The 72089-nt window shown below is 38.3% G+C and overlaps 1 protein-coding gene across 1 annotated transcript; it reads right to left on the bottom strand.

Moving 5' to 3' along the window:
- Positions 1 to 19663: 19663 nt before the first annotated feature.
- Positions 19664 to 42142, bottom strand: SLC40A1 (solute carrier family 40 member 1). Its single transcript, XM_015077660.3, has 8 exons — positions 41795 to 42142; positions 41232 to 41299; positions 35230 to 35389; positions 32914 to 33029; positions 31755 to 31881; positions 24445 to 24690; positions 22975 to 23631; positions 19664 to 21265 (listed from the first exon to the last, which is right to left on the bottom strand). The coding sequence occupies exons 1-8, from the start codon at positions 41835 to 41837 to the stop codon at positions 20952 to 20954; spliced, it is 1731 nt and encodes a 576-aa protein (XP_014933146.1). The 5' UTR covers positions 41838 to 42142; the 3' UTR covers positions 19664 to 20951.
- Between the last annotated feature and the right edge of the window lie 29947 nt (positions 42143 to 72089).

Genomic DNA, 72089 nt, shown 5'->3' on the forward strand with positions numbered 1-72089 from the left:
CAATGACCAAATCTGCTTCTCCTTCCAACATGTTACCTTCAAACCAATTAACTCTGATCTCATAAAGAGAAGTTTGCCAGATCAGAGATTAATAAGATCAATCCTTCCATACAATGATCAATGTATAAAAGGATTCAAAACCTCCATCATCTGAGACTCCAAAAGCTATTTATGAGCTTTCCTACTTCGTGTGGCACACTTTGTTTGATATGTATGTTCTGGGTTAGTTCTGCCTTTTTTTCCCCCCAGGAAAATAAGTTCAAAAACATTTTTTTTAAACCAACAGCGTTTGGGCTGGGCCCCAGGCAGCTTAGTTAGCTGAGATACCCTTAGATAAGTATTATAAACATTTAGAAGGTACCTTGGCCAGATAATCAGTGAGATTATTAGTGTTTTCTCCCAAAGAATACAGTATGCAGAAAAGGTAAAATCTAATTCAAATTACACAAATAATAACTCAGTACATTTGTGTGACACTTTAGAATTATAGAGTACCTTCACATCTATTACTTCATTTAGTCCCTATAAGATTAATGTGAGGTAGATGTTATTCTCTTATTTACCAAGTTGAGTAACTTGCCTGAGGTGACACAGGTGCTATGTGATCAAAGCCAACTCTATATATTACTCCTTCATTGAGGACAATCCTGGTGTCCATACTAAGTGAGGTGCTGGGGCAAAAACAATGAGTAAGACAGTGTCTTTCTTTACAATGTGTTTGCAGTGTGTGTACACATATTCTCAGTAACATGTCTAATGCCTCCTGGAATGAGCAAGAAGGCAGTCTTTTTGCTAATAGACAAGAAAACCCAAGCCAGGCACCATTCCAGTTGAGTCTATCTGCCCTGTTTCAGCTTTGACCTGGATAGGTCATAAATCATGTGAAAAGATTGCTCAGTCATTGTGCCGATTTGGTCTTTGCTGAGATTCATACAAGTTGCCTAAAAGCTGAAAAGCAACCTGATTTATCAGATCATTGTTATGAGAGCCATTAATGTCACATTCATCGTGCCAGGCTGCATCGGTGCCCAGGTTACTCCCTAGGAAAAAGTAGGGGCAAGTCTGGAAGTTGCAGTAACTAAGAAGAAACCGTGACCTGAAAAAGGTTCAACGTGACCACAGCTAGAAGTGAATGAAAAAGTATCTGCTGATAGCTGAAATGGAATAGAGTGACATGAAATATTATTCACTCTGATGTCCCCTAAATTATACTGAAACATTGTCAGAATGTCATTATATAAAACTGTCAAACTGTTGGCCAAAGACAAAGTTAGGGGTCTGGTTACTGGAGAGTTATCCCTGCAGGCATGCAAAATGTTACAAATGGCCATAGCCTGTGTCAGCAGTCTGCCCCTCCCCTGCCTCCCTCCACCTCCTGAACCCATCCTTCTCTCCGCACTGAAAGGCTTCCCTCTGGTATATTTAGGCTTTGTCCCCTATTTCTCTCCTGAACTATTATTCACCCAAGAGTTACTCCTCCCTAGTCCTTTGAGATCTGGCATCTGGCATGGCTCATTTTGCAGCTGGGAATCCTCTAGAACTTGCAATCATAGTCCCCTTTGGGGGAAGCTGCCACTCCTTCACATGGGACCAGCAGACAAGACAGGCCATTGTTTTCTCTTCTCAAACCATTTGTTTTCCACAGTATCACTCCAAAAAGCTGTATGATATAAGAGCCTTTACCAAATGGCTGAGGTAACTTGGCCAAAGAACTGGGCCAAGAAAGGAATAATTTAGTTCAGTAGAAATAGTACAGGGGCAAAGCAGCCAACAAGTTTAAGCCTGGGCAGCAGTGCCTACCTGCACCACCCTCCCACCAAAACCCTCAGCCCGTTGCCGTCTCCACCTTTCTTGTGGTGATCTCTATCTTCATCTTTAGAAAGCACTGGACAGAGAATTGGAATGAACTAAGGAAATAAGGTAATGTGTCCACAGGCAAGTTGAAAGGAGGGACAGGATCAGTATGGTAAGTGTCACCAGTGATGCACCATATCCTCTTGAGTTCAGACAGGTTTGTTTTGATAATGCTATTCTCTGGGTGATTTGTAGTAATCACATACACACATCAATTCTTCAAATTATGATCACTTGAAAGGTCTGGCTTATTTTTAGGTTGAGAGAAGAAGAGCCTAAATTAGATTATAACAATATTTGGATGGATGGATTTATATCATGTTTTACAAAATCATGTTTTAAATCCAGTAAATGTCAGCCAGAATCTGGGAAGAAAAACTTCGGGCACAGAATAGCTGCTAAAGAGTCTCGTAAATAGAGATATATAATGCTGAATTTTCTTAAAGGGTACCCAAAGTAAAGTATCTCTGCCATGGAAGCCACCCACTCAGCAATTTGACTATCAAAAATATTTCCACTGTACAGAGAGAATCTTGCGTCAAGCCAGGTGCAACCATGACAAACTGTAAATGTCTAAAGTTGTACAAAAAGCCTCTTTATAAAATAGTGGTTGGATATTTTTCCAATAACACTGAATATCAAAAGAGAGCACCAACAGTACATTTCCAGAAATCATAATCACTTCCTCCATTAAAAACATCTACTCAGAGCCTTCCCTTGTGACGAGCAACTTCATCTGGCTTTATTTTTATAACACTTCTAATGGTTCAACTGTGCAATGGGCCAGCCGTTGTGAACAGGCCAGTTCTATTATTAGATTGGTTTAGAAGAGTCTATAATCCCAAAGAGTGAAGAGATTTATTCTCCAAAACTGGCTGTTCCCTCACAATATAAACTCTAGTCAAAGAACTTCTGTCTCTGGGAAATGAAGCGGATTTGGAAAATAAGGCGGTGTTAAACTGCTTATGTGAATACATTTTTTAAGAGTTGACTAAGTCACTGTTCTCTCCGTAGTACAAGAGATTTCAGTCTGTACCACTGAGGAAACACATTGTTGGCTTACTTGTTTATGGACCTGTAGTTTACTAGGCCTAGGGTGACAAAGTACCAAAACCTGGGTCACTTAAAAAGAAACTTATTATCTCACAGTTCTAGAAGCAAGAAGTTCAACATCAAGTTGTTGACATGGTTAGTTCCTTCCGAAGTCTGTGAAAGAGAATCCATTCCATGCCTCTGTCTTAGCTTCTGGTGGTTTGCTGGCAATTTTTGTCATTCCTTAGGTTCGGCTACATCACCCCAATCTCTGCCTTTATCGTCACATGGTATTCTTCCTCTGTGTATCTGTGTCCCAATCGCCCCTTTTTAAAAAAAATTTTTTTTTCAACGTTTATTTATTTTTGGGACAGAGAGAGACAGAGCATGAACGGGGGAGGGGCAGAGAGAGAGGGAGACACAGAATCGGAAACAGGCTCCAGGCTCTGAGCCATCGGCCCAGAGCCCGATGCGGGGCTCGAACTCACGGACCGCGAGATCGTGACCTGGCTGAAGTCGGACGCTTAACCGAATGCACCACCCGGGCACCCCACCAATCTCCCCTTTTTATAAGGACCCCAGTCATATTGGATTAGGATCCCACTCTATTTCAATGGGACCACATCTTAACTAATTACATCTGCAACAACTCTGTTTCCAAATAAGCTCACATTCTGAGCTACTGGGGTTAAGACTTCAACATATGAATTTCAAGGGGGCACAATTCAACTCATAACAGAACCAAATCCATGTTCAGTATCTATTGGACCAACTTCCAGAAAATCATCCTAAAAGAAAAAGAACTCAGTTGTAAACTAATGCTTTCCTTTCACTTTTCTCTTATATGCCACCTCTCTGCTCTTGGCTTTTGAAGGAGGGATGCATATTTATGAATGATAGGCTTTTATCAGGGTAAAAGCTGTGGAAAGTTTTGATCCATACTTAGACATTAGAATTAAATTTTACCAGAGACTAATTTCCAAGACTGGAAATGAGTAAAGTAATATTGTTAGGCTTTATTTTAAGAGCTAGAAGTAGGGGTGCCTGGGTGGCTCAGTCAGTTAAGCAGCTGACTTTGGCTCAGGACATGATCTCATAGTTTGTGAGTTTGAGCCCTGTGTCAGGCTCTGTGCTGACAGCTTGGAGCCTGCTTCAGATGCTGTGTCTCCCTCTCTCTCTGCCCTTCCCCCACTTGTGTGTGCGCTCTCTCTCAAAAATAAATAAAACATTTAAAAATTTTAAGAGCTAAAAGTAAAATAATGGGAGCATTTTAAGTATGATAGCTAAATTTATTTCTTAAGTTGGAAATCACTTGGCTCGGGGTAGGTTTGTTTTTTGTGTTTGTTTGTTTGTTTGTTTGTTTGTTTGTTTTTACAAGAAACCAAGAGAACTTCCCCTCATCACCATGCAAACTTTGCCATTGTTGGCCTTCTTCCTTAAACTATGTTGGCTCTTATGCCTAGCTCTTCATTTTTTATTCTTTTCCTGCCTTATTCTCACTCTTTGCCACTTCAGGGTATCACATGTCGCCTTCCAACTGCTAAATGTAGAATTTCCTCCAAATTATACTCCAATCCTATCCTCTTTCCCTGCTCTATCCTGTGATTGTAGTTACTTCCTGGATCCAATTATCATTTTTAGGCACCTGATTCCTAAGTTGATATTCTATCCTTGACTTCTCTAGCTACAGACTCATATTTCCAGTTGTTTGCACCTGAAACTCAATAAAACTAAAACTGAGAGCATCATATCCTCCACTCCCTCTGCTATTTTCTCCTCTCTATTATGTTGTTTCTGTTAATTTATTATTCTTCCATTCCACCAGGCTCAGAACCTTGCAATCATCACATATGTGTTTATTATTGTTTCCATTATTCAGTCATTCTAGAAATTCTGTTGTCTCTGTCTCTGATATGTATGTGATCTGTCTTTAAGTTGTCTTAGTCCAAAGCCCTTATTATTTTTCACCAGAGTCTAAATTGCTTCCTGTTATCTCAGCCTCTCTCTGCTCCATTCTAAATTATACCCTGCTTCTCCCACTTCCAAGAGTTCAGCTGGAAAACATAACTGATTCTCCATTTTCTGTAAATTTTAAACTGAGACACCAGTTTTAAACTGGCATTTCTGACCTCTATGATATGGATATACTCTTCTGGTTTTCCTTATCTCCTTCCAGTTCTATACAGGTACCCCCTTCTTTGGCCAGAGTAGACTGCTTGCTTTTTTTCTTCCAATGGATTTGAAAGAAAAGGATTTTTCCAAATAGTGTGTTCTTTAAGGCTAAAGACTTATTTATTCCATGTTCTCCATTAAGTCATTTCTGATAACCAAACAATATCTCTGATGTTTAGCATTTTGTTTGTGTTTCATTCCACTTAACACAAGCCTTAACAGAATGATAGGCCCATGGTATATGCTCAACAAATGTCTTAACTGACTACCTTTCCCAGGATGCCTTGCTTTAGAGTTACTGACATTCTTGTCTTACCTTGTCTACTAGATTGCAAAGAAAGTAAGGATTCTAGGAAGGATCCCAGAAAGGAAGGATTCTATTTCATTTATCTCTTTATAGCCCTAAATGCTCTTCCAATCATTTTATTCTGGGCCTTTGATAGACAACTAATCAAAACTACTGATTTAAGCCAAAAATGATATTAGACAATCAACATGACACACCAAAAAAAATGTTATAAACTTCCCAGCCAATGGACAAGAAGGTCAAAATTATTATTTGATCTAAATATTTTGTTAAATGTACATCATTCACTGGATTATGTAACCTTATCTTTGAAACATCATAACAACCCTCTTATGAATATCCCATGGGCTGCTAATGGTTGGATACTTGAAGGAGTGGGGTGAGGAACAGCAGAAGGAAACTTCATGCACCCATGAGCGCTAGTGAAAGTGATGGGAAAGAAATGACCCCAAATCTTAATCTCAAGAGTGTCCCCATGACAACATTTTCATATGCAGCTCTTCCTATTGTGCTTTAGTGTAAGATTTCCTGCAAAAGACAGAACTTTAGTTTTGCCTCCTAATTACTTACACTGAACATTCAATAATAATAATAATAATAATAATAATAATAATAGTTGTCCTTCCCTGTACTTTCTCACAAGCTCACAGTAAACCATCCAAGTCTATTTTTGATTTATCTTGGAGGCTGAGTTCTCCAAAAGAAGAATGAGAGTCTGCTTTCTCCTCTAACACAATAAGCTTGGTTTCCCTGAGCTTGTGGATACATATTGAGTGATAGTGATGCTGGAATTTCTGAAAATGCAGAGAAATTTGACACCATGATGAAACAAATGCAGTCTAAAACTACGGGTTTACAGATACGGAAACTATTTGCTATATTTGTTTATATAAGACAAATACAGATCCCTCTCCACAGAAAGTTAGTCTAGTCTTGAATACCTTAAAATATAATTCAAATTGAAAAATATAATAGACTTTTTTTTTCAGAAAATGTCTATTAAAGGTTATAGAGAATTTACTATACGTAAATAAATTTTATACAGTCTATTGCATAAAATCAAGTCACTAGAACCACTTAGATGAAATAACTTGTCCAAGTCTTGTGGAGATGGTATTAGCATTCAGGAAAATTGCTGTTTCCAGCAAAGGACAGTGAAAAGCAAGCTAGTCTGAGGTGTTTGGGTGAGGTTAGTGTTTCAGAGGCTGAGCTCCGGAGAAAGATGCCTGGTCTCCATCCTACTGACTGCATCTGTTATGCTATGATTATTTACACTAGTCAGTTACTATATCAAATTAAGCTGATAACTTTCTTTCTTTCTTTCTTTCTTTCTTTCTTTCTTTCTTTCATTCTCTCTCTCTCTCCCTTCCTTCCTTCCTTCTTTCCTTCCTCCCTCCCTCCCTCCCTCCCTCCCTTTTGGCCCTAAGGCATTTGGATATCTATGGCTTTTTAAAAATGGCTTTATTGAGATGTAATTCATATACCATACATTTCACCCATTTAAAGTATACAATAAAATAGGTTTTAGTATAGTCACAGAATGGTGCAACCATCACCATAATCTAATTTTAGGACATTTTTGATCTGTGTTTTTTGCATAATAAATTACCAACTCTTTTTTTTTTTTTCATTTGCTGTATTCTAATTGCCTTTTTAGAATTCTTCCTACAGTCCCTGTACAGGCTATGTTGAATAATAGAAGAAACCACTTTATTAATGGAGGAGGTACACAAATTAAGTTTTTTTAAGTTGGGGAGGGACACAATTTTTAATTAATGTGAGGATAGTACTGGATGAACTCTATTTTCCTGGCTGTCTCACAAAAGGTCTAAGTTCCTAAAATTAAGCTGGTAGTACAGAGGGAAAAAAGCAATGGCCTAATTATTTTTTTCAACAGTGGGATTGGAGGTTGAACTCATGCCCTGAGAATGAAAGGAATTCCCTTATCCAAGTATACATTGTAATTTTTAAGGGTCTGGGGAAGGGGAAAATGCAATCCTATACTTCTAAGTGGTATAGAGAGTAGTAATAAAATGTTATATCATGGGCTGGATAGGTACATTCTGAGGGGGGGAGAGGAGTATATTGCTTATTTCATCACTTGGCTAAGCCCAGATGGACTAGGACCAGCAATATATGACTGGGCATCTGAAGGACAGGGCCTGTTCAGTGTCAGCTTGAACAGGGCATAGAATGTAAGTACCTGTGCAGGAAATTAAACCCTAACGATGGTATTCCAGAGCCATGGTTCTGAAGTTGAGGTGGGATGGGCTGAAAATGAGGTCAAATAACCAATGAAGAAAAACTGGAACCACTTCACAAACTCACCTTGTCCAACTGTGTTCAAAACACCCAACACACATCAATCTGCACTGAAATCCCTTGGTTCAGACACACAGATTGGTTTTTGCAAACAAGGCAGTAGGTTCAGAAAAAACCAAGCAAGTCTATTGCTGCCAGTCCCAGAAGTTTCCTGGATTAGTTCAGGCAACAGCTGCATAAATATTTCTTACATTGGCTGCCTGCCTTACTCCACTTCTTTGTAGGAAAGAGCTTTGCAGAAAGATTTTTTTTTTTGGCAGTTCAGTTTACTACTTGTATCTTGTGCAGATTGACTTGAAGAACATTATTTCTAAAACTAGGAGTGTTCCAGGCGTAACTACTGGAAGCTAAACAGACACTACCAATTTTTCTCTTTCTCCGTCTGGTTTATTCCTATTCATCCTTCAAGACTTAGCTTAGAACATTCAGTATCAAGTAATGATAAGGATCAAACAATAAAACTCTAAACCTTTAGTAAGTAACAGAAAGAAACACTCAAATAAATGGGAAGATATATCTATTTAATGGAAAGAAAAATTCAAAATTACGAAGAAATCAATTTTTCCTAATAGTATTTATTCTCCATAATAACAGTCAAAATCTCAATGAGCTTGTTAGGAGTTGACAAAATGACTCTGAAGTTTATCTAGAAAAATTTAAATGCTAGGGGGAGGCTGGGTGGTTCAGTTGCTTAAGTGTCTAACTCTTGGTATCAGCGCAGGTCATGATCTCACAGGTTTGTGAGTTAGAGCCCTGCATTGGGTTCTGCACTGTCAGTGCAGAGCCTGCTAGAGATTCTCTCTCTTCTCTCTCTCTGTCTCTGTCTCTATGTTTCTCTCTCTCTCAAAAATAAATAAATAAGCAGTTTTTTTAATGCTAGAAAATTAGGAAAATTCTGAAAAACAATGAGAGAACTTGTCTACACATGTTATAAAGCTAGAATCTGTACTGACCCATGAACTCCTAGACTCCAGTGAGTGCAACAGAATAGGGCCTATAAATAATCCCACATGATACATGAAATCGGCACTCAATAATAGTTACGATTTTGTGAGCCCTGATAACGTGCCTGTAATCTTCTAAGCCCTTTACATACAGTCATGTATGCAGTCCTGACAACTCCAAGAGATAGATACGCATCTCTGTTTTATATGTAAGAAATCAGGTCCAGTGTGTAAGCAGTGGAGCCAGAAGTTGGACCCACACAGCCTACCTCCAAGACCCACTCTCTTAATCACTACTCTATATAGTATTTTAAATCAACAAGGAGAAAATATCACTCCAGATAGGTGGCTCACTGAAACCCTACCTCACTTTTTATATCACAGCTTATTCTAGATGGCTTAAATGTTTAAATATAAAAATAAAACCATAAAAGTAACCGAAGGGGCATCCGGGTGGCTCAGTGGGTTAAGTGTCTGTCAGCTCAGGTCATGATCTCATGGTTCATGGGATTGAGCACTGCATTGGGCTCTGTGCTGACAGTGCAGAGCCTGCTTGGGATTCTCTCTCTCTCCCTCTCTCTCTCTGCCCCATCCAGACTCATGCACATGCTCTCTCTCTCTCTCTCAAAATAAATAAATAAACTTATAAAATAAATATAACTGAAGAAAATATGGGCTTTTAGAAATCTTGATGTAGAGAGGCCTTTTTACAGCCCATACAAAAGTCAAAATCAAAATAGAAAACACTGATAGATCTGACTCGAACATTTTAAAAACATAAAGTCAAACGAATAAGTGAAATAATAATTGCAGTACATACGACAGGCAAACATTAACATTCCTAGCATCAAAAGATCTTTTACAAACCAACCAGGTGGTGATAAGCATGCCAATGAATACATACATAAATAACTCATAAAAATTTTAAAAATAGAAAAAAATGTGAAAAGATGCTTAAATTTATTAATTATTAAAGAAATGCACATTAGAATAAAAAGAATTTTCATTTATCAGATTGGAAAAGACTTGATAGATAAAATTCAATGTTGACAAAGGCACAGGAAAACATGGAAACTTGAATTTGTGCAACTTTTCTGGAGAGCAATTCGCATTTGTAAATCAAATTTCTTATGTGTGTAACTTATGGTCTAGCAATTCATCCAGAGACTTATCTGTAAAGATCACTGCCTGAGTATCCACAGATATATATACAATAATATTAAGTATAGAATTATTTAAAATTATTTAAATTTCCCCTATCACTTGATAGGGGAAACAACCTAACTGTAGTTTGATAAGAGACTAGCTAAATAAAGGCCCAATATATAGGAGGAAACTATATACCTGTGAAAAGTGATATAATTTCAAATTTATTGATATGGAATAATCCAGGATATATTGTTGAATGAAGAAAATCAAGATACAGAAGAACACGTGGAGCACAGCCACATTTATATAAAATTATAGCTACACACACACACACACACACACCCACACACACACACACGCCCAGAAGATTTACTTAATCTTTTGTCACCAAAATATCAACCTGTGATCATCTCTGGGTGAAGAGACTTGGGGTGAATTTTACTCTCTTGTTTATATTTTCATGTATTATTTGGAATTTTTAAATAAGCAAATAAATACAACTAAACAAAGAAACATAAGAGATCCAGCTGCAGCATTGCCTTTTCAGGAAGCCTTCCCTAACTCTAGGCTGGTCTAAGTGTTGCTCTCTGACCTCCCATAGCACCCTGTGCACATCTCAACCACAGCAAAACCATATTATAATGTAAAGACATCACTTGCCATTAACTCACAAGCTTTGAATACCCTACTATCCTATTTATTTTGTTTTTCCTGTGCGAAGCTCAGGGACAGGCACGTAGCAGGCAGTCCATGACTCAAACTGTCTGGGAACTCAAACAACATCCTATAAAGTGATATATTCTAAGAGACCATAGGTGTCAAGTTTTATGAGATTAGGATGTGATTTTTTTTCAAGAGTTTCAATGAGATAAATAAAACATGGGAAAAGGCAAAGTAATGGCCTTTTTTTATGGCTCTGTCTGCCTTCAAGCAAGATACAGGGTCTCAATGAATTAACATTCTTCAAAATCTTTTGAGTACTACTGTTTAAATCTTGACAATGACAGACACTGTCTTATTACAGGGAACATGTCTACTTTTTCTGGAACTCTCACTTTCTGGATCTGCAGACTGGAAATGGGAATGTTTCACCCAGCAACAGCCATTTAACCTTCAATGACTGGTGATGAGGAATAGCTAAGAGTATTTGCTCTAGGGCCCTGCTTTTGGCATGCTTTATTTCAGCTCCAAATTTTCCAGTGAACTCTGTCTCTATTTTGACATTGAAAACAATGTTTCAGCACTGAGGGACACTCAAAAATGTTTCACAATAAACTCCTCTTATCTGTTTGTTGACTTCATCATGTGAGGTTTGCCTTTAGCCAGATTACAAATTATATTCCAGGGATAGTGCTTTTGAATTATAAAAACAGAAACGAATTGCAGGTAGAAATGGTCTCTAAAAGGAGTGCCTGGGTGGCTCAGTCAGTTAAGCATCTGACCATGACTCAGATCATGATCTCATGGTTCATGGGTTCAAGCCCCATGTCGGGCTCTGTACTGACAGCTCAGAGCCTGGAGCCTGCTTCAGATTCTGTGTCTCCCTCTCCCTCTGTCCACTCCCACTCGTGCTCTCTCTCTCTCAAGAATAAATGAATATTAAAAAAAAATTAAAAATAAGAGAAATGGTCTCTAATTAGTAGCTATTATTAGATAGTTACATGAAATATACAATACATCAAAAGGGGAGTAGGTAACATATCAGATACCCCAAGAGTAAAAAGGAGCCCTCTGAGTGAAATTAGTTAAAAACCTAAAGACCTGTACCCAATATCCAAACTGTTAATGTATGTATAAACATCTGCCCGAAGACAGTGTTGGTTTTGTGATGTTAGTGGTGCTATTACTGCTTAAATTCAAACATGATACAATGGCAGTAAATGAAAAGTTACAGCTTTACCCCTCATTACACCAACTAGAGAGAATGCCTTCTTATTATTCTTGGGTTTTTCAGGTAGTTACTTCATCATTATGCTTGTTTGCCTATGTTTAGGCGGGTGTGATTTTCACACGCTCCTCCAGCCAGTGAAAGCACCAGCCTTTAGTGATCATGTGAAAGCTGTGACTCTTATTTTATAAATATTGACACTGCTAGGTCAGTCAGTGTCTTTCTGAGTGTTTATTTACTTTATCTTTTGTCAGTGAAGTTTAGCATTTCCACAACATGTTACTTTAAGCACGTGTCATCATTTTGAACTTGCCATATTACATAAGACTGTTTGTAAGACCTGTAATGCATGGCTAAGCATTTGTTTATTTAAAATCAATGGACCAAAATTTTTAAGAAATGTAAAATGTTGGAGTATATGAATGAAATACTACCAGGAAAAAGAAGGATAGAGGAAGAATTAAAGGGTGATTAGAAACTAGAAGAGTGATGGGCACCTGGGTGGCTCAGTCAGTTAAGTCAGCATCTGACTCTTCATTTCAGCTCAGGTCATGATCTCACCATTTGTGAGGTCAAGCCCCACATCAGGCTCCTCGCTGTCAGTGCAGAGCCTGCTTGGGATTTTCTCTTTCCCTCTCCTCTGCCCCTCCCCGACTTGTGCTTATTCTTTCCCAAAATAAATTTAAAAACTTAAAAAAAAATTAGAACCAGATGCAAATAACCTACAAGCTGTCATCAAAACAACTGCACATAAATCGTATAACATAGAACATTATAACATTTTTATATGATAAACACTGTAGTTAACTTAGATACAGTTCTAGGACCACATGGTCTTTTTTTTCCCACTTTACACAAATATAGTATTCACTTTCAAAGTAAGGCAATCTGTTATACATTCAATCAAGTCAATGACCATTTAGACTTCTTTTTTGAAAGAGTCTGTTCATGCCTCCCTAAACTTGAATTTCCAAATAAGCAGGACAAGTAGTTCTTTTGATAATTCAATCATTGGACTCATTAAGAATTGTATTGGAGAAGAATGAGCTGTTAATAAATATATAGAATAAAAAGATATAGATAAAAGACTTAGGTACAGAATAAAAATATATAGATAAAAGACTTATGTAACTATTAGAATCTACTAGAGTAGCTCACAGTAAGCCAGCTACATCTAATTTTCAATACTACTGATAACTATTTCTTGATTTAGCAACCTGAGACACTCTCTCAGTGACATACTGTGACAGACACTTCATGTCACATTACATCTTGCTGTCTCCTGCTTTCAAATGATATAATTTATATAATTTCATATAAAATGCTTAAATTCCCTTTATTGTTTCATCATTTTTAGGTACTATTAATTCCCTCTGTATAAAATGAGGACATAACAACCCTACATGATCCTTCACCTCTTTTCTATCCCCAACTCCCAGCTTTTGTCAACTACACCAGGATTTTTAATTTATAAGTATTTGTAACATTTACATTTACAGCCATGTCGTCCTTGTCTTACAGCTTTACTTAAAAGCTTCTGATCTTCACTTAGTGGTTAATTTAATTTAATTTTTAATTTTTTTATGAGGCAGAGAGAGACAGACTGCAAGCTGTGGAGGTGCAGAGACAGAGGGAGATACAGACTCTGAAGCAGGCTCCAGGCTCTGAGCTGTCAGCACAGAGCCCAACATGGGGCTTGAACTCACAAACTGTGATATCGTCACCTGAGCCAAAGTGGGGTGCTTCACTGACCGAGTCACCCAGTTGCCTCCACAGTCAACTTTAAAAATTAAAGACAAATGACATATTATTATATCTCTGCTCAAAGAAAATGATCTAAGAATCAACATAAAATTAATTCTCATTTCTTTTACTCAAACAATTCCTCAGAATCAGGCCACAGCTTACTTTGTGTCATATATGGAAATAATTTTCTTGTACAAGTTTTTGTTTTTTTTCTGAAGTTTCTAGTTACCTTTTTTTTTCTACTGGACAAGAAACATATTAACACTTCATCATATCATTAGGTAATCCAGCTACTTCTAATTCCCTCCCCATCCATTCATCTCCCCCATCTTTTTGTTTCTTTTTACCTGATTTTGTCAATAGAAAGATATTTGACATCCTTTTTTTCAATGATTGATTTATTGATTGATTTTTGAGAGAGAAAGTGCAAGTAGGAGAGGGACAGAGAGAGATGGGGACAGAGGATCTAACACAGACTCTACACTGACAGGCTAATGGCAGCAAGCCATGGGGCTCAAACTCACAAACCTCAAGATCATGACCCGAGCCAAAGTTGATATTCAACTGACTAAGCCACCCAGGTGCTCCAGATATTTGACATCCTTGACATCCATCTTTAAGGTCACTTATTTTTCTTTATACATTATTTCTGTCTCTTTGTTCTACTTTTGAATTCATTTTTATTGAATTTGGGGGAGAATCATATTTTTAATTTCCAGTAATTTCCTCCTGTTCTCTTTTGCATAAACATTAAGTATAACTTACCTGATAGATATCATTCCTTTTTGAAACTCTCTGAGGATATTAACTAGAATTGAAAAAATCTGTTTTCTCCCCTAAATTATCTCTGGATTTTTTGGTTCATACTTTCTTTATTCATCTTAGTCCCATTATTTGGAGCTTTTGGTTTTCCCCAGGTTATCTGTTCATATATATGAAAGAAAGCCTAGGTTGATGAATTGCAGGTAGCTTATGTGAATTTCCTCTACTGTTGAGTAGGTTGTTTTTTCTCAACAGATGCAACTCTGGGAAGATTTCTGAGTAAGTGGGCAAGTCATGTCAATGGGTAGGCTTCTTTAAGATATGTAGGCAGAGAGCACAAAGACCATCAGGGTTTCACTTCCAGTATCAGAACAGGAGGGCTCCTCTCTGGGGTCCACACCTTCACTAGAAGTACTAACCCTCTCCAGACTAATTGTTCACTCTGCAAGTATCATCATGTCAGTAGTACTGCATACATGCTTTCCTTAGGTGGGAAGAAGCAACTGTTTTGTGTACAAACTGCCCACTTCCCTCACTGGTTCTCTATACCTGTCAACTCAAGCTACTGCAGGAAAGGTGGTTCACACCTTTTATGCTATAGCCTTTTATGCTAGGGCTTATATGTACAAGCCAAAATAACAAGCTGAAGGTTTTAGGTATTCTTTTACTGTTATTTCAGTGGCATCTGAAGAGGAACAGTGGATAAACATATGTACTCTGGGGACTATCTTTTTATTGAGAGAGAGAGAGAGAGAGAAGAGGGGAGGGGCAGAGAGAGGGAGAGAGAATCCCAAGCAGTCTCCACACTCAGCACAGAACCGAATGTGGGGCTCAATCTCACAACTGTGAGATCATGAGTGGAAATAAAGAGTCAGACGCTTAACTGACTGAGCCACCCTGGTGCCCCGACTATCCTTGTCTAAAACCTTGCGTTGTGAATTCCCTTCCCCCTCTGCCCAATATCTTACCTTCTTTCCTTTCACCCTTCCTCTCTTCATCCTTCTATTCTTCTGTTCCTCTCTCCTTTTCATTTACAGAGAAGTGCCTAGAAGTTAAGGAAACATTAGAATTAAAAACAGTGATGAGAATTTTCCTTTTTTAAAAAATAGAGGTTCTTTATAATGTCCACAAAAGAAATATCAGCTATTTGTTTTCCAGAGACCTAAAACTAAATGTAAATTCAGTGTACTTTTCTTCTAGACAAATCTGTTTGTAGATTTCTACTGTGAACATGAATATGTATATTTGAAGAAAAAAAATGGACAGGTACAATTAATTGGTATATTTAACTGAATAGTTCATTGAACATGCCACACTGGCATAAGAATAATTCAGATAAAAATTATATTGAAACAAAGAATATCCTTAATTCTTTCTCACATGAATTTAAGAAATACTTTACTGAGTGATATATCAGATATTGGGCTAGAAATGCTAATCCCCTATGAGATAGGTATTAATATTCCTATTGTGCAAATAAAAATGCAGGGAAGTTAAACAATTTACCCAGGAACACAGAAGCTAGTAAATGACAAAGCCAAAATTTAAACCCAGATCTCTGTGCTGTTCCTAATCATTTTCCTGTTATACGTTAGAGGTATTAAGAAATATACCCTTATATACCTTATTCATATATCCCACAGTGTTGTAAATGCTGCCCGAGGACCAACCAAGACATTTAAAATGGGTGCGGCAGCTATGAATTAGAAAAACTTCAGCTCCCTGGAAATGCAATTCGAAATCCTTGTGTTCAATGAGTCAGTTAATTAAGTTACACCCATTTTCACTGTGTAAGTTAAAATGTGTTTGCCACAAACAAATAGACCCCTTAAGGATGGTAAGGATTTTCCAACACTTCCCATAGAAAAAGCTCAAGCTAGAGGTGTGTGGTGTGGAGAGAAGAACCTTGGGAGTTCTTGGAAGAACAGACAGAAATGGCCTTGGGAGACAGACAGAAATGGTTTTCGATTCTTTTTCCACTTCCTAGCTGCCTAAGTGCATGACATTTATTTCCAAGACTCCGTGCTCTCATCTCTAAAACGGAGATGATAATATCTTCTTCACTGAGTTATGGTGAAGATTAAATGAAATGAACAAAGTGCTGGTAAATAATAGATGTTTAAATGGTAGTTCCCTTCCACTATAGTGTCTTTTATTTAAATACCTTATAATTTACAGGTAAGATATTTGGTCATATACATAGTAGTAAATAACAACCCTATCATTGAATAAGCATTCTTTCTAGAATATATATGTATATGTTAAGTTCAAATATTCCTTTAGGTATGATTTACTATGTGACTGTATACTGCTTAATAGGATCATTTATTGTAAGGTCTTTGAAAATCAGTTCTTCAAAATATATATTTCTCCTGAAGTGTTTTAATTTAACATATTTATCCTCCTACATCTTTGGTCAATTTAATTAGATTAACATTTGTATTATGGTCACTATAACTAAAGACAACCATTTTCTAAGACACTTGGAACATAACCAGGAACTTTGTGGTGCACTTTTCTCCCAGTAAAATGCAATAAGGAAAATGTTCAAATGGAAAAATATATACCAATTCACATAAAGGCCAGAGTGAAGAACGTGGAAGAAAGCACTTACTTGTACTTTGATCTCTCATTTGTCCATCCTTTAGATAAAATATTTGCTCCCTTTTGGACTTGGAAAATGTAAACAAGTATCCATATAAGGAAAATAGTCACTTAAGTTCTAAAGTGTGACTTACATGTGGCCGGTTCAGACTTGTTTGTGACAAATGTGTACGTGTTGTCAGAAGGTTATTCCAACATTTCAACTCTACTCTTGAATTGCTATGTTGTAAAACAAAAATGTTCTGATAGCAAAGATTGTTCTGAAAGGTGGATTAAGAGGAGAAAAAAGGAGACCTAAAAGAAGCAGCAATGTTTAACTGAAGTTAATGACGAGTTTCAAATAAGTATCATTTAGGGATAAAAGGTAAAACTCAGTGGCCTTTTGTCTTGGCTGAAAGGAATCTGAGAGTAAATTTATTTCTCAATCATAATAAATATATTAGACTAGGTATTAGACTACTTCTATGTTATTGAAGTTTTTAATTACTCTGTTCTATGTGTTGAAATTTTTTAATTACTCTATCAACAATCTTAATGCAGACATGACTTTAACTCAGAATTTGGGGGGGAAATATACACTTAAAAATGAACAGATATAGATATCAACATAATCTTGGTGAACAAACCAACTGATGATATGAAGAGTTATTTTTTAAACTTCATTACAAAGACATTGAAAGGATACACCCTGAATTCTTTTCAGCTGGCACTCTTGAGGATTTACGGAGTGTGATGGGAAAAGAGGACTTTGTCAATATAAAATTCTGTGCTTGCTGTTTCTTTTTCAAAACAGAAGCACACTATATTTATAATTCAGAAAAACTTTAAAAGCTTTTTTTTTTTTTAATCATCATTATCCTTTAACCCAACAGTGTAAACAACACATGGAATAAAGAGCTTTGGGGCAGAATGCTCATTGACATCAATATGTCAGGAAATAAATGCATAGACGACTTGACCTTAAATGATCTCCAAAAAAGGATGTCTAAAAGCGTAATATTTTTCATCACAAAAAAGTGTTTGCCCTGTTTTCTTGCTCCCTGTACTCTACATGTTTTTTTTATATGCAGCTCCTCTCCTCTTACACTTTATTCAAGTACATTCTCCTGTTTGCAAGCTATCCTCTTAGAGAAAATCTCCCAAAGGGGCTGAGAGGTAGCTTGTAGGTGTATATTGTTTGACTAGAAAGATGTTCTAGCATTTTCAAATTAGTTGCCGGTATTTAAGAATTTGGAGAGTCCACACAAAATTTCAGAATCCCAGCTTCTCTTGAAAGATCAAAAGACATAACACAGGGCCCACATACCTGCATGGCAACGGGATTGCTTCCAGCTGCCCCTCTTGCCCCAGCCCACCATAGCCGGACCACACCATTACTCCCCAATAGTCCTCCCAGGGCCAATGCTCCATTTAGCACGCCTCCTGCACTGTTTTTCTGTCTTATGATAAACAGGAAAAAAATTTCTTATACCTTATCTTTCTTTTTGGGGGTTTGGAGGTGGGGAGAAATGAAAGGTATATCAAGCAAGCCACCTGTTTCAAGAAAAAAAAATGGGGAAAGGCATAGTTCTTTAGGGTAATGAAGATGGCTTTCTGCATTTAGTAAGCAAAGAATGCCTATGTTGAAAAAAGGAACTTAAAAACCACGGTAGGAAACCTGCATGGAATAAAGCATGAAAAAAAATGTAATAATTTGTTTTTAACTGGGAGCAAAATAAGTGACTCTTTTAGGAAATGTAATTACAAGCTAAGCGAAGGACAATTCTCCTGTCTCTAATCCGCTTCACTCATTGGTATCACCTGATTGTCCCTGTAGATATTTGAGTTTGTCCCCCTATTTAGAAATACACCCAGACACAGGCTCTGTTCATCTGCCTGCCCCTGCCCTACTTCTATGCCTGGGGCTGTAAACAGCAAAGGCTGCCAGGCCAGCGGTGACACCCCTCCCCTCCCCTCCTCTTCCTGCTCTCCACAGCACTCTGCAAAGATAAGCAAGGCGGCTGTAAAAATTCCTTTCGGCTCTCCAACTCCAGGCTCCTTCCTCCTACACAGGCCCCTCTCTCTCCAGACCCTCAATTTGTCAAAATGCCCACATGAAGAGCCGCGAACTTCCTTTGCTAATATGGTTCTATTCATCTTACAAGGTCACAGGCCTTCCATTAAGGCTGCCAAACTCAGGGCAGAATTCAGACCACAGCTGACCCCTGTGGGAGGGAGCAGAGGGCCTGTTCAAGACAGCAGCCAAACCTTACGGAGGCATCTGCCGTCTGTCCAAAGGCCACAAGCAGGTCTGGAGCTTCCGGGTGCAGGCAAAGGTTCTCAAGGCCCCAATTTTAGGGGAAAGAAAAGGAGCCTCTGATTAACCATGTCAGAGTCAAATCTGCACCCCAGGAGGAAGCTGTCTGGGGTACAGATCAAGTCTTCATTAACATTTGTCAAGTACAGAATGCGGCTCTTTTTTTTTTGGACTACAGCAGGAACCTAGAACTCTGTCGTTAGGCCCAATTCCTAGTACTGATACCACCTCATCCGATAGTCCACAAAGCACTTCCACATGACTTCTCTTATTTGACTTGGTCAGGAAAAGCTGTGAGGTGGGTGGAGTTGGCTTTGTAGTATCATCTTCAATTTACAGAAGATGAGATAGAATTCAGAGGGCTTCATGTGACTTCTTCAAGGTCAAGGAATGAGTACTGAGTTCATGTTTACTATATTTGTATCCAAACCACCATAAACTGTACATATGAACAGTGGGATAACACTAAAAAATATGAATTATTATGAAACTGCAGAGGAAGAAAATACCTTATCCAAAACAGATGTTCTATAACAAAACTAATATTAAATAACCGGGGAACGCAACTCAGGAAAAAGGACTCAAGATTTTAAAAATGTTTTTTATATAGAAATATGTTACAAAGATTTTACAACATAGTAAATCATTATGTCATACCATAGAAAGAAGATGAAACCTTAAGAAAAAAGAAGAAAGTGCTCATAGTAACGGATTGCAGTCTCCATGAAAGTGCATAAACGGTTAAGGCAAAGTACCATGTTGGTACTGACATGTTGCAAACGGACTCGGAAAAGTTTTTTAAAATACATACAAAAGTATTTCTTTTCTTCCATTCTTCTCAAAGACATTTGAACGGGATACATTTATAAACGGTCTTGCTCTACAACTGTGTAAAAATAACTCCTTGGGTACAAAACAGTGAAAGTAAAAATGCTCTAGCTGAGCACATTCAAAAGTCAATCTGATGATTTTAAAACAAAACCTTTCCAAGTGTGAGCTTGCTTTCTACATTTAATCTACCAGGCTAAAAGCGTGCTCCCTCCTGTTCCAAGACAGAGATCATTAACGATAGCGGAGTTGAATTCAGATCTTGCTCTTCTGGGTGACTTTGAGCTTCTAGTTTCTATGGCCAAACTATCAGCGTATTTGAAGTCCTTATGCATTTACTGTTATATATCTACAGCTTTGTTTCTATCTGCAGCTTACAGGAGAGCCATTTTCTGAAGTGTTATATATGCTTACTACAGTATTTCACCATGATAATAAAGATACAAAGGTGCTCTCTCAAGTTATACCGTAAATCCTATTTGAGAATTCTAGTTAAGTATTTCATTTTCTACATATATGTAAATCCCTTATGATCGACAGGATCAATAAGAATAACACTGGTTATCAAACTCTCCTCTTCATACTTGAAGCAGAATTTGTTTTTTTTATAATGTGAAGAACATGCTAAAAGAAAATAAATTAGCTAGACTTGGACAAGAATGAGTTTTAAGGAAAAATGACATATCTGAATTCTTGCACAGATAATAAATATCTCCCAAAGAATAACTTAAATCACGTGACTAACTGCTCTTCGTGTAAAATTTTACCTACTCCTGAGAAATAGGGAAAAATCAGTGTTACCTTTCTCCACATTTAAACTGAGTTTTTCTTTTCCTTTTTTGATTTTTTTCCCCATCCTTAAGTGTAAGGGAAATTAACCAGTTCATTTCCTCTGACTTAAGTCTTGTAAATAGCTTCTAGCCCTCAGGGTACAACTGGGGTAAAACCAGAGAGAAACACCTAGCTGTTTATTGGAATTCTGAAGTACAAAATATGCATATGTGCTCTGTGTAATCTAGTAACAGGGATAGCAACAGTTAAATGGTCTCACACAACAGATATATTAGTTTGATTTTCATTCGTAACTTCTTTTTCCTCAGGACAACAGGCAAACATCTTGCTGCCCAGAGTTTTCTGGGCAAATCGAAAATACATCATGTGGCCCATTGCCACAAAGGAGACTGAAATCAGTACAAGCAAGCCAAAAGCTTCAGGATTCGGAGCCAGGATAACCATGATGAAATGCAGAAGATCAAGAAGATAGTTCATGGAGTTCTGAACACCATTTATAATGCCTCTTTCAGATTCAATTACATTTTCTTGCAGCAGCTGTGTCACAGTTAAATCAAAGGACCAAAGACCTATTAATAGAAGATATCTGTTAAACACTGAATTTTAATTTACAGCTTTACATTTCACATTTACATTTTAAAAATCTGTTGACGTGGACAAAATATATATTCATCCCTATTATCTTGAAGTCACCATGCATATATTCATCAGAGCCTTGCCTTTCAGAATTCTTTTTCATTAATAAACACTTGGTGTTGTATATAAGTATTGAATCAATAAATCCTAGACCTCAAACTAATATTACACTGCATGTTAATTAACTGGAATTTAAATAAAAACTTGAAAAATAAAAATACAATAAATAAAATAAAATAAAATAAAATAAATAAAATACTGGGCTGCTAGTGGCTTCAAGAAATGATTTTTTATAGCCACCATACTAAAGTAAGTCTAATCTACAAACTTCTTAATTCTATTTTTTGTGATTATTTATACTACAAAAGCAAAACTCCGAAATCAGAGACAATAAATCTTACTGTAAGTACTAGTGTTTTTAAAGCCTACAGTGAATGTACTAATATACTGTTGTGGTTAAAGTTTAAGGACTTTAAGTGATTATTACATTTACTGCTTGGTTTCTAAAGCCCCTGTAATAAAGCTGTCTTGCTTGAATATTAATTGTCTTTGATAAATTAATGAATTGCTTTGTATCACAAGATAAATATGGTTTCATTTAAAGAAAAAAATTCAGGCAGAGATAATTCATCAGTACTCTATTAATAATTACTTAAATTTTACTTTGTAAGAAGTCATTACATTGTGTTTCCTTCCAGAGCTATAAAATCCACTTGTTTGGCAAAGTATACTATAAATACACATAAGCTAGAGAGGACTTTTGAAGGATTTTTTTTTTTTTTGAAAACAAAAACACTACCTTTTTTACCTTGTCCTATACAAATATTTTCTAACTCATAGTCCTTTTAGTAGAGTTATAGCAATATAAAGACACTAAATTACTAACTGGCATCATTATAACTAATATATTTTCAAAAAATAAGTTGCATCAGGGTGCCTGGGTGGCTCAGTCAGTTGAGCATCTGACTTCGGCTCAGGTCATGATCTCATGGACTGAGTTCGAGCCCCGCATTGGGCTCTGTGCTGACAACTTGGAGCCTGGAGCCTGTTTTGGATTCTGTGTCTCCCTCTCTCTCTCTCTGCCCCTCGCCTGCCTGTGCTTTGTCTCTCAAAAATAAATAAATGTTAAAAATTTTAAAAAAATAAACTAAAAAAAATAATAAATTGCATCAAGAGTAACACTTAAGATACTCATTTATTAAAAAGTTTCAGGGGCGCCTGGGTGGCTTGGTCGGTTAAGCGTCCAACTTCGGCTCAGGTCATGATCTCACGATCCGTGAGTTCGAGCCCCGCGTCAGGCTCTGTGCTGACAGCTCAGAGCTTGGAGCCTGTTTCAGATTCTGTGTCTCCCTCTCTCTCTGCCCCTCCCCTGTTCATGCTCTGTCTCTCTCTGTCTCAAAAATAAATAAACGTTAAAAAAAAAAATTTAAAAAGTTTCAAGCCCTAATCATATTTTAAGCATATGTGCATATATACAAACTGTATTTTAAACTATAAAATAAAAATTTCATATGTATGTAAGGATACAGAGTGGGTTTTGCTTAAATTAAGGGAAGATTTCAGATCATTTATCATTGAATCTTCTGAACCCACCCTGCAAAAAAGACACTTTAGCTCATTAACATTCAGAGAGATGACTTACCAATTCTAGCAGCAATGACGCCTGCAAACAGCAGACTGACAGACACTATGGGCACAGATTTAGGACTCATCTCTGGGACAATAGTAGCAGGGTCAGACACATTTGACATGTGCATTTCAGGTGTAAAAATGATTTCAGGTATATCTGTAGGTCTAATTGTGGACAGCGGCTCTCCTTGAATCAACCTAGAATGGATATCTTCAAAAGGAGAAACAGACAAGTCCAAGGGGCTTCCAGGCATGAACACGGAGATCACACACAAGATCAAACAGGAAAGCTGTGCAAATCCTGAGATCAGACCAGTCCGAACCAGGCCACATTTTCTACGTAGCCAAGTAAAAGCCATGGTTCCCATTATTCCAGTTATGGCTGATGCTCCCATCAGAATACTGAGGATGGACCCGCTCAGCCCCTGAGTGTAGGCGTACCCTGTGGTGATACAGTCAAAGCCCAGGACAGTCATATAGAGGAAAGCAAGACCCATGCCCGCCAGAAACACTGGCTGGTTGTAATAGGAGACCCATCCATCTCGGAAGGTGCGGAAGGGCTCAGCCATCTGGGAGGCACAGCTTGGCTCTTGCTCATGTTCAAGCTCATGGATGTTAGGGTCTTTCTCACCCATTAGATGAGTTCCCTCCAAGGATTTTGGCTCAGTTTCTGTTAATAAAAGATATTATATGTATCAGTATAATATGTATTTTCTTTTACTAACCTAAGAATTTCAGCTAAGAAACAATCTCCAAGTAGCATTTATGTCAAATAAACAAAATACTATGGATATCGCTGTCTCTCACACGGTCTGTCTCCCTCTCTCCATTGCCCCCCCTTAGAAATTATACTCCAGAAATGAAGGAAGGAAGGAAGGAAGGAAGGAAGGAAGGAAGGAAGGAAGGAAGGAAGGAAGAAAGAAAGAAAGAAAATTATACTCCCACCAAAGTAAAAGTAAATAACAGGAAAACTCATCAAGTAAAAATATAATAATTGTCTGGAAAAACACAGCATCTTCTTTTCTGGGGCCCTGTTAGGATTCCATTAGCCCAAAAGCCCAACTTGCTCTCTCTTCTTGGGAAATGCCCACCTTCAGTCCTCATTCCCTTCCACTGTTGTACAAATAGCTATGTAACTCTTCTCTTCATAGACTCAGGAATTCTCTTATTCTTTTTTTCCCCCCCTTGTTTTTCCCATTCTTATGGCTCAATTTTTCCCAGCCATCCCTCAGTTGATTTCCCCTCCATGTCTGCTGCTCACGTTAAGGAAAAGGGCCCGAGGCCTCATTCCAGCTCCCTGAGGTCCAATCCCAAGTTGTTCCTCAGGCTGTCAAAAGCCTGGGTATTGACTCATCCATACCAAAGTGACATATTTAACCTCATGCACGCCTTCAGCAGTAATAAACTGGATGAACTTTCATCTTCACCAACTTTTAAGGTCTGAACATCAGAATAAAAGGATTGATCGCTGTATTGAGCTTACCTTTATGTAAATTCAGCTGTTTCAATTCAGCTTCCTCTACTTTAGGAGGAGCTTTCACAGCCAGAGCAGGTGTTTTTTGGTAAACCTTCCAGAGCAGAAAGTACTCCACACACATGGACACGAAATTCCACCCCGAAATGAAACCACAGCCAATGACTGCAGAGCCAAACGTCATAATCTGACCAACAGCCATAGGGGCCAAGATGTTGGTTAACTGGTCAATCCTTCGTACTGTAGCATTCATATCTATAAAGGTAGGTAAAGGAGGAAGATAAGTGTGCAAATCTATCAAAGAGAGACTGCCCACTTACATAATACAAACTCATAATCCAAGAGTATAGATTCCTAGAATGTAAATTTCTAAAAGCACTCTGTGAACAAACCATTTTGTTAGGAAATAATTTGTCATTTGGAACAAGTCATATTAAATTTGCCTCAAAAATCATGATTCCCTGGGGTTGTATAAATAAGTCTAATATTAGCTTTTAAGATGAATACAATAGTGAGTGACCCTACAAACATGTTTTCAACAAAAATTTATTAAATGCCTATTATGGGCTAGGCATTATTCTATCACTATAAAAAAAAATAAAGAATATCCTGCCCTGTCTTCAGGGAGTTTACCTTCCCATGGGAAAAGAAAGAGTAAATCAATCAATATATATATATATATATATATATATATATATATATATATATATATATATGTATATGTGTATATATATATATACACACACACACACACAGAATGTCATATGTTAATTAAATATTACGGTGAAAAATAAAGCAGAAAAAGGGTGCTGGGAAAAGAGAAATTTCAGTTTTCTTTTTTTTTTTTTTATGTTTATTTTTGAAAGAGAGCACAAGCAGGGGAGAGGCAGAGAGAGAGGGAGACACAGAATCCCAAGCAGGATCCAGGCTCTGAGCTGTCAGCACAGAGCCCGACATGGGGCTTGAACCCACAAACCGTGAGATCACGACCTGAGCTGAAGTCAGATGCTTAACTGACTGAGCCACCCAGGTGCCCCAAAAGATTTGTTTTCAATATGGCAAGGTCAGGAAAGGACTCCCTGAAAAAAAAAAGAGAGAGAGAGAGAGAAAGGAGTAGGAGGAAAAAGAGTCAGTCCTGTAGATATCAGTGAAAAGAGAATTCCAGACCAAGGGATGTAAAAATGTCCTGGGGCAGGAGGAGCACACCTACAGTGTTAGAGGAACAACAAGGAGGCTGGCAGGGCTAGAGCAGAGGGAGGAAGGGAAGAGGTCAGAGAGGGAGGGAAGAGGTCAGAGAGGGAGGTAGACCTAGGGTCTTGTGAACATTATATGGATGCCAACTTTGTCAATGAATGGGTGAGGAAGCCTTTTGGAGCTTTTGAACAGAGAGGTGACACAGTCTAACTTATGTTTTTAAAGGTTCATTTTGGCTGCTGTGTTGTGAAGACTGTAGCATGAGGGTGAGGGAGTTGGTAGATAAGAGCAGAGGCAAGAAGACAGGTAGAAGATGATGTAGCATAAACCAGGACAGTAATAATGGAAATGGGGAAACAGATGTTAGATACACTTCAAAGGCAGAATCAGAAAGATTTGCAAATAGATTAGATATGGGGTGTGAGAGAAAGAGAAGAATTAAGGAGGACTCTGAAGTTCACTGTTGCTGTTTTCTAAGCAACTATTAGAAGGAAAGAGTGGCCATTTACTGAGAAAGGAAAGAATTCAAAAGAATCAGATTTGCAGCAAAAGAACGAGTATTTAGTTTAGAGATGCTGATTTTGATAGGCTACTGACAAGCACAAGGGTGTATCAAGTGGACAGTTAAATATGTCTGCAGTTTAGGAAAGAAGTCTGTGCCAGATTTGGTAGTCATCAGCCAGTTGAGTTTTAAAGCAGTCAGACTGGATGAGGTCAACCAAGGGACTGAGTGTAGATCCAGAAGAGGCAAGATCTGAGGACCCAGTCCTGGGCATGTCAATGTTTAGAGGTCAGGAAGATGAAGAAGAACTAGTGAAAGAGGAGAAAACCCAGAGGAGTGTGGCATCCTAGAAGCCATGGGGCAACACTGTTTCTAAGAGGAGGGGTAATCAACTGGCAAGTGCTGCTGATAGGTCAAGGAAGATGAGTACTAAGAGGAAGCTCTAGATTGGTCACACGGAAGGTATTGGGGGCTTCAAAGAGAGTAGTTCTGGTAGACCAGAAAGGGCAAATGCCTGACTGAAGCTGGTTTAAGAGATTGGCGTCAACTCCAGGAGATATACCATTTATATTATATTTTTAAGTGAGTGGCACTCCCTGGATTCACAATGTAAATGTTGCCCCCCTGGCATCATGAAAAGCAAAGCCCTGACCAGGGACAGGAACTAGAAACAGCATAGACATCTTTTTTTTTAAGATTTTTCTGAAAACAGAAACAAAGAAATGAGGTGGTAGAAGGGTAAAAAGAGGTAAAAATGTTTAAGAGAAATATTATTGCACATTTATATGCTGTTGGGGATGACACCATAGATGAGAAGGGATGGAATCTGAACCAACACACAAAAGGGAGAGCTACTCTTAGACGGGAGCAAAACCATCAACATGCACAAGAGTGCAGACCACATACGCAGCTGCAGGTGGATGTAATGGGACAGCATGTGTAACTTCTCATTTCTTCTACTCTCTCAGTAAAGCACAAAGCAAGGTCATCAGTGAAAGTGAGGATGGGAGAGGAGGTATGGAATGTATGAGGAGAAAGGAGAACGTGAAACCTACTCCTCTAAGGAAACAGGAAGGAGGAAAGGGCCACAGAAATTAGTACGATCACCTGGCAGCACAAAAGGGCGAACATGAACCCAACGGTCACGAACTGTAAAACAGTGAAAACAGAGAGCAAAACTGCGTTTTTCTCCAGGCATGTTCTACTGGAGAGTAACAGAAGGAGAGGAGGCCAAGTGAGCTGAGAGTATAAGCTAGGAGGTGATCATATGTGATCAGAATGTCTGACCTGTAATTTTCCGCTGAGTAAGGAAGGGAGACAAGAGCCGTCACAGACAGTGAAAATGGCCTGTAGGTGACAACCAGCCTGGAAGACTGTTGTGGCTAGGGTATGAGAAGGAATGAGCTGGAAAGACAGGAGGTGCCAATTCAAGACATGAATGCCTAAGATTAAGATTATGGAAGGGGAGGATTTAGTGGTGATGACCAAGTCTAGGACATGACCATGGGAACATAGCAAAATCAGAGCAGAGGACAACATGAATAAAAGAGAGGAAGTCAAGAAAATGACCAATTTTCTTATTCTCTATCTCACAGAGTAGAGTGGAACCAATGAGACAAATCCTTATCAATCATGTGGGGCACCTTAAGACAAAAGCAATAGGTGACTAATAAGTGCATTAGCAGAAAATTGCCTTTATTCCTTCTCTAATTCTTCCTGGTCCTCAACTGCCTTCCAATTAGTCCCATGAGTGTATAATGCTTACATGATAACAGGAGAACTTTGACACGTTTCACCTTTCACTTGAGAGGCAAAGGCAGTTTTCACTGATCTCACACATGACCCTTTTTTGCAGAGGCTTCGCTTTCATCCCACCCTCAAAAAGTTTCCAACTCAGGTGCTAACAGAGAAGTATAGAATAGATTCAAGTAACTCAATATTTTGATTCCCAAAATTGAGTACGAGTGAAAATATACACATGTTCTGAAAGCCCCACAACAAGAGAAAAATTAATTTAGTTAAAATGATTTGTTGTATTTTCACTTCCTCGGTTTTTAAGTGCTCCTGAAGCTTCCTAATGCCACCAATTTCAATCTTTATTATACTTAGGAAGCTAATAATGTTTGTGTGTGATGCAGTATCAGTAACCAGCTTTTATGTTTTGGAAGCAGAATGAACTATATAATGATTTGGGGAAAAGACCTCATCATTTCACTGGTAACAGGCTAGAGAAGAATCTGTCCTCTGAATATGCAAACCCATCCTTTGCACAAATTTCCATTTATTCTTATGTAAACACACATATATGTGCTCATTTAATTCATTTAATATGTGCTTCATTTAATTTAACTATTTTCAGCTGCAGCTGAGGCACAGACCATGACATTAAATAAAGACTTGCTATTATAAAGGGCATATTAAATCTCATAGGATAATAATAATAAGCAGACCTGCTGAGCAAATAGCAGGCAACAGGTTTGTCTACCTTAAATATGAAATCAATTTTTAGTCAATAGAGTTCAAATAAGAAATTTATTGGTCATCTTGATCACGGTAACCAGCAGATGTGTCTTTAGGAAGGAGGATCAAAACAAAACAAAACAAAACACCTCAGAAGCTATAAATAGAGTGGTTAACAAAGAAAATAGGGAAGGAAATAAAACAGAAGGGATAAAAAGTCTGGGAAAAGGAAGTGAGCTTCAAACAGGTTTGACAGGCTAAGGGTCATAGCACAACAGACTGCTTTAATAAAACACTAAACCAAGTACCTAGGCAAATTAGCCGACAGATTAATTACCAGTATTCATGTAGAAAAACAATTCCTTTTCTGGTGATCTCCAAACTAGATGGTAACAGCTGTATTTTGGTCTGATGCCACTGAAATTCTAAAATTTTTTAACCTTCCAGGGAAAATGTCTCTATTTTTTTACCCTCAGTGATACAACTTCCAGTTTTGAAACCTATTCTGAAATCAGAAACACTGCATTAAGGGAAGGGGAGCAATTACCATCTGGCTCACCACCTCTCCTCCCAGCGCATACAGCTTTTGCCCTTCACAGGCACACACATACAAGGCGCACACAGGTTCAGCGTCCCTGTCCAGTCCCCTGCTCGGGTTTCTAACAGTTTTCGCTGGGTTTCTAAAGTTTTCGTTTCGACTTCAAAACGCACCCTGCACAAACACACACAATTCCTGACTGGAGGACGTGCGTCTGTGTGCAGAGACTCAACCTCAGAGGTGACTAAGGTGTACTTCTTGACATACACTTCTCCAATTTTCCTCTCTCCTCCTCTCTACCTGTTCTATAATTCTGCCTTATAGCAGAAATAGCACCAAAAAATCAATGGTTAGATAGACCCTTGCTGACCTTCTGAACTAAGAAAGTTTCTATCCTATTTTGAAGCATGGTTTTAGTTAATCTTTTAACAAATGCTGAAGAAAGACAACACAGAGGTTTTCCCTCACTAGGCTACTAACCTGCAATACTAGTTGAATGCAGAAAAGCACCACTTGCTAAAAGCTAATTCACAGTGGATGAAACTTCAATAAGCAGCTTGCTTCCTTTCCTAAACTTGAGAAATTCCACTTCACTTGCTAAAAAGCACCACTTGCTAAAAGCTAATTCACAGTGGATGAAACTTCAATAGGCAGCTTACTTCCCTTCCTAAACTTGAGAAATTCCAGAAAGTTAGAAAACAGACTGCAATTATTCCTCTGCAATTATTCCTGATAATAAAGAAAGGCAGCTGAGAAACAGTCATTCATATTCTTCTTCTTGTTCTGGGACGTCAAAAGCCCACAAAGTTATATGGAATCTTTGGTTTTTCTTATTTATTTATATTTGTATTTAGAATAAATGATAAATTCTGAGGAATTTTCACTTTACACAGGGCTTTTTTCCCTCCAGACTGTACAGACTTCACAAGAGTCAAAATGAGTTTAAAATTCATATTAAGAAGGGCGCCTGGGTGGCTCAGTCGGTTAAGCGTCCGACTTCAGCTCAGGTCACGATCTCACGGTTCATGAGTTCGAGCCCCGCGTCAGGCTCTGTGCTGACAGCTCAGAGCCTGGAGCCTGTTTCAGATTCTGTGTCTCCCTCTCTCTCTCTGACCCTCCCCCGTTCATGCTCTGTCTCTCTCTGTCTCAAAAATAAATAAACGTTAAAAAAATAAAATAAAATAAAATTCATATTAAGAGAAAGAAAATCATTTTAAAAGACAACTTTCCCCCCAAATATATTCTACCAGATACATATGTGCTCTATTTTCAAAACAGGTCTTTTTGTACCTTTTGAATTTTAAAACATGGACATGTATTACATACTTAAAATAGCATATTAAAAAGAGAAAGTAAATAAGGAAAAAACATACAAAAAAGGACAAAGCCTAATCATATAGTTCAATGTGACAAGAAGAGACATGGAATTATTTCCTATTGGTAAATGATTACAGGAAGAAAAAAATCAACGAGAATCACTACTTTACCTCTAGAAAGAATATCCTGTGGTATATTCACATGTGCTATAAATTCATCCTATATGGACACCATTCTCTAAAATCACTGTGGTATTTGTCTCAATTATAAATAACATTGCTACAACAAAGTGATGATTTAAGCAAATTCTTCTCTTTCTTCCTTTAGACCTTTCACACATTTTCTTTCTCTCACCACCTCCTTTCCTTTTTTTAGCCACATGCCCAAACAAAGTTGCCTGCTATCCCCAACACTAATCTTGCCTTCTGTGAACTAGAATAAGCCATTTAAATCATCAGCAATAGTTTTCTGGTCTGTCAGGATGGTTGGGCAATAGGTTTGTGATACCCATTATCTCAATGACCAGCACAACTGATTGACCTGATCTAATCAGTGGATAGGTGTACCCTTCCTCCTTAACCCTGTGTAGCTATGAATCTGATGTGTGTCTGTGTCAGGGGGCAGGTAGGGAATATTGAGTGAGGTGAGTTATTCTGAGTACAAGTGATGCTAATGTAATAGGACATGTTGCTTTGTAAGCATTCTTTAGTCTGTCTCTGGCCTCTTATATATGTTTCCAATGGACAACTAAGATTATAAGCTTCTTGAAAACCATATTCTGCCCTCAATTTCTCTAGTATTTGTAACAGCAATTCTATTGCATTGCAGATAATAGAATAAAAGTTATAGATTATAACTTTAACCTTGAAGGAATTAACTACTAGAGTCCCTTTTGGAAATAAAGTGTTTCCACTTGGTTTGGAGAAAAATAAAAAGCAGTAAATACCAGTCATACTACCATGGTATGAATGAATCAATCTCATGTCAGATTTTCACTGCTCTAAGTATTAAGTAAACATACAGAGACCATGAACAGAATTTAAAAGAAAGAGTTCAAAAGAAACGTTCTTCCATTTGCCAGGTTTGCATTCAATAAAAGTTCACTATCCTATAAATTAATTTCATAACAGTGAGATAAATCATTGCACTGAAACTGATAATGTGATAAGACAAAGACTATATTTTCAATTTATGGAAAATAATTTTCAATTAAATACCCAGAAGAAAAGGTTTAACCCTCATTTACTACCTCTGACATAAAGTGAATCCTCATGTAACCCCTTATATTAAAAGAGAAAGCCAAATTACCTGCTAATTTGCTTCTGTCTCCTCCTGCAACAACGACAATCCAGTCCCTTTGGATCGTGATTGCAGTAGCAGTACTGGCCAAATTTGCGATATTTGCAATAGTGATGATCAAGATGTAACAGGAAGTCTAAGGAATTATAGGAAAAAGTTGAGTTAAAAATGTCAGTTTTACCTCACAGGACCTACACCTCACTGTACAGTGTAGTTTGAAATGGTCTTTGGTGGCATAATAATAAAATTTTAAGTTCATTTCATAAAATCATAAGAAATAATTTTACTTTGTAGACATGAAACCATAAATACCAGTAGTCAAGTTAAAGGGCATAATATCTTCCCAATCCACATCATCTGCAATACACATAGTACAAAAATTATAAAAATCATGTGCACATTTATGTGACATAGTTATCATAAAGTGTTAACATAGCAGTAGTTTTTAATGTCTTCCCAAAATACCTCTTTTGGAAAAAACAATAAAGAGGAAGTGAGAAGACCTGCATTTAAGTCAGAATTATGATACTTCCTAGTTGCACGACAATGGTCAATCAGATAACATCACTTTGTCTAATTTTTTCATTAACAAAATAAAGGGAATATACTAGAAGATTTCTAATGTTCTCCCTGGCTTTGAAACCCTACAGTATCTGTCTAAATATATAAGAAGATTCAATAGTTACATCAAATCCATTATTTGCCACCACCCCATCTTTCCCCTTTTCCATCAAGCTATCATGAGACCATAGTGTGAGAAGTTATGTAGTCCATGACCCCATACATACCAATTACTATTGGAGGAATACAATTATGACAAATTAATAAATATATGGATTACATTTCTTATGTAATGTGAACAAATTACAGGTTAGTAGCTGAAAACTAATTGACAACTGAATTATACAATAAACTTTTAGAAATACCACTAAAAACAAATAAGGAAAAAAAATAGGACAAAATTAAAATTCAAACAATATTTAATGAGTGCCCACTATGGGCAAACAAGCAGAAACAAAATACAATACAAACGGTAGAGGATATTAAATGGACACAGAGGGTCAACAGTGTCTTTGTGAAAAGATACCCCCTAGTCTCAAAGGTTTTCATTTTTTACCGCTACCAGATGTTCTATTTTCTGCCATCAAGAATATCACTGAGAACTTACAAGAACCCATCCATGATACATGGTCAGAAGCTCGTTTTTATGTAAGAAAACCATCATCAGAATGATTCCACACAAGATGACTGAAACATTCTGTACCACCAGCGAAGTCTGAGCCACTGTACAGAGGGAGAAACAAAGTGTTCACTACACCAAAATATCACAATGGCCCCATTTTTGTCCACACATTAATGCATATGCAAATTACTATATGAAAAAAAAATTCCTGAAGTAAATCCTGAATCAACTATTTCCAGTAGGACCCACCAGATAACACCAGACCAGTAAAACTTACAGGAAGAGTGAAGTATTCACCATTTTCCTATTAATTAAAGCCATTCATAATGACCACATTTTCATTTAGTTTATTCTCTTGAAAGTTTACTGTCATAAACAGAACTATATTACATAGACAAGATCCATCTTTCAGCTCTTTGTTGCTGAAGCTAAAATCATAACATGCAGGAAGTTAGAGAAGAGGTTAAGAAGTCATGGAATCCATAAGCCCCTATGGAATAGGCTGAATCTGATAAGATAGTATGAATACATAGGAAAGATATGTAAAATTCACCAAGAATAAAGCAGCAGTGTGTTCCACTGGGCATTCTAATGCTGTATGCTGCTGCTATGAAATTCTAAGTAACACCTTCCCTCACAGAAAATGCCAGTTTCCTTGGAGTCCGGCACCCATGTAGATAATGTATTGGAGTAAGGACTAAGTACACCAAGTAAGGACACCCACAGTCTTATTTGTAATCTTTTCCCTGCCACTCACCAGGGTAGGTGAACTAGGACAGGATACATAATGTCTCTTATGTCTGTGTCTATAAGGTGAGGATGATGATACATATGTGCCTTCTTTACAAGGTCAGTATGATGCTCAAATAAAATACTCATGAAAAGTACCCTGAAAAATACAGGGAGTTGTATGCATAAGGCATAATTATAGCCCTGGTCTTTAAGGGCAGTAAAGCTCATTCTGGCTTAGAAGGTCATATAAAAGCCTCAAACAAACTGCTTTCTGAAATTAGTTTGTAGTAAAATCCCAACATATAACTCATTCTTTTATTGCACAAGGATTAAATACCAACTGCGTGAAGTTTCTAACTTTTAGAACCCCACCGACCAGAGGAAGGAAAGATATGGGAACAGATAATTGTTAGAGTAGAAGTACAATAGCAGAGGTGTTGACAAAGACTCCTGAGAGCAGAGGAAGAAATGATTAAATCAGCCCAGAGACATCGGACATTTTCACAGAAAGTGACATGTGAGCTGATTTCATGGGATAAATGGGAGATTGCTATCCTACCACACACTTTTTCATCTAACTCAACATTCTTTCCCAACCTAGGATTCCAATGCTCAACAATCATAAGGTTAAAAGGTCTCCAAGATATATAATATCCCTGTGTTCCTACAAATAACGATGTGAACAACCAGGAATGTTTTTTGTTTTCTTGTATACAAAACTTAGTTCTATATGTGTTCTGGTATATCCATTCTCAAAACAGACAAATGTCCACCTTGACCATTTCACTAATAGAATCAAGTCCTAGAATTTGATAATCCAAATTGCTCTCTATCCAGGGGCAGTCATCCTTCACTGAAAGAAACATATTTCAATCTTTTTTCAATGTCTAAAATAGACTTGGCCAGGTCTTGGCATCATCAACTGCACAACCCAGGAAAATTGTGACCTGGCGTATTATCTGGATTGCACTTATATTCTGCATAGCTGAACTGTTCCATCACTTTCCCTCTTTCCTATACATAAAACTACAATGATTTCAGTACTAATGCTCTAGAATAAATGTCAATATATTACCATTTCTTCTTTTCCCCTCAAAAATTTATAATTCAGCTCTCCATGATCCTGACTCAGATATTCTCTCTTCAATCTATAGTTTTCAATTACCCTACACCTGCCTCTATAGAAAACACTGTAACCCAGAGGACAGATGTTAAAGCTGTCCCAGGAACATCACACTGACTGACTCCAGTGCGACTCATGGTTAGAAAGAATGCCAGAGTTAAGCAAACTTTTAATGTTTAACATGGCTCCCAGAAAAGAACTATGGTGTTAATTATTAACATCTGGAATTTATGACTAGCCAAAGATCCAAAACAATCTATAAGCTTAATATCTTGGCATTCCAATTTTGTGCAGAAGCCCCAGGACCTTCCATGTAGAAGTGCTAACGCTGATCATCCCATTGCTCAAGTATGGCAAGCAGACACACAGTGGGTCAGTCACAGTGGTTTCTCTTTAGCTCAAGCCTAGGTCCCATGAATACAAAGCCTTAGTTTACCACTTCTCACCTTTAAGTCTGGAATTCTTATCCACCCAATCACCAATGATGGCTCCTAGGACCAGAACAGACCCTGCCACCACCAGCCCGTAGACTGCAGTCAAGAGGAGGCTGTTTCCATAGAGCTCTACCAAAAACACAGACACTGCAAAGTGCCACATCCGATCTCCCTTGAATAAGAAAAGAGAAAATGTTTTGATGAGATTATTTTTATTTCCCAGGCAATTACACTCAGGAAGTTGCTCCCTTATCAAAATGTACTTTCTGGCTACACCATGAGATTTTTCCAAGTCAACAATTACTCTTTGAATTGAATATTGGTCAAGTGTTAAAATCATCCATCCTGGTCCAATGGAAAATATTCTGGGCCATTTACTAAGTAAACCCAAAAAAAGCATGATATTAATGAAACACACATACTCCTTATCATTCTAGAAAAAAAAAAAATGTAGTTTCAACACCAAAGAAGGTTTTTTGAGACAAAACTTCTTCCCTTTGTGTCAGGTTTCTACCTGGGCCTGGAATTTACCTATCGTGATTTGAGAGGCACAAAGTAGTGTGCTACTGAACCAGAATGAAACTACAGTATAGTCTACAAACATTCATATGCTTTGAATGTCAAGAAAAAGCCAGTTTCCCAATTTGTAAACTGATAAGAATGAACTATATGATCTTTAAAGTTTCTTTCACCTAAACATTCTAAAATATATGCTCTATTTCACCAATAAATTTCAAAGTCAAAAAAAGGCAGGCTCAGAAAAATGAAATTAATATGGGGAAAAAATTAATATGGGCAAATTCTGGTACCACATTTACAAAAATGTCAGAAATAAATGCATAAGCAGCTTTTTATTTGAACATTTTAATACGGATGGGTTTGGAAAGGGTGAAAAGACTACTTATTTTTTCACTGTAGAGTATACAGGAAACGAATTCATTATGGCAGAATGTAGAATAATGAAAATTTTTAAATGAGTCAGGTAAATTAATGCATAAGAAATCTATAATGGACCTTATCATGAGATTTTTGGCTCCATCCCTGACCTCTGACCTGAGTTAACATAAAACAGGACAACAATGTTTTATCATAACCTATCCCTAGAAATCACTACAGGAAACTAAATTCCCAGTCTAGGCTCCTTATGCATTTGACACTATCTGGAAGTACTAGAGTCCTAATTCTTTCTAAAGTTTCTTAACACCTGCTTGATAAATTCAACGTATCAGGACCAAAGTATTATCCTGGTATATCAAATGATTTTTTAAAAATTTTATAAAGCCAAGACAACAATTCTATGCATTCAAAATTTTAAATTGAGTCAGGGCGCCTGGGTGGCTCAGTCGGCTGAGCGGCCGACTTCGGCTCAGGTCATGATCTCGCGGTCCGTGAGTTCGAGCCCCGCGTCGGGCTCTGTGCTGACAGCTCAGAGCCTGGAGCCTGTTTCAGATTCTGTGTCTCCCTCTCTCTGACCCTCCCCCGTTCATGCTCTGTCTCTCTCTGTCTCAAAAATAAATAAACGTTAAAAAAAATTTTTTAAAAACAAAATTTTAAATTGATGCACATACACAATAGCAATCCTTTACAATAAACTTCATGTAGACCAGTATTTCTCTGCAGGAATGATTTTATCCTCCAGGGATCACCTGGCAGTGTCTGGAACTGTTTTGGATTGCCACAACTCTGGAGCAGGGGTAGGAGTACTACTGGCGTCTACAATGCGTGGCGCCGTCCCCTACAACAAAGTATCCAGCCCAGGATGGCAACAGTGCCAAGTTAAGAGAAACCTCTACCATGGAGTAGAGGATTGTGAACATAATTTAGGAAGGCAATTCAAAATTAACATAAGATTAGGGCCTTGTCGAATGGGGTGAATATGGTCAAGTAAATCTTAAAACAAACAGTGGAAGCACTATGTCTGTAAGACTGATTCTAACCTGATGGTCTGGAATGTGAGCTCTAGAACATTCTGTGTTCTCAAAGCTCAGCCCACTGCATGGCCCCGGTTACATACACAACAAATAACTATGGAATCAACAAAGGAGTGGATCTGCAGTGAATCCCAGTTGTGAATGAGTCAATATAGAATAAGTGGCAAAAACCTACACTGATTTATCAATAACATTGTTCTGGTACATTAGATTTGTTCCGTGACTGTTCAAAAGTTTGAGGATTAATCAGTACCATAATTCACACGTCTGACACAGCTTTTGTTTGCATTGATAATGGAAAGTTTTTCCACTTAAATTAAGTAGGAATTAAGTTTCAAATACCAATGTACTAAATGATTAAAACTGTATGATAACATACAATTTGTTTGAAACCCATAAAAAGACAAATTTATATTAAGATAAAGAGATCAATAATAACAAACTGCTTCCTTAATCTTCAACAGGAGAAGCAAGTGTAGATTGGATTAGCATACAATGGGAGGGGGTGAGGAGATGCACTTTATCTTCCTCTCCATCCCTCTGAATAGCTCCCAAGGAAAAGACAAGAAACACATAAATGCCCTAAATGATAGGTGGCCTCCAGGAGTGAATTTCCTTTTTCTTACCATAAGGAATAAAAAATAATACTCCATGACTGTGGCTTCTTTCTTTCCTTTTTTTTTTTTTTTTAAACTCCTACTTTTTACCCAAAAGAATTTTAGACTCTTCTACAGCAGGCCATCAAAACAAGTGGTACCAAATGAAAATTTTCTTTCTTGCTTATCCTTGTATCCATGACGCCTCCTTGATGGAGAGGAATAAAACTGCTCCGACTATCCCAATTTCTAAAGGCTTTAAGCTTTAAGAGGCAACAGATTCCACACTCATGAAGCCCAAAGTAGTACAATCTTGAGCCCACCCATTCCTTCCTTATATCCATTTCCTGCCCTCCCATGTGCTCTCACTGTACTTTGATGATTTGTTTACATGTCCATCTACCCCCAATGGGCTGAGAGCTGAGGGACAACTGAGTATCTGTGAATGAATGATCACAGTCATTAATCCACTTACTACTTATTGGGAAGCTACTATAAACCCAATCCTACGGCAGGCACTAGAAACTCCACGGTACACAAAAATCAAAGTCCATACTTTCCCACAGCTTGCATCTCAGTGAGCAGAGACCAAACACAAACCTAGAACAGGTCAAATGGTATAAATGCTACAAGGAAAAATGAAGCAGCATGAGCAGGAAGGTGGCATTTTGCATTAAGTAGTCAGAGACCTCTCTGAGCAGAGACCTAAAGCAAGTAAGGGCTGGAGTCATACACACATCTGGGATATGAATGAAGACAATCCAGAGGATAATGACACAAGATACAAGCAACTGGCCACCCTTTTCCACTGTTGGTTATCTTCTGTGACTAGACACATTTTTTAAAGCCCATACTAAATCAGATTCTAAGCTCCTTGACAACAAGACCCATTTCTTACAGTACTTTGCATTCTGATAGCATAGAGTAAAATGTACTGATCCTACTGGCAGATAGAAATAAAGCCAGAAATAAAAAGCATCCAACCCCACACAGATATAACCTTCTACCCTAATACTTCTATTTTCAGTGTACAGGAAACCATGGTTTGGCAGAGTTTTCAGGGGAATGGATAGATGTGTGCGTGCGTGTGTGTGTGTGTGTGTGTATACATATATATATAAATGGATACACACACACACAAACACATTTATTTTGTGCTAATAAAATTAGGCAGTGTCAAACAGGAGACAAAACTCAAAGGCAGACTTATCTAGAGTTACTGAGCATTCCTCTTTTGTACTCTTTTGCAATAAGGAGTAAAACTCCACTAAACCTTATATGGTTGTAGATCCTGGTTTGGGGGGATTTTGTTTTGTTTTGTTTTAATCCAACTTTCCACAAGAACTCCCTTAGCTCAACTTACTGGGGTAAGTGTCTGCCACTTTTCATATGGGACTTTTAATTAACATGACAAAAAAATCCTCCTGGAACAACTACAGTTACACCCTTTTGGCAAATCTGACCTCACAACCTAACAACAAAAGGTCACATAAACATTAAAGGTAATGAGTATTTAGAAGTGAGATACCTCATTCTCCTAAGACATAGGTCCAGACCACAGGATGGGAATATCAGATGCTACCTCTATTCCTTGTTATTGGTTTTTAAAATACTTAAAAGTAGGGGCACCTGGGTGGCTCAGTGGGTTCAGTGTCCGACTTCGGCTCAGGTCATGATCTCACAGCTAGTGAGTTCGAGCCCCGCGTTGGGCTCTGTGCTGACAGCTCAGAGCCTGGAGCCTGCCTCGTATCTGTGTCTCCCTCTCTCTCTGCCCCTAACCCACTCGCATTCTGTCTCTGTCCTCTCAAAAATGAAAACATTTTTAAAAAAATTTTAAATACTTAAAAGTATTTTTAAAAAGTACTGAATTCAATGGAAGGAAAACTATAGGTTTAGGTATAATTAAGAGTAGTTTCACTAGATTTCTACTTAGAATCATCAGCTATTGAAAACAAACTCACACCAATTCAACTTTGTTTACATGTATTTGCAGAGTCATCCTTGTCTAAGCCTCTGGGAAGATAGGAGCTAGCCTTTCTAAAAAGCCATCTTTGAACTGCTATTTCTTAAAGAGCTGATAACCTAGCTTAATAATTTCCCAAGGGCATGGGTCCAGATTTCCTCTTACAATAGTTTGCATTCATGTCTTAAGGATGATCCAACAGAAGTTTCCAATTTAAAAAGAAAATACTATTCACATAATTTACCTTAAAAATTCTCTCTCCTTTTGATTTTTTAAAATTAAAAATCATAGGAGGCATACATAGAATTTACTCAAATACTGCTTTTAAACAGTAAGAAGAATTGTTTAATTCGAAAGATTCTAATCATTAATCAAACACACACATACAGCATCCTTTTGGGATTATTCTTTTTTGGGATGTTGATGAAGCTAGCCAGGCCAACAGAAACACTGGCCCTCTTCTAGGACCGCATAGGAATTTGGAGAGAGAATTATGAATCATTTGCTGATTTTCAATGGATGATGGTTTTTAAGACAGCCTGAGATGCTCAACAAATATCTACCAACAGATAACATTTTTTAAAAATTTTTTTAACATTTATTCATTTTTGAGAGACAAGGAGAGACAGAGCATGAGCAGGGAAGGGGCAGAGAGAGGGAGACACAGAATCCAAAACAGGCTCCAGGCTCTGAGCTGTCAGCACAGAGCCCAACAAACTGCGAGATCCTGACCTGAGCTCAACCAACTGAGCCACCAGGGGAACCCCAGATAACATTTTTTTAAAGTTTATTTATTTTTGAGAGACAGAGAGAGGGAGTGCACACACAAGAGTTAGGGAGGGGCAGAGAGAGAGGAAGACAGAGGATCTGAAGCAAGCTCTATGCTGACAGCAGAAAGTCCCATGGGAGGCTTGAACTTACTAACCCTGAGATCCCGACCTGAGCCAAAACTGGACACTTAACCAACTGAGCCACCCAGGTACCTCCAGCAGAGAACATTTTAAAGCCAAGAATTTTTATCACCCAGATATTTGTTTTGGATGCCAATTTATATTTAAATTAATCACAGAATGCTATTTTTAGCCTGAATCAGTCACTCCACTATTCTACTGTATTTTCATAGTGCAGTATGCTGGAATTTATCATTTTAACAAAAGAGGAAAAGGGAGAAATAGCTTAAATGTGAAATAGAAGATACATGAGACATTCATCCGTTTTTAGTAGCAAATATTACCATAAGCCTAGTAGCGCAAAATACAATTTATAAGCAATGCAAATATTCCTGTCCTTCTATCTTTGGATAGTTGTTCATCTACATAAAGTATGATAATTAAATAACATTTACTAACACCTTTGGGAAAATACCTTGGGTGAAAATAACTTTTTGGTTAGAACATGTGTGTTTGGATGGTTTATTTAGCTGCACGGAAAACCTGGAAGGTGACTTAATAAAATTGGTCCAAATGAAAGGAAACAAGAAATTATGCAAGTATGTCGTAAGAATTACTGTACATTGTCACTTACCCAAGTAGACAGAGAATGACCAAGGTAGAGAAGGAATTTTGCCGAGGTCAGGTAGTTTGCTAAGGATCCTGCAAAGACACAGGAGGGGCGGTGGATAAAAAGCGTATTTAGGTCACTTAAGTGAGCTGAGGTTGGAATACTTGCCCGTTTTCTCCTAATAAACACGATCATTAAAACCTAATTTGTGGGACAAACCACATACATTTTATCAAGTCACCGAGGAATCGATGTGTCCAGTTTGCTTAATACCACTCGCTTCAAGTCACCACGACCTATTGGTCAATAACTGCAAAACCTCACCTACGGTTAAGAAAGCTCTTGTTTCAACATTCTTTAACTCCGCCTTTTTTTTTTTTTTTTTTTAAACAAGACAATCCAAACTTCCAGGTCTACTCCTCCTTGTCGGCGTGTAAGCCCTTTCCCCGCATCTTGCAATTCCCTTCTTCCTCGACCCTCACCAAAAGGAGTCCCGAGCACTCCCATCAACAGCTGAGCCACATTCCTCCAAAACTGCGCAGAGCTGCTGGCCTCCACCGCCCACCACCCGCGTTAGGTCAACTCACCGCAGCATCCTCCCTGGTGGTTTTGCTCTCTTGCCTTGGTCATGACCCCAGGCGCCCCCCGCTTGCTCTTCTGCTGCTGCAGCTGCCCTCGATGAGGTGCTTGTTAACAGGAGTGCAAGGAACCGAGGAGAGCACCGCTAAAAACACCACAGCCTTACGCAAAAAGACCCCGACGTCTACTAGGGCAAAGAACAAAAGAGAAACGGCCCCGGGGTCTTCTTTTAGTCTTCTTTCCAAACTTAGCTAACACTGTAGCTGAAGTTGGAAAGGCAAAGCCTTATGCAAGCGGGTGGGAGGCTTCACAGGCCGTGCGAGCCGGATCCGGCACCCCGCGCCGCCGCCGCCGCCGCCACAGCCCGCGCGGCGCAGCCCTGCACACTTATACGGGGCCGGGGCGGAGCTCCCTTCGGCCGCAGGCTCGGGGCCGCCCCCTCTCGCTCAGGGCCAGCCGGGCGTCCCCGCGGCGCGGCGCGGCGCGGGGCCAGGCGCCCGTCGCCCTCGCGCGCCGTGCCGCCCTCCACGCCCTTCCCAGGAGGAGTCGCCAGCCCTGGGCGCGAGTGGCCACCTGGCCACAAACAACCTGCGCGGCCTGGGAGGACCCTCGCCCTACGAACTGCTCGGGCCGGGGTGTCCGCCGTCCGGGAGGCCGCGGGAGGGGGTCGGGAAGGCCGCAGGGCGGCGGCGAAGGGGAAGAGGAGCGTGGACCCCGCGAGGCCGACGGAGAGAGGCCCAGCGCCAAGCGAGCCGGCCGGTGCCGGAGGAAAGCACCCGGTGCCTGCAGTTTGGGGGAGAGGGAAGCCGCCGGACCTTCCCTGTGCAAAGCCCCAACCCGGGCTTGGGAGTGGGGGGTTATTACTTTTTAAAAAGAAAATCATTTTTAATATAGGAACTAAATAAACATAATTCATACCACGGAGGCCACTTTCCTGGCCTTTCCATTCCGGCCCACCTGTGGCAGAGAGTACCTTTTCTTCCCGGGACTACGGAACCGGGCTTCTCTCAAAGAACAAGAATCAAAAGGCAGGAAAGGGCACAAAGACCAGAGTTGAGCCCTCTCCAGAGGAGTAAGGGGAGGCTTGTAAAGGTCAAGACCCGCAGCGTGTTAGGGACCCACCCCCAGCCCAGAACTCAGGTCTCCAAATCCTTCCTGGAGATGCAGCAAGGAGGAACCAGCCCAACCGTTTCCCTTCACCATCCTTCCTTCTTCTTTATCACCACTTCCCAACCCCCACTCCAACCCCCGCCCTCCCGCCCCGTCCCTTCCCCACCTCTCCTCCAAATGCCCCAGTATCTGACAAGCGGTTACCAGGAATACCGGTTATCCCAGTTGCGTCCCTGGGTCTGTACCTGTCCAGATAAAGCCATTTCGGTGGCCTCCTGAAGTAGCAGATGAATGACTCTAGAGAACACCAGGCTTCCATGAATTTTACACTTTTTTCCCCTTCTGGGCTGAAGCCCCGGTGCATACCAACCCCTACTGCCAGAGAGTTACCTTACGTTTCTCAATCTTGCCAAAACCCCGGGAGTGGATCCTACACACTGAAACTCCAACCAAATTCCACACCCTGAGCACAGGCCAGACTGACACCCAGCAGTGAAGGGAGACTCGGATAAATATATGCCCTGTATCTGGACTATCAATCAGGAGCCTCACAGGTCTACTGGCGGGTGGGGCACAGCTGGATTCGTTGGGATGTGGTCTGGAGGGCAGAGATAGGGGATTTGCAGTTTAGCTACTGCTGCTAACTGCTTTTTTCCCCTTTTCAAGCCCCTTTCCCACAGTACTTTCAAGTCCTTTGACTTAACTTCAAGAGAAGTTTTCGTTTGTCTTCTTAAGTTGGAGCGTAAGTTCATGTAGACACACAATATGAGGGACCTGAAGAAGAAGGGGACTCGCCAATGAAGCCCTCCACGTTGTGGAGAGCTCTTAACTGGAGATGAATTTTGTTGATAGATCCTCAAGCAAGGAAAAGAAAAGATAATGATACTTTGCACATTTTGCCACAGGGTTTCTCAGCAACGAGGACCTCCAAGTGCCTTATGTTAATTTTTACATGCCATGAGAAGTGCTGTGCTGTCCTCAACTTCCAGGTGGCTTAAAGGAGGTTCAGTTGCTTTTATTGTTTTTAAACATTGTTTCTGTTCTTTTTTTATGTTTACTTATTTTTGAGAGAGGGAGGGACAGAATCCGAAGCAGGCTCCAGGCTCTGAGCTGTCAGCACAGAGCCCCACACGGGACTGGAACTCAGGAACCGGGAGATCACGGCCTGAGCGGAAGTTGGCACTCAGCCCCGGTTCAGTTGCTTTTAAAAAAATTACTTCCGGTTGACACTGCCTGAGAAATGTTTGTGGGAACAGTAGGTAAGTCAGTGTAGAGCTCAAAATGTGACATGGAGACTGTTTTCCATTGTCATCAAGGAGTCCCCAGAAGCCAAAACTGAGAGAACAAAACAAAACAAAACAAAAAGGTGGGAGACTACCTATGTGAAGTGAAGCACATAGGAAAGATCCTCTGGAAAGAAAACAAGAAAGATCCATAACATCAAAACCAGTGAGGTGTTTGAGCTTTGGCAGGGGAATCCTAATGGATTATTAGGAAATTATTAATGGAAATAGTCAAGATATATTAGTTGGAGCTCATGAAATGAAAAGGAATTGAAAATAAAAATGGAAGGAAAATCCTCAAAATGTGTGCAAACTGCAAATAACAGTGATCTCCTGACATTGACATTGGAGTTTATAAAGCACAGCTTAAATCACAAGACCCAACTGGTTATTCCTTCCGAGGAATTATTTGACTGGCTGAAAATTAAGATTTCTTTTAAAAATAGGCTTTTTTTCCCCCAGAACACAGAAAACATAACTTCTTTATAAATGTAATCATAACTGAGAAAGTCATGCGAATTTTAAATCAGTTTACAAAACAAAAGATGCCCTAAGAATGATTTTCTAGTTCATTTTCAAAGTTTTTAAGTTTATGAATAGGTTAACTAACTTTTAATCAATTCCAGCCAGAATAAAAAGTATATTTTAATTTAAAATTGATAAGTATTTATTTTGGGGAAATAAAGGAGTTTAATTATTTTTAAGTTGCTTTTTCACTTACCGCCAGCATCCTGTTTCCTCTGCTGTATCTGATGTGCTTCCCAAGACAAATGCAGGATAAAGAATGGTCACCACTACACTGCTCTAAAGAAAAGTAATAGGGTTATCATCAACTATTACAGGAAGAACTCAGATCCAGAACAGAGCTTCTGATGGGTGTGAAACTTTTTAGCCTAACTTAGGAGCTTTAAGGCCACATTGCCATTCAAAAGGCTTTTTCAATGTTACAGACATATTTCAAGAACTGTGACGTTTCTATAACCTATAACTGCCTGAACCCTTGGGAAATTTAAGTTTAGACACCTAATTTAAGTTACAGACATCTAGATGAAAAATAAGTATCCTCCCAGGTTTTCACTTTGTTCAGTTATTTTAAATAGACTTGACCTTGCAAAACTTCTCGTGAATGCTGACTTTTGTTCCTCTCTCTCTCTGTCTCTCTCACTCTCACTCACATACACACACATACATACACTCTGTAGTCTACAGTTTCTAGTTGGAAAAGTAAATGCAGAATTCAGAAGATCCCAAAAGAAATACATTACTAAGGCAAATTCATAGAGACAGAAAGCATGTTAGATGTTGTCAGGGGCTGGGACTGGGAGGAGGGAAGGATGGGTAAGGACTGCTTACTGTTACAGGGTTTCCTTTGGGGGTGATGAAAATGTTCTGAAACAAGACAATGATCATGGTTGTGCAACATTGTGAATTTACTAAAAGTCACTGAAATGTATACTTTAAAATGGTTAAAATGGTGAAATGTACATTATGTGAAGTTTACCTCAAAAAAAAAATCTATTCTTGGGCACCTGGGTGGCTCAGTTGTTAAGCATCTGATTTCGGCTCAGGACGTGATCTCAAGGTTTGTGAGTTTGAGCCCCACCTCGGGTGAGCTCGTGCCCACTGCTGCTGAGCTTGTGCCCTGCATCAGGTGAGCAAGGACCCCACTTTGGGTGAGGTCAAGCCCCACATCGGATGAGCCCTGCTGCTGCTGCCCTCTCTCTCTCTCTCTTCCTCCCCTCTCTCTCTCTGCCCCTCACTCACTTGCTCTCTCTTTCTCTCTCTCTCACAAAATCTGTTTTAATATGGGAATTTTGCCATTTTTCAGTAATAGTGTCCATTGGTATAAATGTAAGCCAGATGTTGTCTTAAGAGATCTTAAAAAAGAATTTGGAAGGAGGAAAAGGGACACCTTGCCCATCATCCTGGAAATAAAACATGGAACTGAGTTAACTGGTTAGTTTTCTCCATGTGCAGCCAGAAAACACATACAAATTTCATTTAATAAATGTTTCAATCACTCAACTTTGGCCACAGGTAGTTTCTTTTGTTGCCTAACCTAACTCTCTCATGTTACAAGGTAACATACACTCTCTTGTATTCTAAAGTAACAGAAGACGGTCACAGCATCATCACAATATTCACATTCTCAACAGCTTGCTCAGCCTTACCTTCCACAGGCTACATGAATAGGAATGGCTTTCTCAGCATTCAGTTATTTTAGTTGGTCTTCTTGGCACCCTTTTTTCCAGTAGCACCGTTTGCCTGCAAGCCCCTCACAGAAGACAGCACAGAGGGCCTCACCCATCTAAGCAAAGAGCTCCTGTGTTATACATTCTGATAGCCTCAATCTTTTGTCTCAAACGCCCCACACGGAATACCTGTTTCTAAGCAGCATGTTGAAGCTGAGTCCCACCAAGTTGGACATGCACTTATGCATGAAGTTTGCATTCTGGGCTCTTGGCAAAACTTTCAGAGTTCCTTAATGTTCCCTTTGGGACACAGTTCACATGTCCAGTGCAAGAGTCCCTGTTTTCCAGTTCCCTCCTGACCCCAACATCTTAGTGATGTGGTCATTGTGTCTGCTCTTTTATTTTGTTTGTTTTTAGAAATATTATTTCCATACTGCTGATTTGTCCCTCATATCTTATAAAATGCCTAATTAACATGTCAATTACAACTGCAGCCGAGTGGAAGATAATTGTGTCTCACAGCCATAAAATCCTGATTAGATGATATTCTTCATCCTGGGTCCCTGAATTGCCATTCACACAGACTAACAGTGTAATAAGGAAGATCCTAATACAATAAAGAAGACCCCTCATCATGTTTCCTGGACAAATCCTTCCTCTCTGATGCAGTTATAAAGTATTGACTAGAGTGATTATTTCAACATTTAAGGATAGTTAAAAACACAGTAAGAACGTCCCTCCCAAGGAAGGCTGTCTGTCAGAAACGTTTTGTTACACTGTTATCTGCATTGAGCCATGTATGTAACAAATGGCACCATATATTTGGAGCACGATATAAGTGGCAGATGTTACACAAGGTGCTTGTCAGATATTATCTCAATTCATCTTCACAACACCTCTGTGAAGTAATACTGTTACTGTGCCTATTGTACATATAAAAAGACTGAGCCTTGGTATTTGCTAACTGCAAATTCTCTTCAAAAACATGGATCCCTAAGGGGCACCTGGGTGGCTCAGTCGGTTAGGTGGCCAACTCTTGATTTCGGCTCAGGTCGTGATCGCATGGTTTGTGAGATCAAGCCCCATGTAGGGCTGTGCATAGACAGTGCAAAGCCTGCCAGAGATTCTCTCTCTCCCTCTCTCTCTCTGTCCCGCCCCCACAAATAAGCTTAAAAAAAACATGGATCCCTAAAATACTAAGTAAACTAAACTTTTTAAAAATCTGAGTTGCAATAATAGTTTTGAAAGAAATCTCAATAAACATTTCTACTACATATATGGATTTTATTTCCTTTAAGACGAGAATGCGTCATTGTGTTCTATACTTGATTTTGCACTTGAATTGATTCCATTATTACCCCTCTAAGGAATTTTGAGTTATTCTTTAAGGCAACATAGAATCCTGGCTTATTTCTAGACTGTCTACTGGATCCAAATATTCATAACCTGAAAAAATAGTATCAACAAATAAAGGACATTGGTTTGCTAACTATTTTGGTGCTTCTATACTTAAATAATTTTTTTAATTGAATTGTTTAGTCCATCTGTTATCCGAAATGTAACAAAGGATATTTGAAGCTGTGCTTCCTGAAGAACACTGCCTTTTTACGTGTGAGATTGATTTTTAATACATTTCTATAGAGTTTCCAAAGATACATAAACTATGATGCTACAACTGATTGGCAAAAGTATTTTCAAGGCTATCAGTCTCAGAGAACGTGTCCTTCAACTTCTAGGTTTCATTTGATTTGGGAAGCCCAGCTTAGGCTGCCTTCGGGTTGCTTACTTAGGTTTACCTGACATTTACCTCACCCTCCATCTGTACTGGCTGTGAGTCTTTCCTTGCCCATCCCCACCCTTTCCTTCTGCTAGAGTACTAACCAATTACTGTGCTGTAGCCAGCACAGCCTCCTGTTTCTTGTGGTCACAAGGTGTGTACTTTTTGTATAATCTACTTTGTGTTCTCGTCAGCATTAGGATGGCTACATCCTTTGAAAAAAATAATAATCCATCCTTAGGAAGTGACATTAGAAAACATAAATGTTTTGACTAATTTAAAACTGCAAATGAAAAACATCTCGACTACAATTATCAGTTTATGTGGATGTAGGGTATCATTAAATGAGTTTGGTTGCTTCTTCTTAGTACCAATTACTTTAGACAGGTCTATTTTGTTTTTCTTTATATATGCAATTAGTTGCCCTTTAAGGTAAAGTGGACTGATGCAGAATAATGATTGTGTGTCAGCTCTTCATAGGGTGAGCCTTCGAAGCCAATCCTGAATGCTGATGATAAAATGGTTTAGGAAAGATTCATATTTGTGTCACAAGAATCTCTTCTGTCTACTAAAAAAGCCTTATTTTTAAAGCAGTCAACCAGCTCAAACAACACTATAAAAAAATATATAGAAAATGTAGAAAAAATCATATAGAAAAAATAACTTCCAGTTGTTTTGATATTTCCAGTTCAAACTGCTTTCAGTTCTCTGTCAAACATGTCTGTAAAGACAATTAAGCTCACACAACTAAACCTAAAAGTCCATCCATGTATGTAAACTGTTGGCTCAACCAACAGAGGAGTCGATAAGCATTTCTGAGGTGTTTAGAAGGCTACTGGTAAAAATATCTTTCTGATATATATCCAGGTTAACTCTGGAGGTAAATACTGTGTAAATATTACTCAAATTATCCACGTATAACAATTGCCTCTTTGAGGGAAAGAAAATTTATCTACTGGAATCCTTTTTATAATTAAAAAGTAGAAGAATATTCTCCTGCAATTTAGTCTAGATTCTCTAAACTTAAAGTTTATTTGCTGGCTCTGCTGTTAAGAAGTTAGTCTCTTGTAGTAACAGGAGACAACAAAGGACACAATATAATCATGAAGAAGACAATTCAACAAGAAGATCTAACAATTGTAAGTATTTATGCATCCAACATGGCAATACCTATATACACAAAACAGTTAATAACCAACATTAAGGAAATAATATAGTAATACAATAATAGTAGGGAACTTTAACACCTCACTTACACAAATGGACAGATAATCTAAACAGAAAATCAACAAGGAAAGAGTACCTTTGAATGACACACTAAACCAGATGGATTTAACAGATATATTCAGAACATTCCAACCTAAAACAGCATAATGCACATTCTTTTCAAGTGCATACGTAACATTCTCCAGAACAGATCACATATTAGGTCACAAAACAAGTCTCAACAAATTAAAAAAGATCAAAATCATATCATGCATCTTTTTGGACCATAACACTATGAAACTAGAAATCAACCACAAGAAAAAAAATCTGGAAGGAGTACAGATACATGGAGGTTAAATAACATGCTACTACATGATGAATGGGGCAACCAAGAAATCAAAGAAGAAATCAAAAAATGCATGGAGACAAATGGAAATGAAAACACAGTGGTCCAAAATCTTTGAGAGGCAGCAAAATCTGTTGTAAGAGGGAAGTTTATAGCAATACAGGCATACCAAAAGAAGCAAGAAAAAAATCTCAAATAAACAACCTAACCTTACACCTATCAGAACTAGAAAACCCATAACAAACAAGCCCAAACCAGCAGAAGGAAAGAAATAATAAATATTAGAGCAGAAATAAATGATATAGAAACAAAAAAAACCCAAAACAATAGAATGGATCAATGAAACCAGGAGCTGGTTCTCTGAAAAAGTTAACAAAAATGATAAACTTCTAGGCAGATTCATGAAACAAAAAAGAAAGATGACTCAAATAAACAAAATCAGAAATGAAAGAGGATAAATAACAATTGACATCACAGAAATGCAAAGGATTGTCAGAGAATATCATGAAAAACTATATGCCAACAATTTGGACAACCTAGAAGAAATGGATAAATTCTTAGAAACATATAAAATAGCAAAAGTAAAGCAGGTAGAAATAGGAAAATTTGACCAGCATTTACCAGCAATGAAATTGAATCAATAACCAAAAAACTCTCAACAAGCAAAAGTCCAGGACCAGATGGCTTCATAGGTGAATTCTATCACTTAAAGAAGACATTTTTTTTATGTTTATTTATTTGGGGGAGAGAGAGACAAAGTGTGAGCAGGGGAGGGGCAGAGAGAGAGAGAGGGAGACACAGAATCCAAAGTAGGCTCCAGGCTCTGAACTGTCAGCACAGAGCCTGACACAGGGCTCAGGCTCACAAGCCATGAGACCATGACCTGAGCTGAAGTCAGATGCTTAACTGACTGACGCTTAACCCAGGTGCCCCTACTTAAAGAAGACATTTAAATGGACAGTTAATATCCATTCTTCTCAAACTTTTCCAAAAAATAGAAGAGGAAGGAAAAGTTCCAAATTCATTCTGTAAGGCCAGCATTGCCTTGATACCAAAACCAGATAAAAATACAACTAAAAAAAAAAAAAAGGAGAACTACAAGCCAATATCTCTGAAAATCATAAATGCAAAAATCCTCAACAAAATACTAGCAAACCGAATCCAACAATATATTTAAAGAAAACATTCACCACGAGTGGGTTTTATTCCCATGAATTAAAGCAAGTGTGCTTTAATGCTCATAAATCAATCACCGTGACGCATCACATCAATAAGAAAAAAGGTAACAACTGCATGATCACTTGGATGCAGAAAAAGCGTTTGACAAAGGACAATACCCATTCATGATAAAAAGCCTTCAACAAAGTAGGTTTACAGAGAACATACTCTACATAATAAAGGCCTTATATGAAAAACCCACAGCTAACATCATACTCAATGATGAAAAACTGAGTTGTTGTTTTTTTTTTTACCTAAGATCAGGAATAAGACAAGGATGCCCATTCTCACCACTTTTATTCAACATAGTACAGGAAGTCTGGGCCACAGCAATCAGACAACAAAAAGGAATAAAAGGCATACTAACTGGTAAGGAAGAAGTAAAATTTTCACTATTTGTAGATGACATGATACTATATAGAGAAAACCCTAAAGACTACACACACACACACACACACACACACACACACACACACAACTACTAGAAAATGATACATGAATTCAGTAAAGTCGCAGGATACAAAATCAATGTACAGAAGTCCATTGCATTTCTATACACTAATAATGAAGTGGCTGAAAGAGAAATTAAGAAAACAATACCATCTACAAATGCACTAAAAATAATTAAATACCTAGGAATAAACTTTACCAAGAAGGTGAAAGACCTGTACTCTGAAAACTATAAAACAATGATAAAAGAAATTGAAGATGACACAAAGAAATGGAAACACATTCCATGCAAATGGATTAGAAGGACAAATATTGTTAAAATGTTTATAACATCCAAAGAAATCTATAGATTTAATGCAATCCCTATCAAAATACCAACAGCATTTCTCACAGTACTAGAACCAGCAATCCTAAAATTTGTATGGAACCACAAAAGACCCCAGATAGCCAAAGCAATCTTGAAAAAATAAACAAAATCAGAGGCATCACAATTCCAGGCTTCAAGTTATATTACAAAGCTGCAATAATCAAAACAGTAAGGCGTTAACACAAAAATAGACACACAGATCAATGGAACAGAATAGAAAGCCCACAATAAATAAAATAAATAAACCCATAATTATATGGTCAGTTAATCTTCCAGAAAGGAGGCAAGAATATGCAATGGGAAAAAGTCTCTTCAACAAATGGTGTTGGGAAAACTGGACAGCCACATGCAAAAGAATGAAACTGGACCACTTTCTCTCACTATACACAAAAATACACTCAAAATGGATTAAGGACCTATATATGAGAACTGAAACCATAAAGTCTTAGAAAAGAGCACAGACAGTAATTTCCTTGACATTGGCAATAGCAACATCTTTCTAGATATGTTCCCCAAGTCAAGGGAAACAAAAGAAAAAATAAACTATTGGGACTACATCAAAATAAAAACTTTCTGCACAGCAAAGGAAACAATAAACAAAACTAAAAGACAAACTACTGAATGGGAGAAGATATTTGGAAGCAACATATCCAATAAAAGGTTAGTATCCAAAATCTATAATAAACATATATAACTTGACACCAAAAAATCAAATAATACGATTAAAAACGGGTAGAAGACACAAACAGACAATTCTCCAAGGAAGAGATACAGATGGCCAACAGGCACATGAAAAGATTCTCAACATTATTCATCATCAGGGCAATGTAAATCAAATCCACAATGCGATACTACCTCATATCTGTCAGATGGCTAAAATAAAAAACACAAGAAAGAAGTGTTGGTGATGACGTGGAGAAAAAGGAACCCTCTTGTACTGTTGGTGGGAATGCAAACCAGTACAGCCACTGTGGAAGACACTATGGAGGTTCCTCAAAAAATTAAAAATAGAATTAACCTGTGATCCAGTAATTGCACTACTAGGTATTTACCCAAAAAATATGAAAACATTAATTCAAAGGGATATATGCACCCCTATGTTTATTGCAGCATTATTTACAATAACCAAATTATGGAAGTAGCCCAAGTGTCCATCAATAAATGAATGGGGGCACCTGGGTGGCTCAGTTGATTAAGCATCCAACTTTGGCTCAGGTCATGATCTCACAGTTTGTGAGTTTGAGCCCCTCATCAGGCTCTCTGCTGTCAGCACAGAGCTTGCTTTGGATCCTCTGCTTGCCTATCTTTCTGCCCCTCCCCCACTCATTCTCTCTCCCTCTCTCCCTCTCTCAAAAATAAATAAATATTAAAAAATAAATAAATGAACAAAGTGGCAGATATATATATATACATATATATATATATATATGGAAATATTATTCAGCCATAACAAGGAATGAAATCTTGCCATTTGCAACAACATGGATGGATCTAGAGAGTAGAATCTAAGGGAAATAGGCCAGAGAAAATCATTCCATATGATTTCACTCATTCGTGGAATCTAAGAAACAAAAGAAATAAACAAAGGAAAAAAAGAAACAGACAAATTAAAACAGACTATAAAAAACAAACTGATGGTTACCAGAGGAGGGGAGGATTACGAGGTGGGAGATGGATGAAATAAGTGAAAGAGATTAAGAATTCACTTGTCTTGATGAGTACTGAGTAATATATGGAACTGTTGAATCACTATATTGTATATCCTAAAGTAATATAACAATGTATGTTAACTACATTGGCATTAAAATATTTATTAAAAAAAGAAGTCTCTTGGACATTTCCAGGTTTCAAGATCATTGCAGGAGTCCCACACACCATGTCCTTCTCTAACCATATTCAAAGACAGAAATAGCTAGCGGTACAGGGCCAAGAGCTCTTAGTACCCTGTCTCTTATCAGAAAGGAAAATATTCCCTAGGATATCCAAAGAAGATTTCCTCTTACACTTCATTGGTCGGAACTGGGTCACATGCTTGCTCTTAGGCCAAAAACTGGAGCCACTTTCCCTGAGATCATAATATCTCCAATGAATATCTAAATAGGAATTCTGTTAGCAAGGAAGAAGGAACAGGATAAGAATGGTTTTTGCTACCCTCAAACTTATTATGTTATTAGAATAACATGGAAGCTTGCTAAAAGTCAGTGTTCTGTTGATACTCCTTGGCTATAACTAGACACAACATTGGTACTCTTAGGTACCACTGCTAAGGTTGAATGTTTAATTAAAATGGTATGTGCCTGGGTAGCTCAGTTGGTTAAGCATCAAACTCTTGATTTCAGCCCAGGTCATGATCTCGTGGTTCATGAGACTGAGTCCTAGGTCAGACTCGTGGAGCCTGCTTGGGATTCTCTCTCTCTCTGCCCCTTTTTCTCTCTCTCTATCAAAGTAAATAAACTTTTAAAAAATGTGGTGTATAATTCAAGGAAAAGAACTAATTACCCTTCTAAATTTTTGTTAGCACCTGTGATTTTGCCAGCATTTCTGAAGAACTGTATTTGAATGAAGTTTTACCCTCAAAAAGAGAATAAAATCCATTCAAACAAATAGAAATAGATTATGATCTGGAATGTTTTTGAAAACATGTATTTTATTGTGGCTATAAGTATATTTTGAGTTTGGGGAACCTGGGTTCTCAGGGTTCATGGGTTCGAGCTCCGCATCAGGCTCTTTGCTGTCAGCGCGGAGCCAACTTCGGATCCTCTGTCTCCCTCTCTCTCTGCGCCGCCTCCACTCACTTTCTCTCTCTCTCTCTCTCTCTCTCCCTCTCTCAAAAATAAATATACATTAAAATGAAAGAATACTTTGAGTTTGTGTTTGTCCTATTACTCACAAGAACAAAATGAATCAAAAAGTGAAAAATTCAAACTGCTTTCAAGTATCATTGAAGTCATAGATACTACATCACAGAAGCCCTCCAAAAAGTTGAAACCAAACTTCTGAAATTTAATTTAGTTAAACTACTTGTTTATGAAAACACAAGCTTGGTCTCAAAATACTGTTTTCAGTTTAAATGAGGAAGTACAGGTTTTAGGAAGTAGTTGTTCGTGTGGTGGCTATGAGTTAATAGGATATCACTGCTTTGGGAAATTCTCCAGACTGTTATTATTAGTAAGAATAACTTTGCACAGTTTTTAGATATACTCTTTTAGGTGATAGTCACCAAACATCAAGAATACTAAAAATTGTCCACATCATAGTAAGATATCTCCTCCAAAAAAAAAGCATCCATTTCCAGTAATTTTTAAATGATTATTAAAGACTATAATTTGGATAAAAAGATAAAAACACAATTTTTCCATTTCCCATTATAAATGAACTTCCAAACATATCTGTACTTATATTTTACTAAAGACAAGACCTGTCAGAGTAAACCTGGCTATCAAACCAAAACACTTATCTCATCTCTACCTTTTAAAAAATAGCCAATACATTAAAATGAAAAGTTTACTTTTAGGGGTGCCTCGGTGGCTCAGTCAGGTGAATATCTGACTTTTGATTTCAGGTCAGATCATGATCCCAGGATCATGGGATCAAGCCCTGTGCCCAGTGCAAACCCTGCTTAAGATCCTCTCTCTCTTTCTCTCTCTAAAAAAATAAAAATAAAAATCATTTCCTTTTAAATGTTGTATCCTGTAAAAGGTAACTGCTAAAAATATCTTCAGTTATCCATGGATAGGTTTTCCACACTTTTAACAGCATGTGCCAGGCAAAAATGAGATGGTAATGTGATAAGTCATCATCAACCAATAACTTGTTTTATCACGCTAGTAAATAATAAGCATTAGATATGAAAGTGAAGTTAATGAGGTATAAGATTTTCTTGGTGAGATTGGAACAATTCCACAGAATGCAGGAGGGGTGGCAGCCTTACAGTTTCCTAGTAAGTAGATTATATATAAAATCTGAAGATTTCCAAGTTTGATATTTTCTATTTTATCTGTTTACTTTTTATTTTTCTTTTTTAGAATTTATTTTCCACATTATAATTTATTGTGTGTTAGATTCTTGTGAGGATGTAAGAGAACATCATTTCTGAATGGGTGCTTATGAAATGAAGCCTATCTTGATCAACTGGTCAACTGAGCAATGAAATCTCTGGCCAGCAGTGAGTTGTTGGCTGGGGGAGGTTCATTTGTTTGTTTTTGTTTTGTAATATTTTATTTATCTATATTTTAAGTAAGATACAAGCCCAAGGGATAGGTCCCATGGCTCATGAGCATTTAAAAATAGGATTTGAGGATTATAATTGCTATAGGCTGAATTGTGTCCCCCTGCCCTAAAAATCATATGTTGAATCCTAACCCCCAGGACCACAGAACTGACCTTATTTGCAATAGGATCCTTACAGATGTAATTAATTAATTAATTAATTAAGATGAGGTAATGTTGGAGCAGGGTAGGCCTTTATTTCAATATGACTGGTAAAGGTAAGTATGGACATGGACACACACCCAAGAAGAATGCCATGTGAAGATGAAAGTAGAGATCCTGTAAGTCAAGGACCACCAAATATTGCTAACAAAACACCGGAACCTAGGAGAAAAACCTGGAACAAACTCGACCTTACAGCCTTCAGAAGGAACCAACCTGGTCAACACTGATTTCGGACTTTGAGCATCCAGAACCGTGGGACAATGAATTGCTGTTGTTCTAAGCCACCCAGTTTGTGGTATTTTGTTACTGCGGTCCTAACAAACTAATAATTAATCATAGTTTAGCTTCTTTCATCAGAAAATAATAACATTTGACCCCTCCCAGGCATTGATCTTTTTCAGGATCAAACAATCAAAGTGGTTGTGATGGCTAAAGCAAACCAAACTTCTAATTTCCACTACTGTCCTTAAAGGCAATACTTTATAATAAAAATTCTTTGGAAACTGATTAAATTTTGGTTATCCGGTATATATACTTAATGTCAGATATAGCAGAAGCAGAGCATTATGTGACACTGATACAGAGTGTACGTAAGGAAAAGTTTATAACATCCAACAATGTAAATACATTTCAGCATTACAATTAGAGAGTTAAACATTTTCATACGCAAAAACATTAAAGACTTATATCTAAGATGAAAAAGGTATGATTCAACTTCAATAATAAAAAAAAAAAGAAGTGGTTGAAAAGTAATTTACGTATTTTTCTTTCCCTTTTCATGAAGTCATTAAGGGCAAATTTCACACTTTCTTTTCTGCCCTCTGAGTTAAAGATTTGGATACAATATGGAACAATATGTGGTCATTTGGCAAGTAACTAGAGGACCCAAAGTAGTGATATTCTAAAATCTAGACCCAAAGCCAAGAAATATCTGTGGCTGTCTTAAGGTATGTTAAGTCTCTCTAGCAAGATTAAACCTTGGAAAAAGGTGGTTCCTATTGAGGAGGGAGGAATCAGGGGAGGAAGGAAGAGGGAAACAGAGACAGAGAGAAAGTTGTCAATACCATCCAAGGAAAAAAGAACTATCTGACAGGTAGCCCTAGAAAACTCATAGTAAACAGAAGGATCATTTATTTGGCTTTGCCACACTTACTTAAAACTCCTTTAAAGCCATCTAATTCACTTTCTTCCATTTAATTTCCACCAGGTAATCTGGTATTTATTCATTTAGTTTTGCAGGCCACATGGTGCTGGACAGAGGGAGTGTTAGGGAGTATTCTTTTCCCTAGAAAGGAATATGCCCCTCTGCAAATTAAAATAGTAGTATAAATCAGATCCTTACTTTTAGCAAATATAATCTAGCTGTAACAGCTAAAAGAAAAATAATGGCTAACACTTATGGAGTATTTGCTATGTGCCTGACATATCTTTTTTTAATTTTTTTTAAAGTTTATTTATTTTTGAGACACAGAGAGAGAGTGAGGGAGGGGCAGAGAGAGAGGGAGACACAGAATGCAAAACAGGCTCCAGGCTCTGAGCTGTCAGCACAGACCCCATTGTGGGGCTTGAACCCACGAACAGCGAGATCATGACCTGAGCCAAAGTCAGACACTCAACCAACTAAGCCACCCAGGCACCCCTGTGCCTCACATAGCTTTAAGCACTTTACTTGTTCATTTAATTCTCACAGAAAACCCTTGAAGTAAGTGTATTTATTAAGCCCATTTTACAGACAAAGAAATTAAGGATTAGACCTCTGGGGAAGTGTTTTACTGAGTCTCTAGATCTGAGAGTTAAGAAACAAAAACCTTGACCAGTAGTGATCCCTTAATGTACTCTACCTTCTTATACCCAGCTTAAGGTAGACAGCTTCATCAATCATGTTACCATACAAGGTAGTACCTGCACTATCTCAGCAACTCTGTACATAGCTCAGTTCCCTCTTGAGAATGGAGATAGCAGTAAAGAATTCCAAACAAATCTATTGTATCTTCTCAGATCAATCATGGCTGAGTGATTCTCCAAGTTGTAGAGATAGTATGAAACAGCTTGAATATTTTGGGTGTACAGATTAGCTGCAATTTTGTGTGGACACTATTACATTGCTGGTCTAGAAGTAGTACTGTAAACCCATTTGGCAGTTTTGTAAGGGTGAATTTCTTTTGCAAGTACTAGATATTCAGACTGCAAGTAATGAAACCTTACCCACACCGTGTAGTAAGAGACTTCATGCATTCCTTGGAACCACTATAATCCTTAAAAATGTATGGCCAAAACTTCAGTTTGAGTTGTCTGCTTTTCTTTAATAATTCTCCAGATCTTCAATTGATGAACTGAAATAAACACCAATAAAGTATAGGCACAGGCGATTCCCTACGATTACCTTTTACCTTGGACCAACAAGACATTTAAATTTTCTTATTCTGCTGAGAATAAGACTTTCTAGGAGTTAAGACTATGGAATTGGGCCTCAAGTACTCAGTTATATTATCAATATTAAAGAAATGAACATATATTAATCAAATTAGAGAGCAACGAAAGAAGAGGTAAACAGGAAAAACATGAGGTATGGCTTATCAATCTCTGTAAAAAGAGTAATTCCCTCCTGCCCCCCATTAACTAAATTCAAGATTACCAGAGAGGCTGGGAGAAGAGAGGAGAGAAAGTGGTGCTTACCCCAAGGGGGTATGGAGAGAAGTGCCTTTCACAGAGTCTCAGCAGAGCTGTAAGAGGGCACATCTTTGCTGCCTCTGGACACTCCTACGAGGTGGCAGGCACTCGCCAAAAAAGCAGAAACACGCAAGTGAACAGAACAGACAAGATGTCTACCCCGTGAGGCTCACATCCACTTTGACAAACTCATGGTTGGGCATATTACTCCTTTAGACTACAGGAGAAGAAAAGCTGTGGAGGGGTGGATAGAGAACTGACATCTACTGAGTGCTCACTTTGTACAAGGCTCTGGACCTTCTTGTACCCCGCTGACTTGTGGATCTAACACATAAGACTTGAAGAGCTGCTGAAAAATCCTGATGTCCTCCCTGCTTCAGATCCTAAATAGACCAGACTACATTATGGACTACATAATCAGTGGTCTATAAAAATAGCAATCATAGAAATACTTAGAATCCGCAAATTGGGACAGTGTGGGCACGTGGAAGACACTTAATAAATATTTTTAGAATGAATGCATGATTAATAATTTTTAAAGCTGTCAAAAATCAGTTTCATTATTTAAGAATTTATTGTTTTTTTGAGTTTACCTATTTATTTTTGAAAAAGACAGAGAAAGAGAGAGAGTGAGTGCTGGGGGGTGGGAAGGGGCAGAGACAGAGGGAGAGAGAGAATCACAAGCAGGCTCCATTCTGTCAGCACAGAGCCTGGATGCGGGGCTCAATCTCATGAACTGGGAGAGCGTGACCTGAGCGAAAATCAAGAGTCAGAGGCTTAACCGACTGAGCTATCCAGGCACCCCAAGAATTTATTGCATAACATGAAGTTATTTGACACTATAAAAGTGTTTGTCTTAACCTCTCAAAGGGAACATTGCCTAAATAGCCTGAACATTGCCTAAATAAAGAAAATGCTTAGAGAATTTAAGATAGGATGAAGAGCTATTTTAGGCAAGTACTCCAACTTCTTATACCCATGAGAATTCTTTATAAACAAGCCAACAACTTCAAGTCACAAAAGGTCCTCCACCTGAGCAGCACCATATTATTATAGCATGCATTCCAGGGGGGGCTGGCTGACTCTTATCTTCAAAACGAATGATGTTGAGAACCCGAAAAGTAAACAATGCAGATTGTTCTCCTTTCTGAACTCATAGGGCATACACTTTGAGGAGCAGAAAAAAAGGGGAAACATTTAGTTTGCTTAGTGAAAACAAGAGAAATCATCCAGTGGATTTGCATTCTGAACAGATTAAGTATGCCATTTGTTGATTGGCTAATTTCATTGGAAGAAATTCAATATTGAGGGAAAGAAATGCAATTGCAGGGGCCCCTGGGTGGCTCAGTCAGTTAAACGTCCGACTTCATTCAGCTCAGGTCATGATCTCACAGTTCGTGAGTTCAAGCCCCACATCAGGCTCTGTGTTGACAGCTCAGAGCCTGGAGCCTGCTTTGGATTCTGTGTCCCTCTCTCTCTGCCCTTCCCCACCTCCCAAAAATGAATAAACAATAAAAAATATTTTTAAAAAATGTAATTGCATAATTCTCTGTCAAATATGAAGAATACTCAAATATAACATAAATTTTTGGCAAGTTAAAGAATATGAATAAATGTACATTCCTATTATCAATAGCAGTACAGTATCTTACAATATTGTCTTCCTGCTTAACTGCTTCCTTAACAGTCCACTTAGAGCCTAGCAAGAGCTGAGGGGGAAAAGATTTTATTACTTCTATTTAGAGTAAAAAAAAAAAAATTAATGCTTACCTATTTATTTTATTTTTTTAAAGTTTATTCACTTATTTTGAGCAAATGAGCAAGGGAAGGGCAGAGAGAGAGGGAGAGAGAGTGTCCCAAGTGGGCTCCATGCCATCAGTGCAGAGCCTGATGCCAGGTTTGAACCCACAACTGTGTGATCATGACCCAAGCCAAAACCAGGAGTTAGACGCTTAACCGACAGAACCACCCAGGCGCCCCTAGAGTAAAAATTTTAATTAACCTTCCTAACAAACATGGAAGGGAAAAACCAATATCAAGTCATCTGGGTGAGAGTGGAGGAAATCCTCTCTGCTTAGGCTGATGTTTTTGTAAACCAAGTGAAGATGCTGGTTAACTCCCAACGTGAGGTAGAGAGCAAAGAGATAAGCAAACCCAGGAGATGGAAAGTTGGGCAGCTTCTGTCTTTTAGAGCCTCAGCTTTGGTAAAGCTTCATTGTTTTAGCAGAATTATTGGAAATTTCTAGCATGACACACCCACATTAAGATATCTGCACTCGTTCCTGAGACACATGCAACCATACAATTGTCTCTTAATTATCCCTGCTAAAAGGGAACAGTGGTGAGGTTGAGCATCCAACTTCGGCTCAGGTCATGATCTCACAGTCTGTGAGCTCCAGCCCGCATCAGGCTCTGTGCTGACAGCTTGGAGCCTGTAGCCTGCTTCGGATTCTGTGTCTCCCTCTCTCTCTGCCCCTCCCCCGCTCATGCTCTGTCTCTCTCTCTCTCTCTCTCTCTGTCAAAAATAAATAAACATTAAAAAAAATGGAACAGTGGTAAAAATAACCCCAATATCGGGGGGGGGGGGGGTTGGACACCTTTTCATTTCACATTTAAATTTTTTTATTGAGGTATAGTTTACATACCTTAGTTTTAGGCATACAACATAATGCTTTGATATTTATATATATTGTGAAATGATCACCACCATAAGTCTAGTTAAAACCTGTCACCAAACACAGTTACTGAATTTATCTTTCTTGTGATGAGAACTTTTAACATCTTTCTTAGCAACTTTCAAATATGCAATACAGTATTATTAACTATAGTCACCATGCTGTATATTACATCTCTGTGACTTACTTATTTTATAACTGGAAGTTTGTACCTTTTGACTCCTCTCATCAACTTTGCCCACTGCCCAAGCCCCACCTCTGGCAACCACCAGTCTGTTCCCAATATCTTTTTAAAAACCATTTAACTGGGCTATGGATATACTATAGTATCAACATGTATTATGAAAAGTTGATGAACATTAAGAATTACTTAATTCTTGTTGGTAACCATTGTTGTTGGTAGCAGATTGTTGTTGGTAGCCATTTCATTCTTTCAAGGAGTTTATGCCCAGTGTTGATGGAAACTGAAGAGTCATAATGCATCTCCAGGAATAAATTAGGGCCTGAAGGAATATGAAAGTTGAGAAGTATCCATTTATATGTCTCTTCTTATCTAACATTTAGGAATCTGTGTCTGGAAGACAGGGAAGTTAACAGATGATCACTGGACTACCTATCACATAGAAAAGAGAAGAAGAGTTTTCTAAGAAACTTTGATCTTCAAAGTCAGAAATGAACATAAAATAAATTTATGACAGGAAACCACGTGGGGAGCATACCAGGTGGCAAGAACCAACTGGCTTAGAACCAACTGGCCCAAGAGCAGAGTAACATTTATTGTTTCATTGAAAAGAAGAAAATAATTTTATTTATTTATTTTTGAGAGAGAGAGAAAAAGAGCATGAGCAGGGGAGGGGCAGAGAGAGAGGGAGACAGAGAATCTGAAGCAGGCTTCAGGCTCTGAGCTGTCAGTACAGAGCCCGATGTCGGGCTCGAACCCACAAACCGTGAGATTACGACCTGAGTCAAACTCAGATGCTTAACCAACTGAGCCACCCGGCATCCCAAGAAGAAAATAACTTTAAAAGGACAGTGATATAATATTTTATTTGCTAATAATTTAATATTTGAAAATTTCCAAAAAGGACATTTCTACACATTCACATCAAAAAAGCCATGTTCCCACCCCAAATATCCATGTACATTGTATTTTTAGTGTATGATACAAAACAGCTTAAGCAACTCTACTTCTAAAACATATTTCTCATATTTATTTCATGACAAATACCCAGGCTGGAGGCAGGGTAAAACCCAAGAGGCTACTGCCCCTTCCAGAATAACCATGTGGGAAGCCTCAGGATGATTAGGTGAACATAGAATGGCTATGAGCTTCTGGTAAGCAGAACTAGGTATTATTCATCTTTAGACATGGCACTTATTACAGTGCTTGGTGCATAGTCACTATTGGATAAATGTTGATTAATAAGTGTGCACCTCATAGGTTTAAACCATAGGTAGCTACCTGGATTGGGAAGAAGTCACAGACTGAAATTCAAATTATGTTGGTAACTTGTCCTATGAACTTTTATGAGTCAGTTCCTGTCTATTTGGTCATTTAGGAAAGAGGCTGCCTGGTGGAATGTTTAATGTATCTTATGTGCATTGAACTCCTCATATAAAAGTGCCAAGTAATTACCATTATTATTAACTAAAGAGCTCATCCTTTATATTTACCTAAGTGCCTTTCATCCAAATACTTGAAAGCACTTCCAATTATAGCAAATTACTCCTAATACTTTTCTAAAACCTTAACACATTTTAAGGACTGAAAACATATCTATAGCTTTCATTTATAATTATTATTTTTACTCAGTCCCAGATGGCTTCAGTGTTATGACAGTTTTTAAAGGCTTTCTTTGGTCTTTCAAATTTTTCAGAATTAATGACATATTTACATTGAAAGGGCTACCAGCTAAAAAGAAATAATTTAGTAGGCCCTTAGACTCACTATTTAGTTCAAGGGCAATATGACTTTAACTCTGTTCACTGTGGACAGATTCAGATAAATCTGAAGAAATCTTTTGCCATTATTCAGAGACCCACAATCTCTGAATCATCACCAGCGCTGGAGGCATAAGTCAACTCTGGGATTTAAGTAGCCCAGAGTAACCAAGGAGCAGCCACGTTCCATGAAAGGAACATGAGTCCTCGGGAATCACTGACACTCATTAAGTTCTTCTAGCGCCAAAGAAGGCAGGGGTGCCTACCAACAGGGCACCTCAAGGACCCCTTGCATTTCTGCTGCTTAAATCCAGGACAGGCTTGGCTACTAGGACCTCAGGCATTTGTAGACATCCTTCTGAGGGCCATTTGTGACTATAGTGCACTGTGGTCCAGTTCTACAACTGGTGCAAAACTACCTATCTTCACTGCCAAAAAGAAAAAAATGCTAAGACAAAAACAACGAAGGCAGGAGCCAATGATAGTTTTAAGAAATGGTTGTGTCTAACAAGTCCCTTTACATAGAAGTATATTAGTATTGTTTTCCAGTGTCTGTATTTAACATAAAACAATGATCATTTTGAAACTAAAACACTTATATTTAAAGCATATAACATGAAGACTTGCGTTGGAAAAGTTGGAAGGGACTTTTGTTGGAAATTTGAAAAAGGTTAAATATAGATCTTCATAACAGCTGTAAAATGTAGAAAATTGTATAATTGACAAAATTATATATCAACCTCTTTCTCTCATCTTACACAATAGAATTAACAAAGCCCCCCAAAGGATAAATCATTCCAAAATACAGACCATTTGTAATTTTTTATTTACAAATGAAGTGCATATTTCCTTATACTGCTCATTATTAATGGATTAAAATGCACTTTGCTGAATTAAAATATTTTACTTTTGTTACACATACATTTATTCAGAAAAAAAAAAGACGTGGATGCTTCATCCCCTCTTATGATTGCTTCTTTTTTCCCGGCTTCCCAAAGGAGGGAAGCAGTAAGGAGAAACTTAGCAAGATCAAATAGAGCTGCCATCTTGAAATCAAATGGGAAAGAACAAGAGAATCACAATGATGCTGGTCCTGATAACACTAAGCTGCTGACATATACGAGCTACCTCCTCCCAGATTTTGTGTCATGTGAAAAAAAGTTAAACTTTATCTTTTTAAGCCACTGTCAGAGTCTCTGTTGCTTAAAACTGAAAAGCCTTTGTAACTGACAAAGAATTAATAAAAACATTTTTAAATGTTTTTACTGTTTATTTATTTATTTTTAGAGACAGCAAGTGAGGGAGGGAGAGGAAGAGAGAATTCCAAGCAGACTCCATGCTGTCAGTGCAGAGCCTGATGCGGGGCTCAATTTCACAAACCATGAGATCATGCTCTGACACAAAAAATCAAGAGCCAAATGCTTAACCAACTGACTCTAAAAGTATTTTTTAAGTACACAACCAATGGAAGTCCAAAGAAGGAAATTACATGAAGTAGGAAGAATTAGGAAAGGCCCTGAGGAAGATTTGTCATCTGTGATGGTCATGAAAGGTTGGGATATGGAAGTAGAGTGAATTTTAGGTATAATTATGCTACCAGGAAAATCTCTAAGAAAAATGTACAAATTATTGTTACTTTTATTAAGCCATCTGTTCACAAAGTCATTTTGCTTACAGTTTCATTTAAGGCAAATATCTGATTTATATATTTATTACTACCAAATAGTAACACATTTCCAATAATACATGTGATACAATAAATGATACAATAAATACAACAAATGATTTTGCTATTTTGGGGAAAATTCCCCCAAAAGGTATAAATAATGAAGCATTTTGCAATTTTAAACTCCACACAAAATTGTATTTTAAATGTTGTTTGAGTAACTTATATTTATTAAAGTTTATTTTATCTTTATTTTGTTTTTCTTTCTTTACTGTTTTTTTAAACAATGGAAACAAAAACATCCAATCCCATTTAATCATGATAAATTATTATTTACTAATAAATGAAACTAGTGGTAGCCAGTGATTCATTGCAACCTTCATAAACCTGATTATTATATATATTCTAAAAATAAATACAATAATGAGCTCTTAGCTTCTGCATATATATGGGCATCATAATTATAGGATTGTGCAGTCTTAAGGTCAAAGCAGTAGGTCAGATCTCTGATCTTAACCAGCCCAGGACGAAGCTGCTGATTAAAACATGAAACTAAATACCCACACACAAAAGAATCCTATCCCATTGCAGGGGAATGCATTGTGACCAACTGTTTATTAGATTCAAATATTTTTGCTCAGCATAGGCAAGTTCGTTAAAAGATGCTAATGAAAGCCAGATATTCTTGTAAAAAATGAGAACTCTCCAAATTTAATTTAAGGGTGAGGGTGATTAACCTAGTTATTTATTTAGAGTAAGAACACTAGATAATTGGTGTTAGAGGGAGCTTTAGTTTTATTCTCTCAAACAATGCCTAAACAGATAATTTTGGAATTTTTTCAATCATACATTGTCAGTTTTCTGAAAGTATGCTTAATTCTGCAGTCATAATAACTATGGGTACTTTGTGCCAAAGTATTAAGACCAAAAAATCTATTATGTATCTCAGTTTTCCCAAGCAAATTAAATAGTTTTAAGTTATTTTAGTATGGACTTAATGCTAAGGTAAGTTATGTAAGAAAAATAAACTGATGCATAAAGGCCTCTACTATATGTATTTTTAATACTCTAAATAGTTCAAAACAGGAATGACAGATTAAACATTTTAACATAAATTCCTTGGGCAGAGCAGACTTACAAAATGATACGTAAAAAGTTTTTTTGAGAGAGAGCATGCACATGTGTGCATGTGCACACGCAGGTGCGGAGGAAGCAGAGGAAGAGAGAGAGAAAATCTAAAGCAGGCTCCACGCCCAGCACAGAGCCTGATGTGGGGCTCCATCTCACGACTGGGGATCATGACCTGAGCTGAAATCAAGAGTTGGACACTTAACTGACTGAGCCACGCAAGAACCCCAGTGATATGTGAAGCCTCCCTGACTCCCAACCTTAACCACCGCCACACACACATATTTTTACAAAACCAAGAAATCATAACTTGTTGTTTTCAAACTTTCTTTGCAAACAAAAACAAACGGCCCACATTCTGGAGTAAAGCTGGCACACCTCTTGACAAGTTAGCCAATGGCAGAGTCTTCTGCCTCCATGATAGAAGTAGTGGCTTTTCTCCCCACCCCTGGCTGATAGGTATGTGTGAGGCCAGGCAGAAATAGTCAAAAGTAGGATCTGGAATATCCATGCATGCACACACCCATGTACACACATCCCCCTCTCTTTCTTTTGGGTGGCCATCTGACTCTAACAATTTGGTCCATGAATTAAACTGATCTCTGTGTAAATGAAAGAGAACTTAATTCATGAATTAAACTTTGATACCTAAAGAGTTTAGCCAAACATTTCTAAGGTTTTCCTAGTCAATTGGAATCATTACTTTTCTGTTTACGTTCATACACTATACCAGTTTTTTGGGTTTTTTTTTGGTTTTTTTTTTGGCATTTTCATCATTACTGTCTCCTTAGTGAAAAGTCCACATTCTTAAGTCCAGGCTTATTTTCTTTCTTTCTTTTTTAAATAGACTACTTTTTAGAGCAGTGTTAGGTTCACAGCAAAATTGAGCAGAAGATAGAGATTTTCCATATACCCTCTGCACCACACATGCTAGTCTCTGCCATTATCAATATCCTCCACCTGAGTAGTACATGTGCATTTTAGGTTGTGTTCTTTTCACATGGTTTTCTTTTCTTTCTTTCTTTCTTTCTCTTTCTTTCTTTCTTTCTCTCTCTCTTTATCCTTCACACCCCTTTTCTTTCTTTCTCTTTCTTTTCTTTCTTTCTCTTCCTTCCTCCCTTATTCCCCTTTTCTTTCTCTCTTTCTTTCTTTTCTTTTCTTTCTTTTTCTTTCTTTCTCCCTTTCTTCCTTCCTCCCTCCTTCCCTCTCCTTTTCTTTCTTTCTTTCTTTCTTTCTTTCTTTCTTTCTTTCATTTTCCTTCTTTCTTTCTTTCTGTTTTTAAAATATTTTCTTGTTTCTTGCTTTCTATCACTTCAACCCAGTGGATCCTCAGTGACCTGTACTGTGATTATGTTACCCAGGAGAGGCCATTGTATAAACAGGGACAAGAGTTTCCTGAGATCCAGAGGACTTACAGGATAGAGGAGAGTTGCTGTGATTGGACAGGAAGTTTTAAAATGAGTCATTTGGGGGGGGGAGTCTAAAGAGTTCTCCCTAACCCCATGCCAGTGCATTTTCATGGTGGAAATTACCACAGGTTACAGGTTAGGAATTCATGTGAATCACACATGGGGCAGATCTCCCAAGATGACGTAAAGAAAGACATCTTTTTTCTAATCTGAGATAGAGATTCTAATTCACACCTTCATGGATCAAAAGGAGAAAAATACTAAATCTTCATAAGCTAGAATAAAGTGCTTCACACAGCCTATCAGAAAACAGACTAACAGAAAAAAAAACAAATAAGCAACAACAAAATAAACAAAAACAAAGAATTTAACATGTGTAACACCTAGAATGCAGCATAGTCCAGGAAGAGCTACAGATGGGGAAGCAGGAGGAGGGGTTGTAACTGCTAGTGACCCATGAGGCCTCAGACAAGTCACTTGACTCTCTGTGGCCCAATATGTAAAGCAATCAGTGAGAATCGTGACTTTCTTACTGTTTTAACACTTTGCGGCACTAATACTAGAATAGTTGAATTAAACATCCTATGTGTGTCACGTGTCTACTGTTGTGTATAACAAATTACCACACAGCAGTTTAAAACAACACACACTTATTATCTCATGGTTTTCACAGGTCAGGAGTTCTGCAAGGCTCTGCAAGGCTGCAATCAAGGTGTTGACCAGTATTTTGTTCTTATCTTGAAAGCTGGCTGGTGATCCACTTCCAATCTTGTGAGGTTGTTGGCAGCATTCAGTTCCTGTGGATGAAGAACTGAGGGCGCAGGCTTCTTGCTAGCTCTCACTGTCAGCTATTAGAAGCCACCCACAACTCTTTGTCACATGGTCCTCTCCATGGGCCCCCTGATAATATGGCAGCTTGCTTTTTCAAAGCTAGAACAGAGAAAGAAAGAGCCTGGCAGCAAAATGGAGTCTTACATAAGATAATCACAAATGTAACAACGTCCCATTACCTTTGCCATGTTCTGTTCCTTAGAAGTTATCTGCAGGTCCCACCCGTGCCCAAGGGCGGGAGGGGATTACACAGGACACGAACACCAGGAGGCAGTGGGTTATGGGGGCCATCTAAAAGCCTGTCTGCCACATTTGCATATTTTTTCCTATACTCAGTCCTTTAGCAGACACCATCAGCTACCCTTTAAGATATACTCCAGATCTGCCACTTTTCATCACCTCCATTTCCACCCCAGACTCCCTAGTCTGCCATTATTGTCTCTCATTTACACTACTCCAATAATCTCTTAACTTGTCTCCCTCTGTCTACTCTTGCTCTATTAGCTTACCACCTTACTCACATGACCTGGCTCCTGACCTCTTCTGTGATCTCATTTCCTACTGCTCTTCCCCTTTATCACTCTACTTCTGCTATCACCAAGCCCACTCCTACCTCAGGACCTTTGCATGCATTCTTTCTTCTGACAGAAATGTTCTTCCCTCAGATCTTTACCTGTTGGTTCCATCTCCTCATCCATTCCCTGCTCAAATGCCACCTCCTCAAAGACCTTCTCTAATCACTCTACCTTATTCAGCTAACTGTTGTACCACTCCAGGCATTCTCTGTCTTGCTACTCAGTTTTTTTTTCTTCATGGAACTTACTGATGTGTAAAATGTGTGTTTTATTGTTTAAAGTCTGTGTCCTCCACTAGAATATAACATTATGAGGACAAATCACTGTATATCTAATAGTGCCTAATGTCATAAATATAAAATGAAGAAAAAATGCAAAAGCCAAACTTAAATTTTTAGAAGTAGAATAAAGTTGGCTGTCTGATAATTTTACTGTATTTTCCTTAATTCTTTATTGTCCTTAATTTCTAATTGCCATGGATGAATGATAGCTTTATCAATAATTGTCACCTATTCATGCCCAGCTTTTTGGAGACCACTATCTTATTTGATCAACTCAACAGCAATTGTTTCCATTGAGGGAGCCCCTGTTCTGAGTCTAAATATCTGGTGAGGCAAAGATATTTAAGAAGAACTCATACGCTTTCCATCAAGATATACAGAAGGCAAGGATTCAGGAATTAGGAGGAAACACCTCTTCTTTATTAGAAACTCCTAAAATCAGCTATTTCTATCTTTGATATGCACTGGAGGTAGTACTGGAGGTGAAAGGAACATTGGTCCAGCAGCCAGGAGACCTAAATTCTAGACCTAATTCTTCTGCAAATACAGCAATTTAGACCATCGTTTATTTGCTTTGAGCCTCATTTTACTTATCTATAAAATGATAGAGTTTAGCTAGGTGACTTCCAAAGTCCTCCCCAATATTAAAATTTTTGAAACCTATGGGTTCCACCAATCTATAAAGTTCTATAAAAGGGTAACTAGTGAGTTGTGTTAGTCAGCAAAAGTCTGTCCAACTAATCACAACACCTGTAGAAAAAAAAGGGAAATGACCACCAACAACAGTAACAGCAAGGTGGTTCATCCTATTCCTCTGCAATTATTCTCACTGTCTTCCCATCAATAGTCCTGACATTTATAGTGCTGACATTTGTCTTTCAGACTAATCAGATCTTATCATCTGAATAATAAACACCTGGGCCAGAGGAAGAGTAGTTGTTTTAGTTATCCATATCATATTCTAAAATCTCCTTATACCACAGCTACCCAGTTTGGAATTCTGGCAATATAGAAGAAAACTTTCTTTTATACAATCCACAGAAATAATCTGGTAGGACAGAAAAGGGATTTACCAATTTGGATGCCAATGAACTTGGATAATGGCTGTCTAGAAGGCTTCAAGAGTCTGCTAATTTTCCAGTAGTAACATGTCACCTATATAGATAGCACTTCACAGTAATTCCATATACCATGTTATTTTTGTCTTTCCTTTATAAAATTACATTATTTGAGGTCATTTATAGTCCATATTAAGACACTGCATGAGGGGGGCCTGGGTGGCTTAGTCAGTTGAGCATCTGACTTCAGCTCAGGTCATGATCTCACGATTCATGAGTTCGAACCCTGTATCAGGCTGGCTGCTGTCAGTGTGGAGCCTGCTTCAGACCCTCTGTCCCACTCTCTCTCTGCCTTTCCCCCACTTGTGCTCTCTCTATCTCTCAAAAATAATAAAATAACTATTTAAAAAATAAAACATTGCATGATATTCTAATTAAAGTAATAATAATAGAAAGTTAATTAAAATTACTTAATAGTAAATTAATCATTTTTTATTTTTTATGGATTCCCTAGCATCCATGTGAATTAAAGAAATGCTATCCTAAAAAAAGTATCCTTCAATTTGCTTATGCTTAATTCACTTGAGATTAGAACAGTCAGAAACAACCAAGGTTAGGTTAGTCAAAGATAAAACTATTAAATTTGGCTTTCTACTTGAAGATAGAACTGTGGTTTGACATAAATAATAGATATTATAAAAACACACAGGAGGGAGAGAGGTTGAGAAGATGGCAGAGTAGGAGGACCCCAAGCTCACCTCATCCCACAAGCAACTAGATAACACTCACATTGGTGTAAATAACCCAGAAAGCAACCCACACACTGGCAGGATAAACTTCCACAACTAAAGTAGAGAAGAGGCTTCATCTAAGAGGATAGGAAGGGCAGAGACATGGTGGGGAGCCCTGAGCCATCTTTGATTGGGAGGGATCCAGGGGCACCAAAAGGGCAAGAAACAGATTTTGACACTGGGGAGCCCGTAGGGAGAAGACAAATTCCCATAACATCTGGCTTTGAAAACGAAAGGGACTGAATTTCATGAGTTCTCATAATCAACAGGACTTTAAAACCTGGAATTTAAAAAATCAGCAAGTGCAGTTCTGGGAGAGCCCAGAAGATGTTAGGAAGCTGAGTCCCTGCCCTTAAAAAGACAGCACTGACAGACAGCCTGTGGAGAACCAGCCTAGAAGCAGCAGCTTGAAAAACACCTGGGGCACACAGGAGGGAGAGTTATTTACTCATCTCCCTGTCCCAGAATGGAAGGGATCACAGGGAGACCCTTCCAGGAACAAACGAGCTGGTAGGCACTATTTCCATCCCCCACCTCTCAGCATAAACACACACAGCCACCTGCAGGAACGAGCACAGCACAAATCCTCACTAAGTAACTTGCTTACACCAAGCCCCACACCCCCATGTTCGGCAGATCTGCATTTTCCAGTCATGCTTGCCTCAGTCCCAGCGCTGCAGGTCCCTTCCCCCAGAAGACCAGCATTAACCTCATCAACACTGCATCTCCCAACCTGCACATTTTGCAGGGCTCTGCTCTTCACAGCAGCTGTGTGTCCCTTGTGGAAAAAGATCAGGGCACAGAGCCTGTGGGCATGGGCACTTTGTAGAGCAGCCCTGGCTGGCCCCACAATCTGCAGCAGCTGTGCATCCCCTGTAGTAGAGGCCCAGTGCCA

Source organism: Acinonyx jubatus, chromosome C1, assembly GCF_027475565.1.
Source record: "Acinonyx jubatus isolate Ajub_Pintada_27869175 chromosome C1, VMU_Ajub_asm_v1.0, whole genome shotgun sequence".
Classification (NCBI taxonomy): Eukaryota; Metazoa; Chordata; class Mammalia; order Carnivora; family Felidae; genus Acinonyx; species Acinonyx jubatus.

Coding starts and splice junctions, on each gene's coding strand:
- SLC40A1 (XM_015077660.3), bottom strand. CDS start 41,837: ATGACCAAGGCAAGAGAGCAAAACCACCAGGGAGGATGCTGCG. Junction 33,030..35,229: donor TAAGAATTCCAGACTTAAAG/GTGAGAAGTGGT, acceptor CCCTCTGTACAG/TGGCTCAGACTTCGCTGGTG. Junction 31,882..32,913: donor TGTATCATGGATGGGTTCTT/GTAAGTTCTCAG, acceptor ATAATTCCTTAG/ACTTCCTGTTACATCTTGAT.